The 72089-nt window shown below is 41.0% G+C and overlaps 3 protein-coding genes across 5 annotated transcripts; 1 reads left to right on the forward strand and 2 right to left on the reverse strand.

Annotated features, from left to right (window-relative positions):
• Positions 1–6503: 6503 nt before the first annotated feature.
• LOC144532252 (sprouty-related, EVH1 domain-containing protein 2-like) lies at positions 6504–27772 on the forward strand. The gene is made up of 6 exons (XM_078272914.1): positions 6504–7081; positions 21328–21520; positions 21615–21783; positions 21959–22023; positions 26311–26469; positions 26678–27772. Exons 1-6 carry the CDS (start codon positions 7056–7058, stop codon positions 27455–27457), a joined length of 1392 nt encoding a protein of 463 aa, XP_078129040.1. The 5' UTR covers positions 6504–7055; the 3' UTR covers positions 27458–27772.
• A 9681-nt stretch (positions 27773–37453) lies between these two features.
• LOC144532893 (actin-related protein 2-A) lies at positions 37454–55920 on the reverse strand. Its single transcript, XM_078273847.1, has 9 exons — positions 55786–55920; positions 52344–52454; positions 50207–50422; positions 49828–49900; positions 48426–48562; positions 47753–47902; positions 45867–46012; positions 44679–44811; positions 37454–39111 (listed from the first exon to the last, which is right to left on the reverse strand). Exons 1-9 carry the CDS (start codon positions 55831–55833, stop codon positions 38941–38943), a joined length of 1185 nt encoding a protein of 394 aa, XP_078129973.1. The 5' UTR covers positions 55834–55920; the 3' UTR covers positions 37454–38940.
• A 3490-nt stretch (positions 55921–59410) lies between these two features.
• aftphb (aftiphilin b) lies at positions 59411–71070 on the reverse strand. Of its 3 annotated transcripts, none has more exons than XM_078272429.1 (11): positions 69137–71070; positions 68547–68734; positions 66232–67811; positions 65745–65914; positions 65463–65589; positions 65177–65233; positions 64931–65053; positions 64290–64350; positions 60831–60929; positions 60499–60622; positions 59411–60339 (listed from the first exon to the last, which is right to left on the reverse strand). In XM_078272429.1, exons 3-11 carry the CDS (start codon positions 67774–67776, stop codon positions 60207–60209), a joined length of 2439 nt encoding a protein of 812 aa, XP_078128555.1. In that variant the 5' UTR covers positions 67777–67811; positions 68547–68734; positions 69137–71070; the 3' UTR covers positions 59411–60206. The 3 variants fall into 3 exon arrangements, with proteins under 3 accessions (XP_078128555.1, XP_078128554.1, XP_078128556.1); XM_078272428.1 differs by having other exon boundaries at positions 69039–71070; XM_078272430.1 differs by lacking the exon at positions 68547–68734 and having other exon boundaries at positions 69039–71070.
• Positions 71071–72089: the final 1019 nt, after the last annotated feature.

Raw genomic sequence — 72089 nt, forward strand, 5'->3', positions numbered from 1 at the left:
TAGGGCTGCTCCTGAAATGAGCAGAGAAAATGTGAAAGACATCATGCTTATAACAGAAAGGTGCACCAACAATTTCATTTCTGCTTATTTTTGCCAATTGTTCACCTTTTTTCTTCCAATTTGGGATGCCCATTTCTCTATGCACAGCATCCTTGTCACTGCCAACCTTATATCACCTATGCTCTGTGTTGCCAAATATTAACAAAGGGACACAATGAGATTTAGTTGAAAGTGCAACAGGCTTCAATATTTCAACCAACATAAGATCGAATATGGAGTTTTTGAGAGACAAGCAAAATCTCAAGAAAACACCAACAAATTGTGTTTTAATTACTTCTGAGTGAAAAAGACTTTGTTAAACAATGAAATTCAGTCTGTGCTACAGAAATGAAATATTGCTCAGTAAGTCCTCTAAGCTACCCCTTTTCTTCCCTTTTAAACAGTTCATCAGTTTGACTTTTAAACAACTCCAAATCAAGAGAAACACCACTCACTTTCAAATTAAATTAGTTTATAAAATGGGTTGTTGTGATGCGGAACCTCGTCATATGCATGTAGCACACATATCAACATTAGCACTAGTGGTTGACGAATTTGGGTTTTTCAATGGCTGATGCCGATATTAACAGAGCAGGGTGGCCGATGGCCGATATAATGCGAATATCACGTTGTTGTTGTTTTGGATCTAAAAAAAAAAAAATACACCAATTTAATAATGATAAATAAGTTAAACATTGATGAACTTAAATGAACATTTATTTAACACCGTTGTTGTCTGCCTCGTCTCTGTTTAGTCTGTGTTTAGTTTTCGGCTGTAACATGCAGCATAGTTTGGAAAAAACGACAAACGTCCTTTTTTTAAACATTTCGTTGTTGTGTGGACGGCCCCTAAAAGGCTACACAGTTACATTTGCTTACTGTCCCACAACCATCCCAAATGACAAATCTGATAAATGTTTTACTTGTCAGGAGTAGCAGTGGGGGCTGGGGAGTTTTTCGAGCCCTGTAAGCTAGTAGCTGGTTGAAGGATTGCTACCGTGATGCTAACGTATGCCTGTATAAGGGTGAAATTGACACAATGGGAAGCGCCAACTTCGTTCTACAGCAGCCACACTCACAAGGCTGACTGCGGATATGTCTACAGACACTTTTTGTTAATCGGCCCCGTCAGCTCATGCATTGACCGATGCAGATAATCTCAAAATGGCAATATAGGCCCGATGAATCAGTCAGCCGATAACTAATTAGTACACACACAAACATAAACACTCCCGTTAAGTGAATGCTGAATGCTACACAAGGTTTGTCTGAAATGCTAAGATGCTAAATTGTTTCACCCACCAGGACAACAAAATGCTAACATGAATGAACACACCACATATTTCAAAGCAGCCACAGCAATTACGCACAGCAAAAACACTACAATGAAGAGTAAAAACTGCTAGTGAGAGGAAGAAAGTAAGTATGACAAAGGTATCCACATTCCCCAGAAGTGACAGGTAAGCAAAAACTAACAGCCCTTTTTCAACTAATTTTGACATGTCACAGTAGAAAACAGCACTGCTGCAAATAATGAATTGAATGATGGCGGAATTCCATTGTGCATGCTTGCTCACAGTCACAGCTTACTAGGACACTGGGAATGAACATAACCATGTTGATATTATTAGTAACATCTGTGCTTTTCCTACAATGACAAGTCAAAATGTCAGACAAATAAAACCCAACAAAGGTTAGTCCTCATGATATCTATATAGGCCTTTATACATAGATACATGACATTCTGCCAAACCTAAAACAACCAATTCCCTTAGCTTCCCCACTTTGGATCTATAGGCTATGTTATAATGAAGACCTAGAACCAAGACATATCTTAAAGAAATCAAATGAAATGGCCTTAAAGTGCCCGGCAGCAGTAATAAGAAGTTCTTATCACTCGTTTCTTATGTATACTGCAAAAGAAGCATCACCGACAGGATATAACAGTTCATTTTTTTTAAAACAGTGCAATGAGAATATGTCTTTGATTGTGTTATGTGTGTGTATAGAGCTACAATGTCAACCAATCTAAAATGTAGTAATATATATATAGTTGCAACTAATAATCATTTTCCCTTTTGATCCATCTGTTGATAAGTTGTAGCCTACTATTCCTGGATTTAATCTTCTTGTCTGTAAAATAGTGAAAAACGCCCATCACAATTTCTCAGAGCCAAAAGTCTTGTTTTGAATCTGCTTGTTTTGTCCAAACAAATGTCCAAAACTCAATAGATAAACTAGCTAAGATGTTATATGCAGTGATTAAAAACAGAAAAAAAGTAGCAAATCCTCACATTTGAAAACTGGACTCAGTGACTGTGTTGCATGTTTAGCCTTCTTGATAAGCTGAATGACTAAAACAATAAATCAATGTTGTAAATATGCTATATATATATATATTAAAAAAAAATAAAAATACACTGCACTGTGAACCGTGACAAATTAAAGATCGAACTATCTTTCCTACAGTAGATTGTAGCACTCCCGCGTGTAGACTCCAGCTGAAGCTAGTTCAGCTCATTGGCAAGTATGCCTAGTTAGCTTTAGCTCATTTAGCTTTCCAACAGCAAGTCAAAATCCAGTACACCTGTAAAAACGGGGAAGGGGAAAGACAATATTTAGGCCTACGTTACAGTGTGGCATATATTACAGCCTGATATCTAGAGCAATTTCATTATAAATGGCAAATTTTTATAATACTTGTTGATACCATATGTATATGTATGTAGGCTAAAATACTCCGTCAACCCCAGCTGCCACGCTTTCTGATTGATGTTGACGAAACCGTGACGCAACATTTCTACCGATTAAACGCATAAGTATAGGCGTCCATGCACACAATATGGGACTGTCCCAATACCAACACCTGCGATCTTGAACATCTCAAGTAGCCTACTCGTTCACGCGCCGCCAGGTGGTAAACAAGTGTGTCCCAGGTATGAAGTATGCAAACAGCCTTGTACCTTTCTTAAAGGTACAATGTAACATTTCTGCATTAAAATGTCTAACGACTATACCTATGTTATATATTTTGTTGAGTTGTGTACTTACACTATCCTAAATGTGTCCAACAACGTTCAAACCCAGATAAATCTGTTATTTTATTTTAATGACACATAAAACCTCTGACCCCGCTGGTTCCTCTAACTTCCGTCAAATCACGGGAACCCAGATGATACGTTCGAGACTAATTGTAAATCATCCCAGATGTCCCAGAAAGAATAATAATACAGCTTGCGGCAGAAAATTACATATTGTACGTGTTTGTGATATGCTAAAGTCAGCATCTAAACACCGCAAAGTAATAGCAGAACCTCTACAGGTGGTTATCACGTATTAACACTACGTTGATGATACTAATAATATGGCATTTCTGACACTGACAAGATAAATATTAAATATATACTTGTATCAAAGATTTTGAGAAATATGTTCTAAAAAATGTTTTCGACGGAAGACATTTCAAATAATAATTCATGTTGTGTCTCTATTATGTATAGTGGATCCACATGCTTTTAGAAAATTTGATTTCATGTCTTTATGAATGGTATTACTCCTCTCAGCTGTCAGCTGGAGAGGTGCCAGTTCACCTGCAGGGCCCTTGAGCAAGGCACCAGACCACTGCTCGAGGTTCATTGGCAGACCCCTCGCTCTGCCATCTCTCCATTAATGCATGTATAGGTCCTGTTTGTGCGTTTGTGCGTGTGTGTGTGTGTGTGTGTGTGTGTGTGTGTGTGTGTGTGTGTATTATGGGCCTGTCTGTAATATGTAATACCAACAGAGGGAAAAAATGTATGTCTTCTACTTCTGATTGTAACCGTAATACTGTATGCTTGATCCTACTTATTTGTGACTTACTTTGTCTTATTCTTTACCCTATGGGAGGGACTTGTGGGTTTAAAAGGCCGCCTCAAATGAAGAAATCTGTTCTGTCTCGAGTTACACTTCAGCTGTTATCTATTTTCCACACCTTCAAGATCCCCTCCAGACAAACATAAAAGAATCTGAAAAATAATTTGTTTCCGATATGTTTTTCCACAATAAAAACTTAACTTTTTTGAGTGAAGGGGAATATTTTAGAAGAACTGTTTGTTTTTTTTGTTATTGGGGTTTTCTTTGGTCACACAGTATATGATATTAGTGTTCATGATATCATTATTTTGATTTCTTTGACTAGGGGCCCATTATTTAAGACGCTGCAGCAATTATGTTATGTGATATTACTGTAAAATTTGGATATTATGAATATCTGTCTCCCAGAGCTGGGAAACAGAAAAATGAGACTGAAGTTGTAGTGTTTACTCCAGTGATGATGAATGGGAGGCTGACTTTGTGTGTGTGGACTTATTAACTGTTCATATACACAAGGGAGCTTTGGATGAATGGCCCTTCAATACCCTGAGGGGAAATATCTTCTGCATGAAGTACATACAGAATATAAAGCAAATATTAGGACAGCATAAGGATACAAAAACAACACACACACACACTGACAGAAACCAGACAGTTTTTTTGCAAAAAAAAAAAAAGGGTAGTACTTTTTATGGTAACAAAGACAGTTCTCGAACAGAAAATACTTCTTAAGGACATGCTTTTTGATAATTAAATAGCATTTACCATGTTTTTTTAGTTCACATACTAAATGCCTAAATCAATTCCTAGTCAAAAACAGGTTTAGCTATCCATTAAGGAACATCTGGATGTTTTGAATTGCAGTAAACTGATGTTCTTTCTCTTTTTAACTTTTGTTAAGTTTTATAAATTGTAACAATGATAATAAGTCGTATATGTACACCTGAATGTTTACCAGATATGGGACGTAGTGAAACTGGACATTTCATTACAAAAAAGGCTGGGTTTACTATTGGTATATACCAATGGTGTGCATGTATATTAATGTTTATCCGTTTCTTAGCGTCTAAAACAATATAGGTTGGCAGCATGAGAAAACATTTTCCTTTCATTCCAGTTCATTTAAAAAGGAGACTTCAGACTGGCTTTAGTCTGAATTTTCACATTTAAACCACACGGTGGCAGCCTAGACCCCAAATGATTGCTTAAGGCTGATGTCATAAGTTCTCAAATTACAAAAATGTCCATTTACTAGGAAAGATAATATAAACGTAAATGTCTGGTTGCAGTTGCAGTCTACAAGGTTGCACTTTTATCACCTGCTTCAAAGTTGACTGATAACTCCAACATCCAGATCTTCAGACAGGACCAGACATTCTCCAAATGTTTCTGAAGACAAAAATCAAATGGAATAAGCCATCTATTGTAAAATGTTAAACTGTGTAGGACACAAAATCTGTTGTTTTTAGGGCAACTACCAACTGATGGAGAGACTTCAGAGTGAGGGGGCCTTGCTCAAGAGCACCTTGGCAGTGCCCAGGAAGTGAACTGGCATCTCTACAGCTACCAGTCCACACTCCGGACTTCGGTCTGCACGGGGACTTAAACAGGTTCCCAACGCAGCTCCCTATGGACTGAGCTTCTGCCACAGTTTAATGCCTAATCAACAATGTTGTGGTAACAGTGTGTAAACAATAAGCTATGTCATGTTCAAATCGCTAATGTACAGGTATATCATTATCAAATAACTTTCATGAGTCAAACGCTACTATGGGCTACTTATAATGGTTTTATTTTATTTTTTTAAAAGCCTAATAAAAAGTACTGGTGCCCCTGAAATCAGCAGTTTAATGATTTTTTTTTTTTTAAAGGAGTTACTGTATTATTGTTATACTGCTGTCCTTTGGTCAAACTCTTTACTTCAAACATGTAGGATGTAGGGAACACCAGCTGAGGGCGCTACACGACTACAGTTTCAAACTAAGATGTGTTGATTTACTTCACAAAGGCAATAAGAGATTACACACAGCTGCTATGGATTACCTGAGAGGCTCTCACAGATATGGTTGTAAAAAGTTAACAAGATTAACTAGAAAATCCCTTTAATCTTTTTTGTTGACGAATTGACGAAGACAAGTCTTAGGTTTTTTTTCTAGTTTATTCAATGAAATGATCATTCAATCTATACTATTTTATTAGCAAAAATGTTAAAATGACCAACTCCAAGTGGCAAGCAATGTGTGCCTTTGGTATTTTTTGAGATACGCTACCTATAGTTACCTCATTTATAATCTAACACACTGAGTGGCGAGTTTACAGTGACCACCCCACCGTATTTTTATTTCCTATGAAATAAATATATAAAATAGGCTATATATTATCTCAATAGGATCGTATCTTATATGTAGGCTATTATAAGGATAGGAATTTATAGGATATGTCAAAGAAAAAAGGTGACATGGCCGGATTTGAAATCAAGGATCCGTAGAAGAGAAGGGGGGGGGTCATCTATCAAGGGCCCCTATGGCTTGCAGCCATCGTGGGCCCTCCACCAAAATGTAGATCGACGTCACCGCTTCCGCCCTGAATCCCCCCTCCCCTCCCTCCCTCCCCCGGCGTCGTTGGAGCTGCTCGGCTGCCTGCAATCCAACATGGAGTAGAGAGAGATGGGGCTCTAGCGGGGCCACCCCTCGGTAACAACAGCGACGACGCGCTTTTTACGCACAACTGGAAGAGAAGTCGTCGGTGAAAACATGCGCCTTATTTAAAACGGAGAGTGTGCCTTGTGTGTTCGTTCGTGCGTGCGTGCGTGTGTGTGTGTGTTTGAGGAGGGGGGGAGCGAAGAGAAGAGCTGGATTCGGGTACTAAATTGTCTGTATAGGCTACGTTACCTACTGAAGGCGATGGGGTATTAAAAGGTATAAGAAAGGTGCATTTGCGATCCAGAAGAAACTGGGTGTCTTCGGGGGGAAATAGGGGAAAAGTGAGGAAAAAGAAGACGGGAGGCTCAGCCAGTCGAAGGCAAGCCAAAGAGCCGACACTCGCACAAAGGCGCAGGGGGATTTATGCGGAATTGGAGACAGAATCGGAGGAGCAGCGGTGAAAGAATGACGAGCGAAAAGTATGCAACCGCCGTGGTACATTACCTGAGGTGAAACGAGAAAATGATAGAAGAAACACACCCAAACGAGTAAGTACTATGGCTCAAATATTTCTCTATCAGTCTCTATTTTGTCGCTTCTCCCAGTGCCTACAAGTTGGAGATGACTGGGGCAAGTTGGTGGAATGTGCAGCCTAACACTCCAGCTACAAAGCTGGTTTTCATGTATGATTTGCATTTACTTTATTCTCTCGATGGGATTTGGTAGCATAATGCATTGACAGTGCTATAGAAAATGGTTTTTCAGGGCCCCCACCTTGGTGTAGACTAGTCTCGAGAAGGCAAGAGAGAAAGAGGAGGAGGAGGAGGAGGAGGGGAATAAGCGTGGGTGGATCGGAAACATTTTCTGAAAGGATCTGAAGCGAGAGAGCAGGCCCTGTTGCAGCGTAACTTAGAAACTCAAACACGCCCCGAAGTTACCTTTCACAAATACACAAACAGCAGCGAGCTCACGCACCTCTTGTTTGTGCAGTAAAAAAAAGAACAACCCGACGGCGTTTACAGAGGAAATTTCGAATCGTTATTTGGCCACATCTGTGTGTTTGCTTCCAACCGAAGGGGGAAGTCTCACAGGATATGAGATATCCGATATGCCTCATCCGCCATCTCTTTCTCAATCGCCCTCATTTGCATAGCCTACCGCGCTCCATTCATAAAAAAAATACCGATTGTAAATGACTTTTCCTGAAAAAAATACGCGTCCGTTTTTCTTTGATTCGAACAACATAAGCTCGTTTCTGTATGACAGACAGACCCATGGGTAGGCTACGAACTGCAGCTAATATAGAGCCGTAGGCTACAATGTGTAGGCCCACCGACCTGTTTAAACGACACCCGGCCTATTTGGAAGCGCTTGAAGCTTAAAATTAGCTTCGCCGAGAAGGAACTGTTGCCTATCTTAATATGAATTAGGCTACTAAATTTAATAATGGCAGGTGGCAGAACGCTTTTAGCCTTTTATGTGAATATTATCAAAACAAACACGAATAGACCACCAGGTTTAAACACAGGCAGACAATAGTGTTTTTCAATGTAGGTATGCAGACGGATTGCCAAAATCAATCTCTTGAGGCTCGAATGAAAATGTGCAGACATTTGAGCAGGCGTGCCAGAGCCATTTAAATTATGGGCTCCCAGTTTGCCTTTTTTTTTTTTTTTTTCAACTGCATTGGCCATATCGACAACTCCTGTCTCTGCCAGAGTGAGACTAACGTTACACGGGGCTGTGCTCGGTAGGAATGTCTGCCTTGCAGATCTCTGTCGGCGGGGGTGGAAGGGCGAAGGGCACTGTAGGGGATGTTTGCGCTGCTGTGGCGTGACGCAGTCTCATTCATAAAAGCCCTCTAACCTTCAGCGCGTTCCCATTCATGCCTGATGGCCGTACTCTGCTCTATGAAGCCAGCGAACAGCGACTCTGTCTGTCTCTCCTCGGTTACACCATGGATGTATTAAGAGAACGGGTTACACGGACAGACAGGAGAAAGAGGCTGAAACCGAGCCCCAGTTTGTACCTCTCCTGTATTAGCTAACACTGCAGACTGTAATGAGAGGCACAAACTAGGGCTAGCTGCAACCACGTTAGCTACGTTAAGAGATTGTTAGAACCAACCTGAATTCACTCGTACAGTCTGAAACTGTTTAAATGTCCCCCGGGTTCCTCCCTGACAGTAGCTACACATTTATTGCCTTTTCTGAGTCCTATATTTCTAAACAAACAGTTGCATTAACCCTGAATTTAAAACTGCCCCTCACTTCCGGGCGAAGAAGCGTTTCTATGGTGATGACGTGGGGTTCTTTTCTCATGGCGGCGTGTGCAAATTGGACCACGCCCACGATCGTTGATTGACTCGTTAGCAAAACAAAAGCTTTTTGTCCTCCTGAGAATGTTTTTCTTTTCTTTCTTTTTTTAAAGAATCTGGTTAAAAAAAAAAAACGTTCCATAGATCTGTCAAACATGTTCAAAAACATTTCATTTAAACATGTACTCAGTTTAATTTCCTTACTGTTAAATTTAATTTAAACTGATATCTTAAGTCTTCTGCAAATTGAAGTTTAATAAATGCTAGTATCTACAGTAGAAATTCATTTTAATTAGTGCTGATGCTAACTCTTGACTGACCAATGTCAATTTATCTTTGGATTCTCATTGGCTAATGTTTATCCAGACTGGGTTGACCTAAAACATCCAACAGCTGCATATCTGTATTCATATCTAAATGAATGCATTTTACAGAATCACCTATCATTTGCCTGCTACCTGCTGTGTCATGTCACTTAGCTACACCAGCTAACCTAAGATTGCTAAGCAGAAGAGTATTGAACTGTTTTGTTTCAAAACTGTAATGTGCAACTGTAAATTATAATGGGAAAAGAACACTTGGCATACTGTTTTTAATGACCAGAACACACGGAGCCGATAATCGGCCGTTGGACAGTCTGGCGAGGTCAGTGACTCGAGTCTGTTCAGTGTGTTCCGTGTTCGTTTAATACATCCATGGTTCCGTGCCGTAGTCCTTCATTTTGGCCGATTTGACATGTATAATCGGCAGGGCGGGCACTGCCGGCAGTCAGACTCAAATGACCCAGCTGATTGGTAGAGTGCTAATCTTGGAAACGGGGAGCGGAATAAGCGTGACTAAAGTCTCTCAAAATCTGATGAAAATCTTTTAAACTGACCTTTGTCGATCTGAAATGAAGACAGATTCAGCAACTGCACGGCCTATTTCTCTCTTAAAATGTTTTCAGAAACACGTTTCGATGAACTATTTTAGTACAATACGAGATCGTATTCTGAACAAGCCATCATGACGGGCTGTCTTTGAATTTCCGGAGAAACCAGACCCACATGACGCGTTCATCCAATCAGCCGCCAGTTTTCATTTTTGGGCAACAACACAGATTAGCGCCACCTGCTAGTTATGGAGACGTATTACGTCTCTCCGCTTTGGTGTGTTCGAGGCACTTTTTTGACCAATTTGGGGAGACTGATCAGTCCAACAGTCTTTTCTGCTAACGTTTGGCCGTCGGCTCTGTGTGTCTGGGCCTTTAAATATAGGCTATTTCAGTTGCAGTGGTACACAATGTTCAATTTAGGTTTATCTATTGTTATTCATTTGGCATTGTAGGAGTAGATTTCAACAATATTTCTCTACAAATATATGCTGTTCTTTGTAAAATGTAATAGTAACCTTTTGGTGCTACTAAATGCTGTGTCATACAAAAGCGTTTATTGTCTTATTACCGGAAGAAATTGAATCATTGTGCCGTTATCTGCTAGTTTGTGTGTTGTGGGTTTCTTATCAGAAGTAAAGCCATTTTATGAGATTAAGGCAGGGTCAGGAAATAAAAGTCACACCTTTATACATTTTGTGTCATGTTAAAAGGTGCAGCAGTGTACCTTGCCTCTGATTATTATACCGATATTTCACAACCTCTCTTACTTCTTAAGGGGTTAATTGTGTCTGTATAGTGGACTTTTTTTCTGATGATGCCTGCTATGGAGATTGGTCAGTTGAGCAGGTGAGGCCTTCAGATGTGCATTCAATCAGATTTGGTGTGTCAGTTTTGCTATCAGCATGCAATGTGATTACAGGCACGTACACCCATACATATTGTTTGTGAGGGCCTTTTGTTGAGCTGAACTAAATTATAACCTCAGTCATCATGTCCTCAATTTGGAGCATGGGCCTTGCTCTTTGCCCTGTCCTTCTGAGGGCATTATTTACCTTTTTTATAGAAGAACAAGATCTCTCTTGCGCGCACACACACACACACACACACACACACACACACACACACACACACACACTGTAGAGTCACAACACAAGCAGAGGATATATTGATCTGGTGTGTACTGCTGCAGGGTCAGCATGTGCACTGTCAGGAGATGCCCGGTGACATTCAGCTAAGGTCAACGTAGCAAACGAAATATAATCCATCCCTGAACTAAAAGCACTCATCAACTGGCAAACACAGCAGTGAGGAGTTAGCAGGTCTGCATGTTTCCTCAGCAGGACTGTACTGTTCCTGCCATATATTTTTCTACGTTGGCGTCATTCGACATTGAGACTATAATAAACTTGACAGGTGTGGAATTTGGGACAACAAAACAATGCATAATTAGCAGAAAAAAAAACTTGCTATCATAAAGCTGCATCTACATTGATGCATCATTCAACTATGTAACAATTGCACATTTTGTTAAAGGAATAATCCATCCATAGATACATGTGACACTGTTATAAAAGTCACTGTGTGTTGAAAGTTTACTTTTCCTGTTGTACCCATTTGCCCTCAATTGGCCCTGTCTCTTATTTTGCTAAAGTGATTTCCTACATTTCCACAATACAACAAGCCGGAGGACATGAATGTGTTGCATTTATCTGTAAGTTGTACATATATGTGGGGAAAAAAGGATCGCAATATGGGCTAAAGAGGGTGTTTTTTGTACTCAAAAAGCGAGGCCCCTTTACCTAAAATGCAACATGTGTTGGAGCTGCGTTGCATTCTGGTCTTTTGAGGCTGCAAGAAGTGTAGAAATTTTTTTTTCTGTCTCTTCTGAAATTATCCTGAGAGACTCAGGTTGATGTTTTAGATGTAAATAAAATATAAATATTTCCTCCGTCTCCTTACTCCGTTTGTGGCTAGCTAACACATGTTTTATGAATACAGTATTTGTTTTATTAATAGTTACATTTATGTACTATTTTTACGGTATATGCAGTGTGGAAAGAAAAACCAAAAGAAACATTACAATCTGCAGAAAAAAAGAAATATATGACAAGCAAGCTACAAAATAAGCCAGTATTATCTTAATAACAGATACAATCTATGAGAGAGGACGTATCTGGATGAATATATATATATATATATATATATTAAAGTCCTGTCCATATGATGATATATATGGATCCCAATATAATTAGCGTAACTAATGATGTAAGTGTAACATAAAACACACACACAAAGCAAATATGGATAAAATTCCATGTCCACAAATGAACTTCCTTTGCATTTTTTCCTCTCTCTTTCTCTGTACTCCCCCCACACACACACACACACACACACACACACACGCATCATGTGGAAGAGATCCTTGTTCACAGAGTTTCCTGTGTTTTACAGAGAAGCTCATCACTGGTTGCTATCCGGAGCCTTTATATAATGGCCAGCGCTGTTTATATCTTGAGACCAAACAATGGACCCAGATTGTTTGCCTGTTTTTTTTTGTTTTTTTTTGTTTTTTTTTTACTAATCTCTGCTCATCAGCTGACTGGATGACCAATATTATAATAGCTTGAGTTTTCATTCATTTCACTCACAATGTGTTTTCCCGCTGTCACACCAAGTATACAACAATCCACTGTGCTGGTTATTAAAGACTCAAATTCTTTTCAGCTCATCGGTGAATAAACTCTGTGAACTTTCACTTATTCAGTAGACAGTGCAGGTTACCTTTGACATCATAGTACCCAGATGATTTGGCATAAATCAACACACACAGTTCAGTTTGCGTGCATGTAATGTGTGTGCTTATGTAGACAAATACTGTTGTTCCGGCCGATTTCTAAAAAGAGAGATGAGACAGTAACATAGCTCGTATAATGTAGCTTATTATTTCTCCACATATGACATTTAAAAGGAAAGTAGATCATTTTGTAGGACACATTTTAAAGTTAATCTTGTTCGGTTTTGTGTCTGATGACTTGGCTGACCATATCTAAAACTATTTTGCTGTGCAGGCTAAAGAGTTTGTTCCTGTTACATACAAGCTCTCAGTCCTTCCCTGTCTTGGTTTATGTTTAGTCACTCTTCCACAGTTTCAGATCTTTGGTGATCTCACCTACACTAAAAGGTTTGTGCCCCCCTTTAAACACTACTCTCATTTTTAGTTGTAATGCAGAGATTAACAGTCATTTGAAGTTATGTCAGACGGATGCTTCTTGGAAACTGGATGTTTTCGCGTTAACAAAACTATTCATACAACACATAATAGAGAAAGGCTACAGGTTATTCAAAACTAGCCACAAATAGCGATATCAGGAAACGTTGCAGCCCATCATGTGTAGTGGTAAATATACCAGCATATTTAGACAAGGGAAGCCCTAAGAGAACTGTGTTCCTAGTGTTCATTATGCAAATAATTTCAGTTGGTTTGGTGCCCTGGAGCTGGACCACAGGCCATCCAATTACAAGATAAACCATTGACATCTGATAGTTTATGTAAACGAAGACTACCTGATTAAACACACCAAGGTTGACATTTTGATGGTTGTCGATCACGGATGCAGAGCGCATTATAGAAAGCCCCTCATCACTTGATCTAAAGTGGTAAGCCTACAGTATAAGAGGATATGAAGCATTATAGAGGGTTTTGTTTGGCTTTTCAGTCACTTGTAAGAGGTTTAGAACCAATTGGCTTATTTTCAGTACGGTTTCCTCCTCGATGGAGAGGGTGCAGAGGCACCTCAAGGATGACGGCAAGCATCTTGGAACATGCAACACAATTGGGCCCTGAACAGTTCTTTTTCACACCAAACAACAATATCCCAATTCCTTTGTCCATATAGGCCAATGAGGCTTCAGAAATAATGCTTTGGAGTTCCAATTTTAGAAGCATCTAGCAATTTCTTTCTATACTGTAGATCTGAGGACAATCATTTTTTTCATCCATTTTAAAGAGATGAATAACCATGATCAGGTCTGAACTCACGTTTGTGATTTGGGTATGGGAAGTTATCCGCACACCAGCAGCCTGAGTCCCGTGCTGCCCAGACTGACATGGGAGCGTTCCATATAACTGTGGCTGATTGACAGGAAGCCGCTCAAACTTCCCCTCAGGAGCCTACAGGGTCACTAGTTGTGAATGAACTCTCTTCCCCCCCACCACTCTCTATATTCCTCTCTTTTACATCCCCACAAATGAAACTAAATGAAATTGTCTTTGCAAAGTTTTTCAAATTCCTCATATAACTAAAATGTCAAATGTGTGTTATTTGTATTTAATTGGCTTAACTTTGTCAAAATCTGCTGGTTTGTTTAGCATACTATTATATAATATAACACATTTTGCCCACATTTTTGATCAGTTCCCCATCTTTGTCCCTTCAAAAAATACCGATACTGATACAAACCTCGAATACATAGAATTGGAGTTTGTATTTGAAATATTCAATAAGTTGTAAGTAATAAGTAATTGTGTATTCTCACCTTCAAATACATAGGCATTTATTTTACTTTATTTATTTTACATTTATTTTATCTAAACTGTTTGTAACAAGCGCTGGAACTTTTTTAGCAGGTGGTAGAAATAAAAGGAGGAGAGGGGAAACAATCCAAACTATTTTTTCAATGATTTAATGAATCACGGTGAAATAGATCAAGTAAGTCCTTACACATGCTAATAGAATCTAAACAATAGTCTTACTAATCCAGATATTAAACTGTGATGTGAAACAGAGAAAATCAGCAAAATCTTTTTTCCCTTTTTTTTTTTTACTTGATGAACAACATTTAATCAATTCTGTATTTCTGTGTCATTGCTGTTGTCTGTTCAAAAAAGGCGATGTTGTGCACATCCATGTAGTTGCTGGTGCAGGACAAAAATGTGAATGTTCAAAGAAGGTGAAGTCCGCACAACTGCTTGATTCTCCGGAAAAATTTAATACATTTAAATTTAATAGTGCAAATAAGGCACACCGTGTGCCTTATTTGCACTAATGGTGGTATTGGTGGTTATGGTTATGCAGTATTGGGTGGTTCTGTTGATCAGGCAAAGGTGCGGCCAGTCATTCCTTATCAGAGGAAGTATAACTGCCCTTATCACACATGGCTGGGCTGCCCTCACTGGCCCTTTTATCTGTCACACATGAGCTGAATTCCAGACCTGATAACCAGACTGCTCCCCAGCCCACTTTTACATTTTTATTGCAAAATTGTTAGACACAGACCATGTCAGGTATTTACAGGGTCCATCTCACTAAGTAGCACCCCTAATAGGATATGTTCTAAAAGAATGTCTTCAAAAAGTTATGTGTTCCAGCTCTAATTTAGTGGTGTTTTGATTGTAAATATGGACAGAATGTGGTTGCTGACGTGGCTTACAGGCAAATAAATGTAACAAATGGAAGAGTTTATTGATGGCGCGCCTATGTGGCTTGGCAGGGAATCAACAGGTGTGTACTCCACCCACAGCTCATTTCCTCCATTATGAAATGGACTTGTTTGCAAGGTGTGGACCAGCCATAGAAAGAGAACGTGTAGAATCAATGCTTCAAATACAGCAGCGCTACAATAACCATGTGAAATGCAGAAACTAAGACCTCTAGTACAAGTTTGTGTGATTATAGACGTGTTTGCACCCTATTTACAGAGCATAGGGGGACAATCAATTTGCTAAGTTAAGCTAATGCAGCATATGCAGGTTTAATTCAACTGCACAGTTTGCTTATTGTTTTCACATTACAGCCAAGATTAAGAAATGCCACTGAATATCCTAATTCTTAAATTCTGCTTTTGTTGAAGCGGCTATAGTCAAAATTTTAGATTAACAATGGATGACATGACTTTGTGAAAGGGGTTGTAGAGGACAGCTGTTTTTTGGTGAAAACGCTCTAAAAAGCCCGCTGTACGCCACCTGCAGAGCACCAAAGTACAGATTGACAAAGTTACTGTCTAGCTGGTGAACATAGTAGCGAGATATTTCCCTCAGGAATTGGTGGAGACCAAAGCAGAGCTGAAAGCAGAGTGAATATTGGATTTTAATTAACCAAGTGCCCTTAGACTCCAAATGAATGCTAATGTTGCTCTGTGTCTGGTGGGTGTGTAAGTAGGCAACACTTAAGACATAACGACTTTACGAGGTGGTAATATATCAGTGTTGTGTTTACACCTTGTTTCCGCTACCCGCAAGTGGCCAAAAACATCTGTTAATGCAGATTTACCTCACGATGCATAAGTAATAGTGCTGAAATGTATTCATAGTAACGAGCATCATTCTCTCAGCACTCTCTTCAGAAAAAGTATAAAAATTAATTATGGCTGTGAACATGGAAGTAGAGCACCTACAACCTATCTATGCTATTTTACATCTGTGGCTGCAGTATACTCATTGAGACTGTTGGTATGTTTGCACACCAGGTTGTTGAATTTGGTGCTGTGAGTGATTGCCACGATGCTCACCGTACTGTAACTCTGTATTATTATATTGAATGGCACCTCCACTAGCTGGGGGAGCTTGTGAGTCTGGTTGGGAGGAAGTCAGCAGACAGTAAATCAGAAATGTGGCCTTTAAGACACACAAAAACATTCAGAACACATTGACCACCGACAGGCAACAGTATATTGTGGTATAGTGAAAGAGGTTGTGCAGCTACAGTGTAGTGCCTGTCTTTAAGAAGTGTGAGCTAGACACACCCTGCACCTTCGACCTGATGGCAACCACTCACATTAAATTAGAAGAGGATGTGATACATGAATTGCCGGCTCTTTCCTTATCAGTGAGGTGTTGAGTTCCCCCTCTATCTTCCTTCTAAACTGAATCATCACTCAGCATCTGACGCAACACTTTACATTCTCATCCCACCGTAAAGTTTGGTGTAGTATGTAAATTCCGCACAAATAGGTGATAATAAATAGTCTTATCAACCACCTTTTCTTTAGGTGGACGTCACACTCCTTTTTTCAGCATCTGTACCTCGTGCTGCATTTGTGTGGACCGAATTAGATTCACAGTTCCCAAATGTATGTGCGTGTATTAGTGACAGATTGTGTGGTCACTCTCAAGTGTATTAAAGTAGCGCGTTGCTGCTGGTTGTGGCTGTCTGTGTGTTCCGACCACAGATTAAAGGGCCTGTGGGCAGACAGGGCTCTAAACATGGGTCACAAGACAGCCCAAAATGTGACAAGTTCGTCTCAGAGAGCTGATAGCCGGTATCGTGTATCTTAAAGCACGTGTGCTTATATAGCACAGAATTTTGTGTTATTTCTGTATGTGGGTGGACTGGACGTGTGGTTCTGTATGTGAATGGTGTCGTACATGAGTCATGTTTAACCACTGTGGTGCTTTGATATAAAAGCAGCAGAGTGGATTTTCACACTGTGTCGGAGGCAGAAAACCTACAAGCTATGACTTCCTACAGGAATCCAACAATATATCTCAATAACTATCCTATATAACATAAATCCCTTTCTATTTCTGTAGTTGTTGCGTGGAAAGCTTTTCAACCAATATGAAAACTACAAACATGGCGCAAATACATTGTTATTCACAAAACTAACCCGCTGCTACTCAAAGCAATCCTGCATAGCTGTATATAACCAGCCATTTCAACAACAGTAACAGTAGTCGACCATGAAGACATAAAATAACATTAATTAGTAATTGTAAAAAGCCAGTTACCAGGAGCCTAGCTGACCTTTCATATTCAATATAGCCACTGTAGCCTCTGGCTAGCAACTTTAAGGTAAGCTATATTGCTTCCTTTCAAGATAATGAAATAATGGAATTATAAATAGATCAGTGACATTGCTGTGTTGAATTTCCATTATTTCCTTTGTTGCCATTCAAGTTTCCCACGTGGCTAAATAGAACTTGAATGACTGTTTGCCTCCACCCATTGTGGTTTGACATGACAAATGAAATGACGCCTGCCAGCAAACTCAACTCCTAAAGCTCCAGTCTGCCAATAACAATTTTACAGTTTACAACTTCCAGTTATTGTCTTTAATATTTAATCTATATGTATATCATTTCTTTAAAAGATACTTAAAAAGGTTGGTTTTGGCTAGTGTGTGTTCAAACACAACAAACCTTATATCTGAATGGAAAAGTCTAATTTAATGAAGTGGATTTAGAAGGGGTGTGTGTGTGTGTGTGTGTGTGTGTGTGTTCTTGTTTAACTATCTTATGGGGTCCAGACAGCTTTGTGGGGCCAAAATGCTGGACCCCACAACTTCAAAGGGCTGTTTGAGGGTTAAGACTAGGTTTTAGGGTTAGAATTAGGTTAGGGTGAGGGTAAGGGTTAAGTTTAGGCATTTAGTTGTGATGGTTAAGGTTGCATAAGGTTGTATAATGCATTATGTCAATGATGGGTCCCCACAAAGATAGTGAAACACACTATGTGTGTGTGTGTTTACACAAACGCACAACCCTTGTTGGTGAATCTGTAGTCTGCTTTTCTGTACGAGCCGTTTGTCTGCTGTCACCCAGTCAGTCGGTCATTCAGTCAGTTTTATGAATGTGTGTGGGCGGGAGCTGGTGAACCAGTTCTTGTGTGTGTGTGTGTGTGTGTGTGTGTGTGTGTGTGTGTGTGTGTGTAACATCCCTGGGACTGTCTGTAAGCTAATTATATAACACCTCTCTCATTCACTCCCACTCTGCCTCTCAATTCTCCGTCCCTCCCTTGCACACACACACACACACACACGGTGCAGCATCAATGGAATACACAGAGGTACATCCTGTTATTGTCAGATCATTCATGTGGATTGTGACTGTCTTCATTGTGTCCCTGTGAGGGTGGTGGCTGTCTTGCTAATGCTTGAGAATGTCTTGTATTTTTACCATTCAGCCTCGATTATATTGTCCCATGTTATAGTCAATAACGACTATGTGAACTGCAGAGGGAGTTTTTGTCATGTATTGTTTTGTGTTACTGCTGTATAGACAAAACTGTAGCTGTATTATGTGTCTGATCAGTCTACTGGTTTCTCATCTCTTACAAGTATACTAATTAACAGTTGGAAGAAGACTGGTTTAAGCTAACAGGGCTGTAACTAATTCTAATTTTCATTATCAATTCATTATCCTTTTTATTTTTTTGATGAAGTGATTAATAATTAGTCTATAAAAGAAAAACATAGTGAAAATGTAGGAAAGGTAAGAAAATGCAGAATGTGGATGATGATTATATATAACCACTAGGCCACTGGACGCTCCAATAAGGGGCTTTTTCTTTTTATAAATAATCACAGGAAAATGTTTTGCCGAGGTGGTAAGCCATGCAAATTGTGACTCCTCTTGTCTCATTATCAATGTAGTTAGTAAATGACGGCGTAAACAAAAACCACATATATTAAATATATGGCATTTGCATTGTGAAATATAAATTCAACTCTGCTGTTTGTTAATGTTTTATTTTTACAAAAATTGTTGGCAAGGTGGTGTGTGTGTGTGTGTGTGTGTGTGTGTGTGTGTGTGTGTATGTACTTGTCCTGATGCGACACCTCCCACCTTAGCACAGCGGGTAGCAGGCAAAGTCGTGACTTGAGAAACGCCTTCAAACATTCTGCCACTGTGTGAATCCAGCTCTGAAATAAACTGCTGTGGCCTGATTAAGAGATGTTTGAGAATACAGGATAGTCTTTTCACAAGTGGAGGCCACGATATAATGTTCGTTGCTACCTGCAAAAGAATCTTTGTTTTTGCATTACGTGAAAAATTTTTTTTTCCAAGTACAACATTTTCACCTTCCTACCTGCCAGCTTCTCTGAGTGTTGTTTTTGAAGTAAAACAGTTTCCGTTTTTTGCATCATTTAATCTGTGGATTTTATACTGCTATAGATGTAGTTGCAAATTCTTTATATTAATACCAAACACTTGCACACCACATCTTGATATTATCTATTGGATATAAACGTATGTTTTCTGTGGTTTTGCTGCGGAAGGAAATGGTTGTTTCTCTGCATTGTACCTGATAGAACTCAAACTGGACCATACTGTAACAAAATAAGAATCTGATAATAACTTTGGACTCTGTTTTTAATATCAATTTAGCTGTTTATTTAACTAGAAAATGAGGAACTGTGAGATTTACGTGCCTACCCACTTTAACATGCAGTCAGCAGGTGGATTTTCCACAGCCAAACACATTTGCTGAGCTACTTATGCGCGGAAATATTGATTGGAACCTCCTTAGTTTCTTTATTAGCTGACATGTTTACTGGCATCACTCACAATCCTCTTGAAGTGTCATTGCATGTAGATAATACAAAGTAGATGCAAAGTATTTTGAAGTTGAGTTGCATGCAAATGAGATACAGCATCTAGCTTGGTAAAAAGAAATGTACAGGAAATTCTGTGGGTGGCATTTTATGGCAACATCCTCCAAGATTTTATCGTGCATTCTAATTAACATGAACTAGTGATATCAGGACATTTGACTAGAGGCAAAGTAATGTACAAGCTTTCATTTAAAATTGGAAGTCAGTTAGCTGGTTTCACCTGTAATGTGACTGAGGTTCCCTACTGTATACTACTACTACTACTACTAATAATAATAATAATATAAAAACATACACATTTTAGTTATCATGCTAATAGTCTCGCTTTGCCAGACCTTCCTCCACAGCACTGTGGAGGAGGGTCTGGCTAGTCCACACTGCATTCTGGTATGGGAGAAAAACGTGGTCTGGTTTATTGGCATTTCTTTAAACCAATCACCATTGTCTTGGGCGGCACTAATGGCGCTTAACCACTGTTTGTATCAGCTCTACTCGACTCGGCCGCGGTTCCCCGCCCTCCTTTTTTTTATTGCAGATTTAGTACCGCCTCATGCGTGAGGTGAGCGTGGCTGGTCGTCATAGCGACACACACACACAGGGCGTTGAAGGTGTGTTGTTTTTTTTGACAGAAGACAAATTTTGTTTCAAAATAAGCTGGAGGCAGCAAAAAAAACGCCACTGGCTAAACTATTTAAAAATGGCGGGTTTGTTCAGGACACCCCTCGTCTGTCGCTACCAATGATGACGCAGTGTTTAGTGACGATTCTCTCCGACCAACCAGTAGTCTGCAGGTTTTCACGTCACCTTTTGGTATCGCCTCAGCTCGCTTGGAACCTCGACGGAGGTGATACTAAGAAAAGTACCCGTTGGCTGGTACCAGGGACCTTTTTTCATAATGGAAAACCAAAAAAAGCGAATTGAGTTGAGGCAAGTTGAGCAGGGACCACGTAATGGAAAAACGCCATAAGCGCCTGACCGAGCCGCAGTGCCTCTGCAAATTAATCTTGGGAAGGATCTTGTTTTGGTGGAACATGTGTACATTCAGAAGTTGTTTTCGTCTCAGATTGGACAGATAGTCTAGCTAGCTGTCTAGATTTACCCTGCAGAGATCTGCAGTTAACCATAGTCTTCAGGCAACAGATATCCAGGCGAAAAGAGCATGATCCGGCGGAATTTCCGGCAGCACCGGAGCAATCCCGGAAGTGGAACGTCATGGATATAGACTATCATGCTAATAATTCTTTCTCTGTCTCCCTCTCTCTTTCTCTATGCAGTGACAGCTACATCGTGCGTGTGAAAGCGGTGGTGATGACGCGGGACGACTCGAGCGGGGGTTGGCTGGCCCAGGACGGGGGAGCTCTGAGCAGGGTCGGGGTCTGCCGCCTCCTTCCGCCAGAGCTGGCGCCCGTGCCGACCTCCTGTAGCTCCCAGTTCCTCATCCGTGGTGAGCGGCTACGGGACAAACGGGTAAAACACACACAAAGACATCAACAACAGCACATGAAAGTTCATTTAAGGATAAGATGTGGAAAATGTATTTTGGAAATTTTTCTTCAAACAGGTGATCATGGACTGTCCGTTAAAGAAGGACCTTGTGTACACCATAGCAACGCCCACATTTCACCATTGGAAGGTGGAGGACAGGAAGTGTGGCCTGTCCTTCCAGAGTCCAGCTGACGCCAGAGCGTTCGACAGAGGGGTACGGAAAGCCATCGAGGACCTGGCTGAAGGTACGGACACCGACTTGTATCTGTACCTGTATCACCGTGATTCTTCTCCTTGGCTTCTGTTAATTTTTTCCACATAGTCCATCTCCTGTTCACTGTCAGTGGATCCAGATTCACAAATGCATCATCCAGTAAGGTGTTGGACCCTTGAATTAAAGGAGGTTTTTCTTCTCTGTAGGCTCCACAACCTCCTCTACAGCACTCCAGAATGAGGGCGAGCTGGGTGACGACGACGTCTTCACTGTAAGCATGTTTCCTACGTTCATGTGCTATCCAAGTTTGAATTATGGATTAAAAGAGAATCCATCTATTTCATACTACAACAACAACTTGCCCATTGTAACGGCTGCAAATCTATGTGCTATCACGTGACTAAATAAGGCGTCAAGGTACAATAACTAGGATGTTTGCTAGAAAAAAGGACATTGACATAAACTGTCAAAATCAAACTGACAAATAAGTTCATTTTCCAAGCGATGTGTTTCCACTCAAGTCTGGGTAGATCATTAAAGTCATATAGAGAATTGGGAAGCCGTTGATGGCAACAAACACTCTTAGGATTCATCATTAAAATGTAAGTACTACTACTCACTGATCACACACACTGATTCAGCTTCTGCATCCTGCAAATCTTAAGACTGTGTTGCAGGAAGTATTTAAATCGGCACTTCACACAGGATCGCCTCCCTGTCACATATACCTACCAGAGCACATTGTGTGTGTGTGTGTGTGTGTGTGTGTGTGTGTGTGTGTGTGTGTGTGTGTGTGTGTGTGTGTTTGTCTGTCAGGGTCTCTCTACCTTAAGTTAGCATGAAGGAGCCCTCCCCCCACTCTGTAACCTGACACCAGGAGCAGCAGGCAGGGTCACAAGGTCATTTCCTGTATCCCACCACCTCGCTCTCTCCTGGCGGGCCCCCTCCCCCCTCACCAACCCTCCCACTTGAAAAAGAGAGCTGCCACCAAACTAGCAGCTAGCAGCTGTTTCCCAGCTTAGTGCAGTGCCGGTGATTTACGAGAGGAAGTGCCTCGTGGTTCATCTTTGACTCGAGCTGTCTGTAAGGGCCAAGACTAATAGGTGCTCTGCTGGGAGTGTGCAGCCACCACAGAGACGCATACAAACACATAATGAGGGATGGAGGGGAGGCTACAGCGCTGTCAGAGGGTGGAACAATCCCTGATATGGAGCATTGGGTTTTTCATGAAAGTAGAAGCTTTCAGTGCAACAAGAAAGCCAATTCCTTTGGTGTTGTTGCTTTAAAATTCACCCAAAATTAGATTCAGCTGCTCACTTCTATTTCAGCTGAAGCTCTGTAAAAGCTCATTATAAAATAAATAGTGAGATAGCCTCCATATTTCTATTTTACACTCCTTTTTAAACTACTGAATTCAGTGCAAAGTATTTCTTTTTCTAATGTTTTAAGCACACAAATGGCTCACCCTGTCAGGTGTTTTGAGCTCTAATGGCTCAGACACACCAATAACTAACAAAGGCTGAGACATATTTTCTCATCGTGTCTGCTTTTAAAATATGTACTTGAACACACCACAAAGATTGCAGCTAACAGCCAGCAGAACGCCTTCACCTGCAGTGTGGGAATTACCAGCCTGTAGTCTGTATTTGTAAACTATAAAAAACACAGTGGCCTCAACCATTTTTCCTGATGTTTAAACTGCTTTGTCATATGTGTCCGATAAAGCTAAAGCTAGCACTGTTGAGTTTAGCTTTGCACTGGTGTAGTCAGTGTAAGGTGTTCTGCTTGTGGAAGAAGGTGGATAACGTGGTGGAAAGCACAGAGCATTGAGTTCCATTTTGAAAAACAAAGTTTCACCTAAAAAGTATGTAGAGCATATGTGGTTTTACAAAGTCAATCCAAGGCTAATTTATTTCACTCCTTCTCCTAATAGGACTGCAACAAGCCTCATCTTGTCTTGTGAATAAGCATCAGACTGTCAAGTTAATGTTTACAGTGACACTAAAATCACAAGTTAACAACTATGGGATACACTGTTGGGTTCAGTACTGCTTGTGTTCCTCTCAGCCTGTGCTAATGACCTTTCCTAAAGTTAGCGGTGGCGGCAGAGTTTGCGAGGTGGGCAGTCGTGGACAGGGGGAAATGCAGCAGATTTACAGCCTTTGAGGGGGACGGGAAAGGATGGTGCGGGGGGGAGAGAGAGGATGGACATACTTCCCTAAATTATTCCTTGTTTGTCAAACCTAAACTTAACCCAACCCTTCCTCTGTCCCTCCCTTCAGCACTCTTTCAGTCTCCTCTCTCTGTCTCAATGTTCGGTCATTCACAACAGGGGGAGTGAGAGCTATTGAAGCAATTCTGGGCTCATCCCAGGAGTGCGAGACAGGGCTGTTGAAGGATGAATCCTCCCGAGCTTTGAGTCGGGCCATGTTTTGTGTCAGAAAATAACTTGAAATGCCCTCTGTCCAGCCTTGGGCCAGAATATATAGAGAGAGGATGTCCAAAAATATAAACTCTCCCCCTCAACTCCTTTCTGTCTCTGCCGCTTGTGCAGTTTGAGCTTGCAGCAGAAAGTCTGGTCTGTGTTTTGAATTAGTTGCAGCCGTGGAGGCCAGAGTGGGACTGGTTTTAAACCGTATGCCCCCCTCCCTCCCTTTAATGTCTTCTCCAGGGGGGCGGGGCCCGGAGCGGAGGCAGCATGTTATGTTATTTTTGGCCGGCTGCTCTGAGGGCTTTGTAAGAAAGCTAGGGGAAATTCTCAGCATGGCGGTATCCATGTGGGGAGCAGGATATAATAGGGGATAGCTTCAGCAGACAGACAGACAGACAGACGCACACACACCAGATCTGGGTCATAAAACTCTGGCAAATAATTCATAGCGTTGGTTTTAGGTTTGTTGGAGTGCCAGATTTTGACACATGGGGTGAAGATTTTTGTCAGTTTCGTTAAGTTTAAGAAAATGTTGTTAGGATTTCCGGAGATGACAACGAACAATGTAACACTGCAAGAAATACACTTCTGTTCGGATTGATTGTGGGTTGGAGCAGTTTAGTGAGGGGAAGAAATGCTGGTTTTCAAATATACTATAGCACTGATTAGATGACTGGCAAGTGATAAAGATGTTTGTAAGTAATTTGGAAATACAACATTCAGAGCTTCCCGCTGATCCCAATAATGGATGCAACTATTTGTTTTGTGAAAGTGACGTAGCATATTTAGGGATGGCAATGTCAGTCGCAAAATGTTCACTTATGCAGTAAAATATCTCAACATCTCCCAGATGGATTGACGGATGGATTCTTTGGTGGACAAGTCATCATAAAGATAAGACCAGCATATATTCTAAAAGATAAAGTCAGTTATTCTCACAAAAAAAGCTCATGCACCCTTTTCATTGGGTCAAGCACATCTTGAATATCTCACCCATAGGCCCACACGTAACCAAGATGACATGATGGGACAGGAGTCGTATCAACTGGTAACCCTGCGACGCCCCACAGAGGCTGACCCCCAGTGTGCCTGTCTGAAATCTGTCTCTCTGAGCACAACGCGGCAGAGGTCCGACTGTCTAGTGTCTGGCCAAGGTTTGAGTTGGAGCCCTGACAGCCTTTAGCGGAAAAGGGACAGGATGCTGTTCACACACACACACAATTGTGGAAAAGAGAGAAGAGAAGGTGGAATGTGTAGAAAGTGAGATTGAGGGAAGGAGGACAGGTTGTTGGGGTGAAGAAGAGGGGGAAAAGACTCAGGGGAGAGAGGCCAAAAAAGGCGATGCTGCAAAAACTGTGTGCAAAATGCTGGCTTCCTAATATCAAGTCGCAACACCACCTTCCTCTCAAGCGTGAAAAAAACCCTTTCTCTAACCTGTCAAACAACATTGTCTCTGCTAGAGTGGATTTAACAGGTGTAGGTACCATTTACTTTATGGTTGTTTGTTTTAGTGCTGAAGCGATTAGTCGAATTAGCAATTAGCCAAAGTTGTATGTCATTGTAAATTCAATCTTTTTGGGTTTCATACAGTTGGTTTTGGTTTGAGCTGTCACTTGGCTAAAACGAATGCAGTCTAATACACCAGTTTTGCAATGAATCGTACCTTGATGATGGTTATGCTGTTCAGTTTTTGTTGAAACTGCTTTAGAGGTATTAATTGGACTGTGGGATTTTGGAGGCTGCAGTTCGAGCTGCTGTTGACTTCTATTAAGATATACAGAGTTGTTTCTAATATTTTGTCCACCTCATTTATATTAACGAGGGTAGACCCATGCCTAATTTTTACATTTTACTTTGATTACTACGTTTTCTTAGCTACTGTTTCAGATGTTTTATGGCAGATGTTGTTTTTAAAACGTTTAACTCGCACATGGTGATCCAAATGTGGATCAAGTGGTTCGAAAAACAGAGCTCACGCTTCCTGTTTTCCCAATCAGAGCTGTGCCGAGGCTTCCTGTTTTTGTTTGTTTGTCCAATCATGGCGCCCTCTCGCACTAACTATTTGTTTGGCGTATCCAACCAGACTGCAGCTTTAAGCCGGCATCCTGTGTTTGTTTGTCCCCTCAGAACACCACAGACAGCTCATCCAACTCCTCCCAGAAATTGGAGAGCTCTCTGCAGCCACTCGAGTCCTCGCCCCTTCCGCAGAGACACAAGTGCATGCTGGGACATCGCCACGACCTCCACGACTCCTACCGGCTCTCAGACCACTACTTCATGGACCAGGTGAGACAAAAAACATCTGGTTATATCACACAGGGATGCTAAGAGAATGAAAAAAAGATAGTTGTTCAGCTATTTATTTACCCTGAACATTTCTTTCTGAAATAGTGATGATTAATGATTCCTTTTCATCATTTACTGCTCACCTGAACAAACAGTATGGTGATTACTGGCAGCCAAGTTTAAGTTTTTATTCTGTTTTTCTCTTTAGCCGTTGTCTCGGCTTCCCCGTCATGTCACCTTCCAGGAGGATGAGGAAATCGTCCGCATCAACCCTCGGGAGCGCAGCTGGGAGCGAACCACCGAGCGTCACTATGGACGTCAGTCAGATCGCTCCTGGCTCACGGGCTACGAGGACTACCGCCACGCCACCGTGCGTGACAAGTTCATCCAAATGGACGACTCCGAGTCCTACGTCCACTTTGCCAAGACGGAGGCGCAGAAGCACGACTACACCTATCCTCTGGCACCGTCCCTGTCGCCCTCAGACTCTGACCCCGCCCTCGGACCCTTGGTCAATAAGGGCCCCGGCGGCTCGTATCGCCAGGGCTTCTCCCCTGTGGTCTCCGCTCAGCCCCGCTCCTTCCTCCCGAGCTCCTCATCGTCCACCAATGGCGGAAAGGGGCAGAAGGAGGACGGGTTGGAGCGAGCTCAGTGTGAGCACTGCGGTGAGGCCTTTTACATCTCCGACAACCGGAGAGGCCGATGCCACGATGCGCCGGACCCTGTGCGGGCGTGCATCCAGCGGGTCAGCTGCATGTGGCTGGCAGACACCATGCTATACCACTGCATGTCCGACCCAGAGGGGGACTACTCGGACCCCTGCTCCTGTGACGGGGGCGAGGGCAGCCGATTCGGCTCACGGTGGTTAGCTCTGTTTGGCTTGTCTCTGGTGGCACCCTGCCTGTGCCTCTACCCTCCTCTCCACGCTTGCCACCGGGCGGGGCTCAGGTGCGGCTGCTGCGGAGGCCGACACAAGGCCCTGAGCTGAGCAGCCGCGCTTGGAAACCTCTCAGAGGTTAACAACAAAGACCTAAACCCAACGCAAGCACAGGGAAAGGGAAGGATGGGGTAATACACAGAGGGGACAAGTGGTAGTGGCTGCTCACTCTTTTGCCTTGGTTTCTCTGGGATTCTCTACAAATTCCAGACACTGAAATAAGCCAAAAAAACAACAACTGTTGGTGCATTTTCTGAACGGCCTGGGAAGATAAGCTCCCCCTTACGGCAGACAGTTCTCTCAGCTCTCCACGTGGCCATTTCATGCTCTGTTTCTAGTGAGAGAGCACTCTTTTTCAGGGGGCCTTTTTATAGCTGACCTATATGTCATGTATCACATATGCAGGTACTTTATACTTTGTACACTGACTCGGCGTCAAAGAACTTGAATTGTTTCTTTGTTCTATTTTGTTCTCTCCTTTGATGTACGCGTGGCCATTTTGTTTATATTCTATTCCAAAATCAGGCCCGCTCAGCTCAATTCTGGCTACAAAGAGAAATCAGACACTACACCTCTTTGCGTGTGTGTGAGTGTGTGTATGTGTGTGGATGGTATATGTGCATGCTTACAATGTGCGCTGAGGCCTTTTGTTGTCTGTACTGCAGCTTATAGTAAAGCTCATGTATATAGTCTCCATAGCTCTCCACCATCGACATCTTCTTTAACTGAAACAAACGTGGTACTTATCTTAATTTTCTAATATCCCAAAGATTCATGTTTTTATCCTATTTATTTTCTCCCACAATTGATCTACCAGCAAATAGGTGCTGGGTCGTGATTCACTCACTGAATGAGACGGTAGTCCAAGTCATGCTACAATAGTCCAGCATCCGTCTCCCCCTGCTCCTTTCACGTTATTTCAAACAGTGCCTAAACTATCACCTAAACCAGGACCCCATCCAGTCTTAACATACACTCAAAGTGGTGTGAGACTATAAGGCTCTGATTTCCTCATTCTTCGCAGAACCTCAGACAGCAGTCCGTGTCACGTCAAGGACTGAAAAATCAACCAGAGATACCATTAAACTTGGTGCCCATTATGCCTTAAAATGTGGACTTTTGCTCCAAACTTTATCCCCGTCACTCTGAAGATGTCTGCTATAATGGAAAAAGCGTGAGCATAGTTATGGCTCCAAGCAATCAGCCTCACCACGTACTTCTTTACTACTTTGTTTTTGTTAAGAAAAGGAACTCTTAAAAAGCTTCTCATCAAGTGTGTGAACTAAGGACTCCAGTTTTTGCGATGTACAATCAGCCCCATCCACCTATGGAGCCCACCAGTCACAGATGTGAAACAGCAACGTCCTAACTGATGGTCATCTGAATGGTTCAATGAATAAAATGTGTTCAAAATAGCTTGAAACATAATATCCCACCACAAAATGTATGTTTAAAAAAAAAAAAACTATTGAACTAGCTATTCAAATCTGTTTACTAGTGAAAATTAGTATAAAACCGTCTTAGTTGTTGCCAAAAATATATAATTATGAATGACCTTTGACATGTACAATGCCGCTACAGCAATGTAGTGAGTCTTATTTCAAACCTATTTATAAAAGGTGAACCTACATGTCATTCTTTAGTTCTAAAAGGAATAATCTGCCACTTAAGGAAGTATGTGTCTTTGCTTTCTTGCCAAGAGTTAGAAGAGAAGATAAATAACACTGTCATGTCTGTGAGCCTGGAGGAGGTTAGCTTAGCAAAAATACTGGAAACGAGTAAATCTAGCCTTGTTCTGTCCAAAAGTAACATAATCCAACTACTGGTAAAAAGCTCACTAACCAACCTGTTTAATCCGTGCAAAACACATTTTTAGCCCGGACTATTTCTTGGCCAGGCACAGTAACTCCCCCCAGTTAGAAATTGTTCAAACGAGATACAAATGACATGTTAATTAGTGAGCTGTTTCCCAGTCTTAATGCTACGCCTATTGCCTCTTGGTAATTTGCTCTTAACAAAAAGCAAATAAGACTATTTCCAAAAATGTCAAACTTCCTTTTTAAGGCCAAAATAAAAACAAATACAAATGTTAGATTTACACGAGAGACAACTTGCTGAAACCACAGTTGTGACTGGCGAGCGCTATCCTTCTGTCCTACAGCATATTGGTTTTCCTTCATGCCAGACTTGGTACGTCATCATGCCCGCAATGGGTAACGTGAGATGTTCCACAACAGCTCGACCGAGAAAGAAACCGTTACTGTTTGTTTATTCAGGGTCATAGTGTGTGTGTTGATGCACATACTCTGGCATTGAAGGGAAACAAAAAAATGCCATCCTACCTGTGTCACCTGCTGTTTGAGTGACACTGCAGCCGGTCAATCAGACCCTCACGGTGACAGCACAACACTAAACTGACAACCGCTTGGGTGCTTTATGCTTTGTCTAAGCCCGGTTGATGGCATCATTAGGGGATATGACCAGGAACACAATACGCTTTTAAGAATTAAAGAAAAAGAAGTACATCAGTAGGGTCCCGTTGGAAAAGAACGGGAGTCCGAAAGACAGCTGAAATGCTGGAAACAAATATCCACCCCTGATTGTTTTGACAAGGAAATGTCACTTACTGTAGTTGAAATACAGAATGCCTGAGGATGTCCTTTTCCGTTCCCTGGTTGTGTCTGTCTCATACATCCTGTCCTGTGTGTGTGTGTGTGTGTGTGTGTGTGTGTGTGTGTGTGTGTGTCCCACATCCCTTCCCCCTCTCCTGCTCCTTGATCCAACACTACTGGGATCAGCTGAATATGCCATCACATACGAACACCTCCAGTATAATCAGATCCTTCGATGATGTATCAGGGACGGGACCAATCACATTTGAAAGTGTGTGTGTGTCAGTGTTTAATCTTTTTTCTTCGTGTCGTCTGGTGTTTGAGTTTGTCCTCTCATGTCAGAGCCATTTACAAGTGCCTGAACGCATCCTCTTTATCTCCTTGTGTATTTAAATTGAAAAATTAAAAGAAATGACTCCCTGTAATGAATTAGACCCCTTTTTTTATGCTTAGTATTTTTACCTCTGTAAAAAAAAAAAGAGCAAAAATTATATTATATATATCAAGTGTATGTTGTACATTTTTATTTCTATTTTGTTTTTTTTAAATAACTGTTTCTAACATGTATGATGGATGTAGCTCTTGCTTTCAAGAAGGAACAGGAAGTACTTTGTAGATACTGAAGGGTGGCCAGGTCTGTGAGAAAACTAAAGTGACGTGTGTCTTACCTTCTGCCTCCAATAAAACAAGATAAAACAGTGAAACCACACAAGTCTGCTGCTTAATTTGACTCTCTGTTTGAATGAACTTCCCCATAAATCAAACCGCAGCTTTGCTGCATGCATTATCATTAACTTCCATATTCTACCTATTTAGGTAATGTATTCTATCAGTGCATCAAATCAGCTCTTTAAAGGAACAAAATGCATCAACGGATATTACTGTAAATGGACATTGACAAGGAAAATAAAACTGTAAGAATCCTCATTTACAGGAGAAGAAATTGTGGCAAAAACAAGACTGTGACGCTGTATAAACAATGGTGCTTTGAGCTGAATGCTCAACGCAAATCAAAAACACAGTGCAAGATGATGTGAATGTCATTAGTTTTGCAAGTAGCTATTTGATCATGAACCAAAAAATTGAAAAAAGTCAAATGTCGACCTGCTGGTGGTGATAACGCAAAAGTCAGGGGGTCACCAAGCCAGTAGGAATAATCCTGAAGGGAACATTTCATCCAAATTTCACATGGCTGAACATCACTTCCTGTGGCAAAGCAAATCTAAGAGATAATTGAATTAATGAATTGCATTTGTGCAAGGCCGAACAGACAGCAGGTCATTACTTAAAGTCCCTTATTAAGTATCTATGGTTCATTGAAAGTATATTTTGAACAAAGACAGACTCATACACATTCAACAAATAGTTTAGAGAAATAAAATTGCTAGGGAGAAAGGATGTCAATCAAGGTCTGAAGTTTCTTATGTTTTAAAAACTACCACAGTTAGATTCACAAAACGCCTTGTAAAGTTTTTAATGAAAGAAAGCACAAAGAAAATAACCTCAGCCGAGGACACCCTGTTTCATTCTCTTCAAGATGTCTTTCCCCGGCTGCCTCCCTCCTCAGCAGAACATGTGATAGCCATCGAGGACGTCGAGCTGTTTCACTCAGGATGTCTCTGGAAAAGCATGTGGGCGATAATGATGGAGCGCGAGAGGGGGGAGGGGAGAGAGAGAGAGAGAGAGAAAAGAGAAGAAAAAGAAGGTCCCGGAGGGTTTTTGGGGGCCTGCTAAGCAGCTCAACGGCTGCAAACAGCATCACAGTCCACATGTGCAAACATTTAAGATATCTGCTCATGTAATGGGGTCAGTGTGGCCCCTCTCTGGGTACACGGAGCACCGGCGCTCACTTCCCAGTGAAGTTTACAGGATTGGGTGGCTCGGCCCACACCAGTGCTGTGGTCTCATGTCCAAAGATAGGCAGAATTTTGATGTTTTCCGCCTCACGACTGAGTTTTTATTCTAACATTTCAGCCTGTTGTGTTTCCCTGTCAGGTCTAAATTACACTGAGTGAGCAGGGATGTTGCAGAAGGAAAGCTTACAAGGAACCAGATAATTGTTTAAGCATTGCCTGACTGAGTTCAAACCCTGCACCTGAGATAAAATGCAGAGGAAAACATCTCTCTACTCCCACCCTGTGGAAAATGTTTAGCTGGTAAGGGTTTGTGCAAAGTTGTTTATCTAATACCAGTTCAGAAAAGTACTACAAATAAAGTCAGTTTAAAAGTATGTTTGTCAAGTCCTCCAAAAAGTTAATTACAAGTACATGTCTTAGCTTTGAAATGTACTAAAGCACCAAAAGTGAAAGTATTGATAGTGAAGAACGGTTCCTGCTAATTACTGATGTATTAAAGGGGCACTATGCAGTTTTGGCCATTTCTTCGCTTTTTGCACGCAGGTTTCTCTATAGAGCTCCCCCTACAGCTTTGGAATAGATATTTGACAACTCCTATGTTTACTCGTGTCTGACTCCTCGCTCGGTCAGTCTGCCGTTTCCTCTTTCTCTGTTCCTCCGGCAATGCTTTCCTAGCTTTCTGCTTCTTTTTTGCCGGCACAGCCATGACGATAGTGTGAAAAACTCCATCGCTACCTTGTTAGCCGGTTCCTGAATGGGCGTATGTGTGCAGTGTCGTGAAGCAATTTGTTTCATCGCGAGACCTGATATCACGCAATACTTCCTGACGCTGAGGCTGGTGGCTCGCTGGCCGAAAGTTGCAAGGGTGGTTTTTCCGTTCACAGGCGCTAGGGGGGAGCGAGACGACCACCATTCAACCCGGAAAAAGTCATATAACCATTCCAATGGTTCCGAAGCTGTTCAGTTAAGGTAAATTAAGCTAAAAAAAACTGCATAGTTCCCCTTTAACATGAGTTACATGGTAGTGTAGTCAGTTAATCAGTTAAAATAAGCCCCAAAAAATCACTTGTGAAAAATGCTTTCTGTGTAAATACATGAACAGTTGAGATTGTTGAGAGAAAAGTTGCGATTTTTACTTGACTAGGGCAAAATGCATCTAATTTATCTGATATTGAATGTATAAACGTGTAGAGTCAAAAGCAACTATAGCTGTCAGATAAATTAAATGTAGTGGAGTAAAAAGTACATGTTTTCTTTCTGAGAGGTAGTAAAGGTAATGATGAAAGTCTCAAGCAAAGTACCGGTCTTTTAAAACGGCACCAAAGTATTTTAGTAATTGTCCTCTCTGTTGAGACCCGGTGATGTTTCTGTTTGTGCTCTGATGGGGAGGGAACTTCAAACGCTGCTTTAGATGTGACAGTTCAGGGTTAAGAGGGAAGTGGCAAAAGTCGAGGGATTAAAAATGGAATAAGGCCGGAAGAGTCTGGGTGAGATCTTTATTTCAGGCATGAAAAGAGAGCCTCTTCCTCTGGTGGCGCCAGTCCTCTGCCACTGTTCCATTTCCTCTTCCTCCTTCTGGTCTGTGTGTGCAGAGTACTCCTCCTCCTCTGTAGCCGAGCCTCAGTCACCTCCATACACCCAGACCTCCATCCTCTCCTCTGGTGATGCAGTTTGTCTGTGAACCTGTCTAATCTCACCTCCAGACTAGAGTTGCAATCATTAATCAATTCATTGACAAATAGAAAACTGACAGGAAATGAATCAACAACCATTCATCTGTCATTTTTCAAGCAAAAATGTTGAACATTTGATGGTTCCAGGTTCTGAAATGTGAGAATGTTCTGCTTGTCTTTGTTTTTTTAAATCATAGTAAACTCAATATATTTGGGTTTTGGACTGTTGACGCCACACGTGTACCGAGTCGACCGTTCTCTGGGATTAGTTTTCATGCTAATCGAAAGTGACCAGTTTTAGCACAAACCGTTAATTAGTTTATAACACTAGTCGTCTCGGCATGGGTAAAGTAAAAAGAAATCACTGTTTCTATACCACTAACAAGGCTCAAAATAGCACCACACTTCCAGGGTAGCATAATGAGGGTCCCTACATGTAAACCTAAGCATTGAGAACTTTGTAAGTGTTTATTAAAAAGATAGTTTATAAAGACAGTACCGTGTATACATGCGGGCGCCATCTTGGGAAAACAGTCACGACCAGTCGAACAACGAACGCCATGCTTGAGCTATGTTACTGGTTACTGGTTACACGGCGTTTGTGGTTCGACTGGTCTTGACTGTTTTCCCAGGATGGCGCCTGCATGAACGGTACTGTCTTTATAAGGGACCGTATAGGTTACCGTATTTATGGAATGGACCACCGGAGGAAAATAGGGGAGGGTCATGTCTTTTTATTCTTTGTAGAGGGGAGGGTCATCCACTTTTTTTAGTCTAGGAGGGAGGGTCACCCAACTTTTGTATTCATGAGAACAGCAACATTTCAATGTGGCTTGTTTGGTACATATTTATCCATGTAGCTCCATGTAGCTCTCTCAGTCTCGGCCCCTATTGCTAGCAGATGGGTCCCTCCCTATTTAGTCAGCCAGACAATTTGAACTGTAGCTTTAGAGACCGTGGGATTTCCCAAACTGAATAAATCCCGCTCGCACATATAAACACAAAACTGCTTTGCTAGCTCCATCGTGTTGTAACTAAGACATCTGATGAAAAAATAATGTTATTCATTAGCATGATTGCCATACTGTTTAGTTCAAAAACATCCAAAACACCGTACGAAAACATAACAGGCCAGACGCAAGCTTTTATTTTGAAAAGTCAAAGCTTGTGGACTGCACCAAGCATGGAGGGCTTTTCCCTGAGATGGGAGGTCTCCAGGCTGCAGCCATACCCGACTCAAATATCCTTTCTGTCACGGTGATATTACATATATATATATATATATATATATATATATATATATATATATATATATATATATAAATATATAAATTACAGCTTTTTCAAGGCATTTGAGAAGGAAGGAGTGGTAGCATGCAAGCTCCCAAATTGACGCTCGTTTGAGAGATGGAGTTTTGGATAATGTTCAGCTTTGGCAGCTTTACCTATATGCTAAAATATACAATGACTGAGGAAGCCTAGTGACGAGTCCATAGCAACCAGTGTTGAATTTGTTATTACCCAGTGTGCTTTGCTGAATGGTCTTAATGTTTTATTTCATGTGAATACTAGTTTACTAGATGAGTAACTTAGTATTTGAAGTAATGCAGTAATGCAGGGAGCGTGCATTTAGTTTCCATGTTTATTGTGTTTCCACAACAATGTTAGTGAGTAAATCTACTGAAATGGCCTCCACACCATAACAGAGGAGTGTGATGCGTAAGATGAGAATGCAGAGGTTTAGACACGTATGTCATGGCTGTAAAAAATCTATCTTTATCTGTATCTCTTTGCCAATCACAAACCAGTACAGAAGGCATCAATAAATTGATGGGGAGGGTCATCCCTTTTTTTCTACATCATCTCAGAGGGTCATCCAAAATGTGTTGCTGGCGAAGGAAGGGTCAGGTCTATTTTGACTAAAGATCCCAAAACTCCTCCGGTGGCCCCTGAAATAAGTAATGAACAGTCCCTAAACTATCTTTGCTACCGTGGAAGTGTGGTGCTATTCTGAGCCTTGTTAGTGGTATAGAAACAGCGATTTCTTTTTACTTTACCCATGCCCTGACGACTAGCGTTATAAGCTAATTAACAGTTTGCGCTAAAACTGGTCACATTTGATTAGCATGAAAACTAATCCCAGAGAACGGTCAACTCAGTACACGTGTTATTAACCCCTAGGTTCATTGTGTGCCGGATTTGTCCTTTAAGCACAAGGAAATTGTGATGGGCATCACCGCTTTCTAATATTTTGCATGATGTTTTTGTTAGTGGTTTCTTCTTTAAATGTTAAACCGGTGACACACCAACTGGACGGCCGACCTTCGGCAGAAAAGAGTCGGACTGACTGCCTCCCCGAGTTGGCCAAAAAAAGTACCTCGGAACACACCGAAGCGATGCCGACTGCCGACGGCAGCTGATTGGATGAAATGCGTCACGTGGGTCTGGTTTCTCCGGAAATTCAAAGACAGACTGTCATGGCGGCTCGTTCAGAATACGATCTCATATTTTACTAAAATAGTTCATCGAAACGTGTTTCTGAAAACATTTTAAGCGATAAATAGGCCGTGCAGTTGCTGAATCTGTCTTCATTTCACATCGACAAAGGTCAGTTTAAAAGATTTTCGTCAGATTTTGAGAGGCGTTACTCACGCTAATCCCGCTTGTCATTTCCAGGTTAGCACTCCACCAATCAGATTGGTCATGGAATCCGACTGCCCGCCCTCCGACGCAACATGTCAGGTCGGCCAAAATGAAGGCCGACAGCTCCTCGGACGGACGACGGCATGGAACATACCGAACAGACTCGAGTCACCGACCTCGCCAGACTGTCCGACGGCCGATTATCGGCTTGGTGTGTCACTGCCTTTAAAGATGAGCAGGAGATGTTTTCTTGTTTTTTAAGATCCAACATGAAGCTGGCAGCCATCCGGAGCACCAAACAGACGCAGCAGTGGATAGAGATCGGCTCGGTGTGGCAGCTTGGCTTGGGATTTTGCTGATGTTAATCACTGAACTTTTCCTTCTTTTTTTTTTTTTTATCAATTTGTTCCACTCAGCCCAAAGATGACTCACAACTTGAGTTGACTGTCTGCATGTCAACAAGTGGATCATGTCTTTACAAGGTTAAGATTTTCTGACTTGGAAAACAATCTCAATTTATTTAGGTCCACTTAATAACTATTGCTTTTTCCTCGAGCCCAGTTGTCATGGAGACGGATATGTTGACATGGGAGCTAAGTAGATATCTTACTTGGGCTTGTTTTGTTAAACTATTTCAGACTGATAAACATTAATGCTTGATTTCTGTTTGATTGGTGTCAGATAGGTTGCTCATGGTGTCCGGGCAACAAGACTCATGTGCGTACACAGGAATTATTCTTGTTAATTAAATATAAGAACTGAATTAAGTTTAGTCATAGATCATGTACACGTGATTTTTTACCAATCTTTTGAAGGGGACTGGAAATGATCATGCTACAAACCACGGTTGTGTGTGAACTATGATTACTAATGATTATTAGACCAATAATTTGATTATAAGTCAACAGTTTCAGTAATTTTTCAAGCAATAATTTAAAATATTTTCTTGTCTTTGGGATTTGGACTGTTGATCGGACAAAAAGACATCAGCTTGGGCTCTGAAGAATCATTATTGGCATTTTAACACTTTTGTAGACTAAACAATCAAGAAAATCATTTGATTGTAAAATAATTTAAAAAAAAAATCTTAGCTGCAGCCTTACTGTGAACTACATTGGGTTTACATGTGTACTAAAGCAAATAAAATCCAGAACATGTCTTTTGATATCACTCTGGTTCCAGATTTTACACCATACATTCTTTTTCATTTAAAATCAGTAAACCTGCTTCTTGTATCAAAAAGAAGGACCTGCCACACAAACATCCTTATAAATCACTTTTCTTTATTTAAATCAGCGTTAGGCAGTTATGCTATGAACAACACAGGAAAATAAAAAACAAAAACAGTGACAAAAGAAAGACATTAACACATGAGATCCAGTTAACATTAACTGCACTTGGCACTGGATAGACGTTCATGGAAAGAGGAAGAAAAAAAACAAAACACATTTTAGGTACTCAAAGTAGAAGTGCCTCCAGTAATCATTAAGTCAACCGTTGGGAGCCAAAGACTGGAGAACTTAAATACGGTCTCGACAGTATTTCAATGTCGATAAAACACCGTTTTATTTTGTCCCACTTTTGCGGTGCTCTGCGCCCAGATTCAAACCGATCTCATCGCCAACCTGCAACTGCCTCCGTGCTGTCGTGGATCTGAAGGAATACGACGGGTAAGGTGCTATGGCGTCGTCACAGCTTGTAATTTTGCTTCAACTGCTTACACCCGTTCATTCAGCTTGAGATTTACACAGAGAGAGGAGGCAGAGGCGAGGCTGTCACCGCCCACAAACCCCAAAGTACCGTCACACACCCGATGTCAAGCTCAGCGGCTTTCCTTTGTGTATTTGTCCCTTTATAAATCAACCATCAATTCTTCAAAAAAAAAAAAAAAAAAACGTGGAGCAACTTCGGTTACCACAATACACTCCATTTACAATGGTAGTAGTGCACAGCAACAAAAGAAAATGTCAATGAAATTTTTTTTACATTTTTTTTTTAAAAAGAATAAATTGAACTCCAACAAAAAAAAGGAACAGCACAACGAAAAGAAATCCCTCTCCCAGAAAAGAAAAAGTCATGATATTATTTTATAAAAAACCGACATAAAAATGTGATCAGTTCTCGCTCACCTGGAACAGATGCTGAAAGCGGCCCGTGGCTGTTTGTGGTGGACCCTGATTGTGATATTACAGATTTACAGAAGCTTTGCATCAATTTATCCCCTTCCGGAGGTTTAATCAAGGGAGGAAACTCAACTTTCTAAAAACACTCACTGCAGTGGCTGGTGGGTTAACCTGCCAAGTTTAACTCACAACAAACCTATTTGGAGGCTAACAAGCAGAGTTATTAACATTTCCCACCCTGGTTTTAACCTTCAGTGAAAATCTGATTCAAAAATACACCAGAAGGGCAACATTAACCTTTCGATTCGTGGTTTAAGTCAAGGTGGGGTTTCAGTGTAAAATCTGCAAAGATGGAATTGGTTCTCGTGGGCTTGCGAGGAAAAGCGTGAGCCAATTCCAAACCAGGAGAGAAGAAAGGCAGAGGAGAGAGAGGAGGAGGAGGAGGAGGTGGTGGTAACGGCCTGACTCCCTCTGATGTTTGAGTAGTATCAAGAGCCGAAAGAGAGAAGAAGAGGGATAAATAGATATATACTCTGCGATGTGGGCGAGGGGGGGGGATGCGTGTATGTCATGTACGTGTGTGTTTGTATATGTGTGTGTGTGTGTGTGGTCTGTCCGTCCAGTGCTTTATCTGACGGTGACTCCAAGTTTTTCCAGCACGTGGACTCCTTTCTCCTGGTACTCCTCCCGGGTCAGCCAGAAGTTGTCCTTGTCCTTCATGATGTCGGCCAGCACGGCTCCGCCCAGGAACACCATGTGCTTTCGCCTGGGAGGATCCTCGATCCGGATCTTAAATTTCTACAGGACAAGGGGACACAGAGACATAAAAAGACGGCCCTATGTAACAAACAAGTGTCCTGCAGTCTAAGGCTGTGTTCACACTGCAGCTCCAACTGTCCCAATGTTTTCTGTCTCTCAACTCGGATGTGATCAACATCTTCATGTTTTTCTAAATCGGTGTGAACTTTATTTTGCACAGTTTTCAGGACAACGTGGAGATTTGCATAAAAATGTGAAAACCAATGAGGGTTTCTGCAGGGTTCAAGTTGAACACTTTTTAAAGATCTTTTTATTATCACATAAAACACAATTTAATACATCTTTCACAAGGCTATCGGCCCAAATATGCATGTCGGATAAAATGACCTAGAATTATTTATATTACTTTTTTCAGTCCTTTCCAGCAGTATTACAAAAATAATTCCTATTTATGTGACGCAAAGCCGGACAGATAATTCAAATAATGAAATAAAGTTTTATTTAGGTTTTTGCTAAAATTGCCCATAATGAGACAATGAGCTCATTATGGCTTCTGTAGCGTGTTTTAAGCCCCCAACGTCTACTTCCAGGCAGCGCTGCGACTGCTGACTTCAAGGCACCCAACCCTAACCATTGCCTAATCCTAGTACACTCCATGCAGCGCTGCATGGAAGGAGACGTTGGGGGCTTAAAACACAGATAAACTTCTGTAGCTAGCAATAGTGACAGTAGTTTGCCACAGGTCTGATGTTGATAATAATAATAAAATAATACATTTTATTTATGGGTGCCTTTCATAACACTCAAGGACATCTTACAGTTAAAACAAGCAAAAATACAGTTAAAAGGCAAATATAACTAGAACTGCAAGCCGTTATGACGGGGCCCAAGCCACCCACGCCAGTCGCCCACCGACAGCACGCGAAAGCGGAACCCCGATGCTGGGCGGCGGGGAGGCAAACGTCGGAAAATATTGAGAGGCGTGAGCCGTTGCAAATGTAGCGGTTAACAGTTCATCTCCACGCATATACAGACCACCTTTAACAATTCTCTACAATAAACAAACTTCTTAACCCCCCTGACCGCGGGGAACAGCAGAGAGAAATGAGAGAGTGACCAAGAGGGTGGGGGGGGGGGAGGCAGGTGTGGTGGTTGAAGGAGCAGGGGAGGTGGTCAAGTTGTTGCAAATGGCGTCATAGGCGCCGATTTATGTTTTCCTCGTGGGTGCTTCGTGGGAAATTAAGAATCAATGACACCAACATAACCAATCACACTATGACAGACGCTCCACTTAGCACCAACTGCAATGTTTTTGCACGGTATCGGCGCCTATGAATGGTGTTGATTTTGGATTGAAAAAGTGAGAGAAAAGAGTTGCATTTGTCCACTGTGTAGGTTGTAGAAACTGTGTCAGGTGGGTTAAGAAGTTTGTTTATTGTAGAAAACCAGGGAAGCACGCGAAAGCAAAAAACAAAATGTAACGGTAGGAGGGAAACATCAGTAAATATTGAGAAGTGTGAGCTGCAAGGTCTGTGGTACATTCCCATTGCAAATATGCCATTAACATTGATTGAGTAAAAGCGCCAAAACTCATCTAAGTTGATTATAGCGCCCCCTAATGGCCAATCTTCCCCAAATTTGGTACATAGCCTCAGAGCGGCATGCCGACAAGTTCCATGTTGATTGCATTTACTGTGGCAGAGATATTGCAATTTTCCCATTTAAATGCATTGAGTTATTGGCCATAACAAATAAACGTTGCTTACAGCGCCCCCTAAAGGCCGATATTCGCCAAATTTGGTACAGAGCATCATAGTGGGATGTTGAACAACGATCTCAAGTTCTTTGCTGATAACATTTAATTTGGCCGAGATATGATATGTATCATATCATATCTCGGTGTGTGGTAGCTAGCTATGAAAATTTGTTTGGTCGTCAAATGCGCATACTTTAACGTAGTAAAATTACTTGAGTAACTTTTAGTAACATCCATCTGGAGATGCTACGTACCAGGTTTCGTGCTGATCTGTCACACCGCCTAGGACGAGTTCGAAAAAGTTGGTTTTGCGCATTGCGCGATATTGTGAAAAAACTTTTGAGCGGAAATGGGCGTGGCCTATATCATGTGATTCAGCTTGATTCAAGGAAGACGTGGATGTAAGGATTTCTAATGTGCGATGTGTAATGTGGGACTTCAAGGCAAAAACAACATTATAGCGCCACCTAGTGGTTCACATATGTAATTCTTGGTAGGTGTGGTCCATGACTCATTGTCTATCTACCCTGTAAACTTTACGTTGTTCACGTTAGTGTAAGTAGTAAATTTGGACTTGGGTCCCATAGGCGACGCCCACTTTGACCCCTCAGTACCCCACTCTAGGGTTGGCCTCAGGAGTGGCCCTAAATGGTACCCAACAAATTGGCAAAAATCGGATGAGCAGTTCATGAGATATAAACTTTTTGTACTTGTAGCGCCCCCTAGTGACCAATTTTTGTAAAACGTGTGAGCGACCTCCAGAGGGTCACGACAAACAAGAATCTGAAGTTTAGCGTTGATAGCATTTATTTTGGCTGAGATATGGCAAAGTTGGTGTTTTCATAATTAGCTACACAAATTTGTTTGTGCGTAATATGCGCAATTTTTATCCTATCAAAATATTTTTTATTAACTTTTTGTCAGGCCCATCTGGAGATGCTACCTGCCAAATTTCGTGCCGATCAGTTGCACGGTCTAGGAGGAGTTCGAAAAAGTAGGTTTTTGATAAACACATTGAGATAGAAATTTAAGAGAAAGCAATCTATCCATGATTTTGATGGAGAGTGGAGTCATGTGGGTTTTGAGGGAGGTTTTAAAGGTGGGTAGAGACTCTATGGTACGGATGGATAGTGGGAGGCAGTTCCAAAGGCGAGGGGCAGAATGGCTGAAGGCTCTAAACCCCATTGTGGACAGGCGGGCAGGAGTGGAAAGCAGTGAGGAAGAGGAGGATCGGAGAGTACGGGATGGAGTGTAGGGCTGAAGGAGTTCAGAGAGGTATGGAGGAGCGAGATTATGGAGGGCTTTGAAGGTGATGTTGCCAAATGAAACTCCACAAAAGAAGGATTCAACAGCCTCCTGCATGAACGATCCACTTTCAAAACAATCCCAATTTTAAATTTATAGGTGGTGCCTAGCCCCAACAGCCTGCAGTCAATAAAAACATAATATAACTAACATGACCGCCAGCAAAAAACAAATATTTACCACCTCTGAAAATGAAACTGCAGATACCCTGCTAGTGTTTGTACATTCAAATCAAAATATGGAATTGGTGCCATAGCTAATATGAGAACAATTGTCATAATTATGGCTTGGCTCAACCTGAGTTAGCAACATACATAATATTAAATAAATCCCAAAATGGCTGGAGGGACAAATTTTTGGAGTAAAACTTAAAACTCCTGACTGAACTGGGTTTGAAACAGAAAAAAACAATTGAGGGAACAAAACTCGATGTGTATATTACTGTAACAGTGTCATATTGTTACTGTATATGGGATATTTTGTATGAGGATATTAATAGAATATGTAGCATTTTGACATTAAATATTAAGGACATACAGTCCTTCCACCTGCATTAATATATAGGCAGATTTCTTTGGCCACATGGGAAGCTGAAAACACAATACTGTATTGACGAAATTATCACCTTCTGAAGTTGAAATAGTTCAGATATTATCAAACAGTTGCTAATTCAACATCCAGTAGAAGTAGTCAGTTTTAGTCTCTTTTGGGAAGTCAGACATTCACTCTCCTTTAGCTCAGTTTTGGTCTCCACCAACAAGTTTCGGATCATAAAACCAAAACAAACTTTTTAAAGATTTTTTGGGGGCATTTTAGGCCTTTATTACAGAGGACAGCTAAAGATGTGAAAGGGGAGAGAGAGGGAATGACATGCAGCAAAGGTCCACAGGTTGGAATTAAACCTACGACCGCTGCGGCAAGGACTGAGCCTTTGTACATGGGGCGTACACTCAACCAGGTGAGCTATCCAGGCAAACAACAAACTTAAAGATGCTAAAAAAGGCTCTGGAAAGCTGAAGGAAACCGCAGCATCGGGTGATAATTTCTCTGTGGATTGTCACTATGAGCGACACATTACACATAATTCGATCTTTTGTTAATATCAAACTATTAGTGCAGCTTTAAAGTGATAATTCACTCAAAATCAGCATAAAAAGGTGGCTTCACTTTATGTCAGATATAACTTACTGACAAGTTTTTAGGATGGGAGAAGCATCAAGACATCAATACAAACTTCTCAAACCACTTCTCTGCGCTCTCTCTGTTCCAAACACTCATATTTTCACCAAATAGGGCAAAAGCTAGGCTTCTGTTTGGTGCTCACGCTAGCTGTCTAAACAGAGTTGTAAGCAACAAACAAACAGATAAAAAGGTGCACGTTACAAATGAAGGTAGTGTATTTAACCATATTGTGAGTGTTTGGAAGATCAGCAGGAGCTTATAGCTGAATAGCAGTGAACTGTAATATGCAGTTCACTGCTAATAACAACAGGGATGATTTAAAAAAGTTTTGAGTTAAACGTTTTTGACTTCAATTAAAACTAAACACTATGAAAGAGTGAACTACAAACTTCCTAACAGCCATTTTTCAAATATTTAGTATAAAAAGTATTTGGGGATTTTGCTAAAAATACGAAAGGTCCTCTGTCTTGTTACAAATTGCAAACATTTAAGTTACGTTTCATGAAAGATATATGTGAAAACACTATCACTACATATAAAGACATAATGACAAACGTATGAGTCATCTGTAGACGTTAAATCAAATCAGACTAAAATCATCAGGGTCTTTGGGATTCTGAAGTGAAAATGTAATGTATGGATATTTTTCCAAACCAAATATTTATCATTGGGAAGTGAACCCCACATATGTTGTTATGAAAGTGCTCGGTTTAAGTTAAATTAATGTCTGTTGACATATACCGCCCCCTGGTGGTGGTCTACGTACACTGCACCAGTCTGAGACCAAACGTGATGGTAAACTTTGCTCCTAAACCTCGCGGACGTGTACAGAGACAGACACGGTTGAAGTAGTAACTAGACATAACTCAAGGTGTCTAATGTATTCTGCTGTGAACTCTCAGTGTGTGGGATTTAACCTCATCAGGACAAAGGGAATACTGTCAGGTGTCGGTCACCGTTTGCACACTAAACTGGCCCAAATATGTTCCCTGCGGTTAGTTGCAGCTCTCTGGCACTTTACTGCTCTCTCACATGTGGCAAACTCCGCCCAGGCCAACTTAAACAAACCCAGAGCATCAGCTGGAAATACTAATTCACACCAACTGAGGGGCCAGGTGCAGTAAAAAAAAAAACAACAGACGTTTGGCTCATCTGAACGTTCAACGACACACTTCTTTTAGATGACACTGGTCGCAGTGCAAGTGACACTAATCAAATTCTAATTTGAGCTCAAATTAATTTTTCAAAGTCAAACTGTAAACCACATCTGAGCCGTTTTAGCTCAGAGCCCTTCCGTGATGCTCTTCACACAGTCAACAGCTAGAACTATAAATGAGGCATTGTAAAAGGGTCGATATCTCACCGAAAGCTTGTCCACGTCTCCCTTGAGCACACGTTCCAGGTACAGCTGCTTGAGTTCCCTCTCCAGCCGAGACGGCAGGCCCGGGTACATAGTGGATCCTCCTGATAACACGATGTGTTTGTAGAACTCAGACCTGATGACAGGGAGACGGAAAGAGGGTGAGAGCAGGAAGAGACCCAACAACACGCAGATAAGAAGAGAAGAAGTAGCGTTGCTAGTTTCCTTCCCCAATGCGAAGTTTTTCCCATTTTAAGTCGACAAATGTTGAAAATGAACTTTAAAGGCAGATTTGAGTCCCTCAGAGACTTAAGGCAGTGGTTCTCAAATGGGGGTACATGTACCCCTAGGGGTACTTTGGAGGACTGCAGGGGGTACGTGAGATATTTAACACATTGTTTAATAGTTACAAGGCTGTTATCCAGAATATTGTTCCTCTTTATGTAGACTTTTTTTTCCCTACCAAAAATGTGACATCTGTGTCGCCTTCTTTGGACCTATTCCTGCCTTCCTTCTACTTTTTACAAGTTTCTCACTTTTTTCAAAGTTATGTCACTGTTTTTGAAGTTTCTGATACTATTTTCGACCTATTCGTGCCTTACTTCCTTCCGCCATCTTTTTTCCAAGGTTTTGTCTCCTTTTCTCATTAGCATTTAAATGTTTTCCAGGTACAAGGCTGTTGTTTAGTAAATCTATCGCTGACAGCGCTGTATTGTTGCTCTTTATATAGACTTTCTTTTCTACCAAAAATGATTGACACTGGTCAGGGGGTACTTGGCTTAAAGAAACAATTCAAAAGGGGTACATTATTGAAAAAAGTTTGAGAACCACTGACTTAAGGTATATTCTACAAAATACAGCATTCAACTCCAACAGCAAGGAATGCATAATGACGTATTGGGTTTCCAAGTGTACATTTTCTTGAACATTTCCACTCATTAAGATACCCAAATATCAATTTTCATCCATTCAATACAGAACTCTTTGATATCTAAAACCCTCTATTGCTTCAGTGGGAGCTCTGCTGGGCGACACCGCCATCTTGCATGTCTCCGGCTGTGTGCTGGGGCTTGTCAATGTTGTGTAGTAATGTGTGCTGGAGCGGAAACACTCGGTCACTCTTCAGTACAGTATATACTGATGCGTCTTTATCGGCATTGGAGTGCACCCGTACACTTTCGGTGGCCTCACCTGGTGTCTATATCGGCTGCCTGGATGGTGTTGAAGAGGAGCTCCGCCACTCCGACACCCTCCACGTTGATGAGGTGGGGCTGGAACAGAGCCTCGGGGGCCTCAAACCGCTCTCCTCCCACCTTGATCACACGGCCATCTGGCAGCTGGAGATGCGTGGGAGGGAGGAGATGAAAAGAGACAGAAAAAATAAAATATGACACCACTAAAGAGGTAGGACTTAATGTATGACTCAATAGAGTCATAAATCCTGAATGTAAGAACTGAAAATGATACTATTCAATGGTTGTTTGCAAGGTATGAAAGGATGTCATAACATCTCAATAAACTCTTTTAAAAGAAAAATGTATGCATGTCTTGTGGTTAAAAATCCTCCAAGACTCTGATAATATTGTACAGCAAGTTGAAGCACCGAGAGTGTAGGCTCCAAACTGAGTAGAGTGAATGTGTGTGTGACTATAAAAAGGCTTCATTCAGCAGAGGGCAGTGGGAGGAAGCAGAGCCCAACCACCGCCGCAAAGTGGCTGCACAGGAAATGATGTAACGCACAGTTCAGGGCCCTTCGGCCACAGTTACATTGCCCTCCTTGTTTTCGGCACACAAAACGATACTTACACATCCATGTTCACACACCTACACACACACGGTCGCCTACACTAATCCAAACACACACGGTCGGTGAGCTCTGAGACACAACATGTGCTCGGTAAGGCGTGCAGTAACACAGACCTCAGGACCTGCGTTTAGATTCTGTGGTTCCCTCTGCAGGGAAAAGGGCCTTGGAAAGAAAAGCAAGCCTGGAGGAGGAGCTCTGCACCCCCATATGTTTGAGTCCCAGAGAAAACAGTTAGTCAGCAGCACTGCCCTGTCCTAAAGCAGCCAACAGAACCAACAATGGGCATGTGGTAGGCTACTTAGCTCAGTGCAGAAACAGATTTAGTTACCCCATTAGTTTTCATTACTTCAAAATACTGCCACTTTTGAGTAACAAATCCTTCGGGAGGGATTCTTTCTACAATGCTATTTTGAGCAGAAATGTAAAACTTGTGTGCATAAAAACAACTAATTTTACAAAAAAAAAAAAGTAGGGCTGGAAATATGTTGCCATTTAATGGTGAAATGGCCAACGTATTAAAAAAACAGCTGCTTAATGTGTCTAACAAACACGGATTTTCCCATTTTTGGAGTAAACTCTGTTTTTAGCCGTCATTGCACATCTGTATCCGAAAGACGTTATTTGTCCTCTTTATCCTTATATTCAGTCTCAGTCTCTGATTTAGTTCATTCCTCTATTTCTTCAATTAGAGGTGTTCTTTTTTATTATTGTTTTATGGCATATTTATTAGATAGGTGACAGCAGGAAACAGTGAGCGAGATGACATGGCACGCTGCCACGATCGTCCAAGGGGAGACACGTTGGAGTTTAATAAAACTGCAGAAATTATTTATCATGTCTTTATTTAAATGTTTGGGCTTACTACCTATTGCTATGTTTCTCATTTTTGTCCAGTTCCTCCCCCCCCCCATTTGATGCCAACTGAGTGAATAATGCACAGAATGTCCATGCGAGGGCAGCAACTCGCTTTTAAGTCTGGCTTCACACTGGCTGCTGTGTCTGCACACTTGATGAAATGACAACCACAAACACCAGGTTACAATTTTAGCTCAGCAGCAGTTTAACAGGTCTGTGAAATGACCCTTACAAACAAAAAGCCACATTTTTAAAGTATTAATAGAGTGACTGTACAAACAATGTACAGCACTGATGCTGTACATGTAGCTCACTTCTGGTAGCTTTTATTAAAATAATGTTCTATTAAATATGAATCTAAGCAGATTTCAGTCAGTGTTTCATTATGTTGAAAATGAAAAACGTGAATATATACCGTGTACGATTCCACCAGCACGGTGGTCTCCAGGGCCAGCTTCTGCTCCTGCTCGATGTTGTAGCCCACGTAGCACAGCTTCTCCTTCATCATACGCACGGTCTCAAAGTCTGCAGAGTGGTTGAAGGCATAACCCCTCAACAACAACAACTGGAGGAAGAGGATGGTAGAGAAATAGCGGAGAGGAAGGTCAGAAGCCTAATTCTTTTGAGTTACTACTGATGTATATATTCAAATAATAATTAAACAAGAACTAGTTACTGTCAAATCTCCTCAAAGTTAAGACCCTGTTACTTCCTTTTAGAAAGAAGATGATGCTAGTTTCCCCTTCCTAAAACAGCAACAAGACTAACAAAACATTCTGGATTTTTTTTTTTTTTTATTCTAGCCCATGTAAAGAGACTGGACTCTGTAAGAGACGTATTTGTTTTACTACAAATGCAATAAATTATGAATTAAGTAGAACGATGGCTCTCATGTGCATTATGATAGTGCAGCACCACTACATTTTATTATCTAGAATCTACCATCTGAAAATCAATCCACATCATTTTTTAAAACAATCAAAATGACATACAGTATATACTCTACTGACTAACTACCTTGTTTGCACTGCTAGTTTTTGTTGAGTTCTTTGCTACTCTGTCTCGCCCTGTCATGACTGACTGGATACCTTGATGAGGTAGCGGGTGATGTCCCTGCCTGCGATGTCCAGGCGTCTTGTCAGATGAGGCAGGCTGAAGCCCTCATACACTGGACAGATGTGTGTCACACCATCACCCGAGTCCACCACCACACCGGTCAGAAGGCCTAAAACCCAGAAAAAACACACACACACACACACACACACACACATAGTGACATCATGACTTCGCAGAAACATACACGCCACTTTCTAAAGCCAAGTGGCATGTTATCTGTACGCATTTTGAGCTATCCGCATTATGTCTACCTGTATACAGCGGACAGGTTGGGTTTAGTAAAAGAAGAACGTGACGAATGGGTTTAGTAAAAGAAGAACGTGACGGTTGGGTTTAGGAAAAGAAAGCGTCAGTTGGGTTTAGGAAACGTGACACGCGGGACACGATCCCCGGTCTCCTGGGTGAAAGTCCTGTGTTGTTTGACCCATCCACCACCCCAACCAACCTCCCCATGCGGATTTTCATACCGTAGTCGCTCTTAACGCTACGTCATCTTCTCAGGAGACCTTGGCGTAAATTGACACGCAATCGCAAGGTAATGTAAGTCAACGGAGGCCAAACGGCGTTGATAAACACGCTAAAAAGCCATTATGCGCCTTGATAACGCGCCAAAATGGCATACGAATAGGTGTGTCATGCATCCGCCACTTATTGAGATCAGTCTGTTAATAATCTACAATTCTACCAAGCTAGGTGCGTTTGTGTCCGAGTTTTGTCCAGTGTGTGCTTTGGGCTACTTATTGTTAGCTTTCCGTTGGCTGGGTAAACACACAAATCCTGGAAAGATAACACATCTAATGTAACGATTAACTGCTAATAACATCTCAGTCTGTAATAGACTCCGATACAAAATGATAGAGCAGTGCACAGACCTCATGCAGGGTTCTGTGTTCAAAACTGAGTTGGAGTCTCAGTGTAGGGGCAAATAGTTTCAGAGTTCATCTAATCCTGCTTGAAGCACCACACAGGTGGGGTTTAACTAATCCCAACACTTTAGATAATGTTAGGATATCGTGTCAGTGGAACAGTGTAAAGTGATGTTCACGGGACTGTCTAGACTTTCTGGCGTGAAGAATAACATGTCTGGTACCTAAGTAGTGTCATAAAACAAATCTTTGCACAAACTATTTGACAAAGGTGTGGTAGTTAAACACTGCCACACCAGAATATTTCCGCAATTAAAATGAGAAGTCTTCTGTCACTGAGCTGCTGAACTACTAATAATTTACCCGTTATAACATACAAGATACACTTCTGGTGTCAGAGGAAATCTAATTTGTGGGTGAGAGGTTTGTTGAAAATAGGACACCTGGAAATCTCTGTGATATTCAAACTTAAGACTTGCAGCCCAAGCATGCATGTTGGACTTCCTACCTTGGGCATACAGCGTCAGCACAGCTTGTATAGCAATGTAGACTCCTGAAAACTGGTAAGTCTCAAACATCACCTGTAGGAGAAGACAGAAAATGTCAGACAGCAGGTACAATTACTTGCTGATGAAAACAGTACAGCTGGCAACACATGCAAAAAAAAAAAAACATTATCCGTAATGTATAAAGTCTATACTTTGATTAACTGGATATAGAGTGAATGAGTATAGCCTAACATTCATCGGTGACACAGAGTCAAAAAGATCTTCAAACCCACAGTAAGAAATGCATAAACTTGTAAATTTCCCCTTTTTGTTGTTCCCTTCACACAACTACAAAAATACTTCCAAGCTGTACACACACAAAAATAAATGTCAACATACTTCAATGATTTTTTCGCGGTTCTTGGTGGGGTTCATGGGTGGTTCGGTCAGCAGGATCTTGCAGTTGCGGGAGTCGATGTTGAGCTTCTCTGGGCCGAAGGTGTAGTCCCACAGGTGCTTCATGTCATCCCAGTTCCTGACGATGCCGTTCTCCATGGGGTAGTTGACCTCCAGCATGGAGCGTAGCTCGCTGGCCTCGTCCCCCACCATCAAGTCCTGGAGGGAGAGGTCAAAGGTCAACAGGGATAACTAGTCAGAAGTTTTGCAGTGTAGCCCTCCACTTCTGAAAGCCAGTTGGGATCATTCAGGATCACTGAGAGTGGGGATGAGCACTGAGTATTGGATGAGGGCAATAAAATCTGTCATTTTAACTTGTCCCCTTGGCCTGCTAGTCTCATGAAATCAAAGAAACTGGGTCATCAAGCCGAGTCATCTGTCAGATGGCAACAGCTGCATTAATGTCCTCGCCCAAAGTAGTTTTTTTAAAACTCAGTTACCCAGCATGCAAAACAAGCCATTATTTACCATGCATCTACACACCTGGAAACACTTGTGTTTCCCTCTAGCTACAGTAAACCACTCGTTTTAGCACCATTCAACTAGCTGCATGCAAGGCAGCCTGGCAATGTAAACAACCGCTGGGTTAGAGCTCAGTGTTAGCCACACAGTCAAGCATCTCACGTTCCACTTGGAGACATCAAAGGCCTAGTGAAGGCAGCCATTTTATGGGTTCATCCTGTGTGCTTTGGCATTAACAAAATACCAGTCATAGGCATTGCCTCCATGTGGTCTCAATTTAAAAGAAAATAAAGGAAAAAGGAAAAACAGATGTGTTTCCGTCTCCCACTTTCAGCTGTCTGCCATGCACCATCAAGTGTGGACACTTCCTCTGCATTTGTAAAGGTGAAACACCCAGAGATACTGAAGCAAATGCTCTAAATTGGACATTCCTTAAATAAGATAGGTTTGTGGCGTCATCACAGTGAGGTAAACAGATCTGTGATGCATAGGTACACAGCATTGATCATTTAGCACCAAGCGTTCCAGCTGCAGCTGACATTTTGGGGGTTTTTTTTTAACAGAAAACTGTTGTGATTATCTTAGTCCTTAAATAGCAGCAGGATTGAGCGGTGGGGGTGGGGGGTGTATCTGTCGGGATGCGTCAGCAGATCGGCCTCTGAAAATGGAATCGGTCCAAAATCTCTTTTAGCACTCCATCGATAACAGCTGGCCTTTGATTCATCACAGCCATTTCTGCAACACTTTCAGCCTGGAGAGAGGAGTGCATTAACGTAGGGGCTGTATATCTATCTGACTTTCTGCCACTCATTTGGCAAACACTCAAACTCAATGGCAACTAGTTGGGATGTAGAAGAATGGTATCATTGTGTGAGTAAGAAAACACGATAGAAAACAAATGAAGAAAAGACACTGGACACAAAAACAAACCCATCTAAAACAAAGAAAGAGTTTAATTCGGTTGAGATCAAAACATTACACAACTCTCTGGAGCAGGCAAGAACAGGAGGCACACACCAACCTGAACTTACCATCTTCTGGGCATTCTACTTCATCGGGAGGGAACAAAACATGGAGGAAGAGGAAGGTAGATATAAAAAATAAAATAATAAAATGAATAAACAAAAGAATTGGAAAGAACAGGAGAAATATATGGGAAACTGTCATAAATTTAGACTGCAGCTGCGTAATCAACAGATCTTTATCCAGATTCCACGATCTCTTCAAATATTTCACATTTGCAGGAATGCACTGGAGGTACTGTAGTTGGTACTGGGAGGATGTCAACAACAAGCTGGTGTAGCTCGTGGTTAGAGGATTGATTTGGTTATCTAACAGATTTCAGAACTGAATGGGACTCTTACTGGAGCTCCCTACACAATGATAACAGATCTTTTAGAGGGGAATTAGACAATCTGTGGCTTTGACATTGTGCTTACATTAGAAACTGACTCTGCTCTGTTGTGTGTGATTACATATATCTTGCTTTTTCACTCATTTGCAGATTATATTTTTGTCTTATCAGTGGTTTCCTGACCAGGTTCAAACTTGAAACCAAGACTTTCTGGTCAAATTAAACTTTCATTCCAGCAACATCAGGTGGAGGACCAGCTCGTACCTTGATCTCAATGTTTCCGACTTTGGCTGTCGAGCGAATAATGGGCCTCCCAACCAGCGCAGGGAAGATGTGCTCTGGGAAGTTGGAGCCTGCATAGCCGCACTTGACAAACTAAAAGAGAGAGACAAGAACCAGAGTGCAGAGGAAGTGATGTGAGGAAATACATTCAAGTACTGATGAGATAAACTGTGCAATACAGCCAGACATCACGGTCATCCTGCTGATAACAGTGGGCTTAATTAGCATTCAGAGAGAGATAAAAATGTAATCACCGATGCTACAGTGTCGGAATCTCCATGCGTGTGTCTGAGAATCATCATCTACGGCCAGCGCCTTCTTTACATGTAGTCTCCAGCACAAAGGTAGTAAACATAAAATGTATTGTTTTTTTTTAAGGCTGATCCTTAGCCTTTATCAAGAAAATTTGGTTAATTTCATCTAAAAATCCATTATTATTTTATTTTTCATTAATTGTATTAATATCTCAAATCTGTATTAAAAGAAATCCCTAATAGGATGTTAGTATGATGGTTCTGGATCCTCAATGTTTCTTAAGTTATAAAGTCCTATCAGAAATCTATATTAATAGTGTGACAGTATTTTTAGAAAACATATAGCCACAGAGACAATCGTTAGTACTGTGTGGACATGAAAAACAAGCAGGTCACTCAGCTACAAAAGTTACATGAGCTCAAAGAATCGTTTCATTGAACTGTAAGACTAGGAACTTATGTGTATTGTCACATTGTCAGTTTGAACGCTGTTGTGTTCATATTTCCCCCTAGCTCTAACACCTTTTCCCGTGCATGCAAGTTGCACACATTCATGCACAGTCCTTCCTCTGCAATCCTTTCATTTAATTAATGTATGCCTGTTATCGCAACATTGCATGTTGGATTCTTCTGCCTTTGTACTTTTTGTGTGACCTCAAACAGAGAGCGAGAGAATGTGAATAGAGACTCCTCCTCCCCAAACTGATAATGTGAATGAGTACATTCAAAGATGAGCCACAAAGCTAACAAACTAGAGTAGACTTTTAGAATCCGTACACAGTTCATTACCCCTCTGCCCTGACCTAAAGTCTATAGCCTAACAAAGGAATTTGGTTAAAGAAGATTGTAAGAGTAACAGGCGAAGTGACTTGATTCTGTCTCTAGTGCAATTTTTGGATTCTTTGATTAATTATCTTACGGAACCAGTTCAACTTCCGTGGCGTTTTTATAGTGGAAAATTGTGAAATTTACAAGTAAACCAAACAACTCAGTTGTTGTGGTTTTGCAGCTGTATGTGCTTGGTAGGATAGCTGTTACAAAGCAAGGTTCAACAGTTAGATTTTATAATTGACTATGATGTGAAACAACATGTATCAGTGCTCTGAAAATGTGCTGGTGATGTATGTGGCTGTGGTTTAGACTCGTCTCACTTCCTCTTGACTTCTCAGTTCAACCCTGACACAGGGGAGGTTTTTTCTAGCTTTGCATAAGGCTCTGTAAAAAGTTAAATCTAAAAAAGCCTTATTAGTCAGTAACATGCTGAGCCAACATCCTCTTTGACTGCTGGCAAGTTTTAGAAAGGAAGTCCTTGCAATCCAAAAGAGGCAGTATTACCTGTGTGCAATGAGTAACTCCTTGACGTAAACACAGATCAGCCAAGTGCATGTTATTTCTTTATTTCAGATCCCCATTAGCTGCTAACAATGTAGTAGCTACTTAAAGCTACTTTTACAAGCTGGATGGGAGTAGAAACAGTTTTGTAATGTTTCTTATTGCATAGCTATACTTTCATAAAGTATATGGCAATCCTCATCTGTCCAGTGAAGTAATGTTCAAACAAAGCAGATTAAGAACGAATCTGCATATGAAAAAAAGGAATGGGGTGTGGTCTTTCCAAGGCCCAGAGTCCTTGCTAACTGCAAGTTAGGTGAAATTTCAGATGTCGCTGTAGGAGGAGGGCGACTTTCCGGGAGACCCCGTTCTAGTGTAAAGGTTTATTAGTTTCGTTTTAGATTCTTCTAAATTAGATTATTCATGGGGGTTGACTATAGGCAGTAGTGACCTAGATTTGTTATTTACTTATTTTATCATATTTTAATATGCCCCCTACATTTTCTACTTACTTTTAAGTTGTTTTCTTTTAAAGGAGCCTTCCAGTATTAGATTCTCACGTTTGTACCATACTCTATAAAGAGGTTTTTAGGTATGCACAATGAGGAAAATACAAGATTTGCGATAAAATTATTGCTTAGGATAAATAAACAGATATTAAAATGTACTCAGTTCGCCTTTCTGCTGCTTTTAGTATACTGCACTAAAATTAAAATGTTTGCTTGTTGAATTAAAAAAAACGTAAAGAAAATTATTTTCAACATTATTTTATTGAACAAATTGAACATGAACAGATCACATAAGGCACCAAAGAAATATATTTTAAAGTGCAGTTTTCTAATAATACTCTTAACTAACTAAAACTAACTTTAACTAACTGTCTTTGGCGATGTGTTTTTTCGCAAGTTGATATCGCGATGACGATAAAAAAAGGATTTATAGTACAGCCCTAGTTAGTACTTGTATAACCGGTGTGACAAACATTTTGAAATGTAACGTTATATCCGTGAAATTGGTGCTAGCTGCTGAACAGGGAAACAAAGGTGATTCATCATTAACCTGACACTGCCCACCTGAAGTTGAGTATCAGGACAAAATCTAGCTACAGTGCTTAATAAATAAACCAAATGTGCAACAGAAATACAAAATCTGAAAATCCTGCATCGTTTGCTAAACAAATCCCTGATATGACCGACGCAGCTGCCAGACAGTGAACCAAACGCGAGATTTTTTCTCTAGGATGGCGAAAGCTTTGGGAAGGCATGACCCGCCCTACTCACCCTCTGATTGGCAAGCACTCGTTACCTGCTCTAATTGGGTTGGTTAGGTTAAGGCAAGAGGAGTGGGATTGCTCAGGGTTAGGGTAAGAATGTCAGAGTAAGCCAATCAGAGGTAGAGCAAGGCAGAGTAGGGCGGGACATGCCTTCACGATCCTGGGAAAAGAATACTTGCAAACCAGACAGCCAGCTGTTAAATGCTAGCAGTAAATTAGCAGGCTAGCTAGCTGCCTTAGCTTCGTAACCGTCGGTAGCAAATGAACAGTTACTCGTCAGCCTTAATTGTGGAGTTTACGCCGCTGTGAGAGATATAGCCAGAGCTGTGTATTCAGCTTTTATACTGACATGTAAACCCACTCTACGTGCTGTTTTCGTGTCGGGTCTGGATGAATGAAAATTAGCTGGCTAACAGGCTAGCTAACTACCCATCCACCCAGTTAACGCTAGCTAGCTTGGCCGCTGACAACCCCACTTCCTGTTTCAGCAAATCGTTCGACACAACGGCACCGTTTACAGAGAGCCACGGATGGAGAGCGTGTTAAACCAAAGCAGCAAACTTACCCCGGTCCCATTATCACAGACTACCACTTTCCTTCCCTGGCTGTCCATTATGTTAAAGCCCAGTTGCCGCTGAACCTCCCTCAACTTTCTTCGGCAAGCCGGAAGGAAGACACACACCAACCCGGCGAGAGGAGGAAGGGTAGGGTGCTCATCCGGTGTGTGACAGAGCCGTTCAAATGTCAGTCACTCCCTCCAATAATGTTCAGCTTCAAACTCCTTGTTTTTACAATCGCATTGCTAACACAAAGGTCCTGGATTTGTGTATGCAGTGTAGGGCTGGGCGATATGGAGAAAATCAAATATCACAATATTTTTGACCAAATACCTCAATATCGATACCGCAACGATATTGTAGTGTTGACTATTGGTGCTTTCACAAAATATTTACATGAGATTTTTGATAAATAATCATCAGTAATGTGGATATAATGACTAAGCGAGTAAAGGCAAATAATAGAACAGTTACAACAGTCTGGTAAGTTCAGAAAATCACTTTACTGTAATGCCGCCTTTAAAACCAGGAAAAGACAACACTTATGCCATATTACGTTATCCAAAATCTAAGACGATATCTAGTCTCATATCACGATATCAATATAATATCGATATATTGCCCAGCTCTAATGCAGTGTAGCCTAATTCAGATTCCACATGCAACATGTAAAAAGAAGTGTAATGTCTTGGAGACAAGTAGCCTCTCATCTGCCTAAAAATATAAATTTTTACTCCCTAGAACAGTCTGGACCTTTAGAGCATGTATCATGGACAAATTATTAAGCAGATAATGGATAATCTTGCAATTTTTGCAGTACTTACTTTTTATTTCAGTTTTCTCTTACTGTGTTTATTGTTATGCAACAAAACACCCAGGCAAATGCATTGTATGTGAAGAGCTACTTATAACAATTTACCTACTGATTCTGACAAATAACTTGATAAATCCTAATATAACAGTTGATAGGAAACTGAAAAAGCCCTAATTATCTAAAGCATTTTTAGGAGAATGTTGCATTTATCATCATGCAAATCATTTCTGTCTATTTGAATGAAGAGATTGGTCAGTATATGCATTAACGATTTGTAATATTAGGCCATAAGGGAACATTATTAGCAGATGCAACATGCAAACTAAAACTAATTAGTTTTTCAAACTCAGATTTTATACAGGACAAGTTTGATTTTTGCAGGATGATGAACATGCTACACCCTTAGGATTAGCTACAGTAATTGATCAGTTAATGAATAGATGTACAGTATGAAGGTGTGTAAACTGTAGACAGATGTGTGTTGTTGCTGGAATAATTGAGTTGTAGGGATGAAATATCATGACTGACATGATAAATAACAGTAAATGTAAGAGGCATCCTGAAGCAGTTTAGTTGTTTTATTTTGTATTTTTTGCTCACACAGGTTGTGGAACACTATTGGTTGATTGTGGGGGAGAAAGCGGGCTAAAATGTGAATCAAAAGCCAAATAACCAGCTTTACTAGCAAACAGGCGCACATGTACTTAGAGGTTTATGCCGCAGAGGTCCAGGGTTCGAGTCCAACCTGTGACGATTTCCTGCAAGTCTTCCCCCTCTCTCTCTCCCCTTTCTCACCTAGCTGTCCTATCAATTAAAGGCGGAAAAGCGCAAAAAATAATCTTAATAAATAAATAAGATGACATTTTTTATGAGTTTATAATTAATCAAAATAAACCACAACACACAGCTTTAAGAAGAGTAATACTTGGTGTAAAACAAACAGGATTAATACTACAGACCTGCTTTTTTTTCCACATTGCAGATTATTGTACATTGAAATGACATCATGACTTTGTATAAAAACATACACACCACTTTCCTAAAGCCAAGTGGCATGTTATCTGTATGCATTTTTAGCTATCCGCGTGTATGTTTACGCTGTATACAGCGGACGGCAGTCTGCAACGTCACAGAGTAAACATACACGGCACTTTCTAAAGCCACGTGGTGTGTTATCGCGAGGCTACGGTTGGGTTTAGGAAACGTCACACGTGGGTTGGGTTTAGGAAAAGAAAAAACGTGGAAAGAAAACGTCACACGCCAGAACTGGTTGGGTTTAGGAAAAGAAAAACAGGGTTGGGTTTAGGAAAACGACAAACGTGGAACGGAAACGTCACACTCGGGACACGATCCCCACTCTCCTGGGTGAAAGTCCTGTGTTTTACCCATCACTCGCTACGGCGTCAATTCACACGCAATTGCAAGGTAATGTAAGTCAATGGAAGCCAAACAGCGTTGATAAACACGCTAAAAAGCGAGTGTGCGTCTTGATAACACGCCAATAATGGCATACGAATTGGCGTGTCATAGATACGCCACTTCATGAGATCGGTCTGGAAATGAATGCATGAGCTGATACATGTGGGGGGATTCTGCCTCTCGACTGACGGAGCTGAATTTTTAGGCTAAAGACTGAAGATAGCCAAGCAAGCACAACGATGAACTCACTGTTAGTCCACAATGCCTCTTGTTTCTTTATAAGCCCTTCACAATCAACTTAAAACATCACATAGCCAACAAGATAGTACAGTGACACACCAAAAACACAGTAATAAATTACATGCAACAAAAGATATGCATTGAGTCAAAATAAAATAGTGTGTTAACGCTTAAATACTGTTCATATTGTATACCTGCACGGTAGGCCCAAGAACACTCATAAGTGTCTATACCAAATTTTGAACCACAGGTGCTTAATCCTTCATTAATGTTTCAGAGAGCTGGGAGTGTGTATCTTTTAGGTTTAACACCACTCGTTTATGGAGAAAAAACATCTACAATCACACAATATCATGTCATATTTTACCTTAGACATGAAAACATAAGAGCCTTAATGATTTAGATAATATTTTATTGAAAGTGAAAATGGCAAGAGCATTCTGGGGATTGTTCTATCATTATTTATAACCATAACAAGCATCAAACGCTGTCCTCCTCACTGGGTTAGGGTTAACCCAAATCACTGTCTGCTTGCTCATCTCGGAAGACCAGATCAATGACCTTTTGGGACAGTCTCGCTGCCATAACCAGTGGTGTAATGTAACTGAGTACATTTACTCAAGTATTGTATTTAAGTACAAATTTGAGGTACTTGTACTTTACTTATTGGCTTATCTTTTCATGCTACTTTCTACTTCTACTCCACTACATTTCAGAGGGAAATATTGTACACTTTACTCCATTACATTAATCTGACAGCTTTAGTTACTTTAGAAATTAAAACACATGTAGTTTATAAAATACGATGCTTTATTATAAATTAAACTACCCAACAATATATAGGCCTACAAGTCCAGCTGAAATGATTAGACCAATAAACACTTAGGCTACGTTCAGACTACAGGCATTAATGCTCAATTCCGATTTATTGCCAGATCAGATTTTTTTTGACTGAAAAAATGTGACCTGTAACGGATTTGGACCACATATGAAAGCGGCCCAAATCAGAACTGGAAAAGATTGGATGCCATGTGACTTGGGCTGTTTACACCGTCGTGAAAAAAATCAGATATGAGCAACAAAATTGGATTTGGGTCACTTTGGCCTGCAGTCTGAACGTAGCCTTAGTTGATTGACACTGCTATGATCGTATACAGTTTGTAAAATGTGAAGATTTTTCTGCATTGAGTACATTTACTTTTAATACTTTAAGTAAATTTACCTGATAAAACTTACATACTATTACTTAAGTTAACATTTTCATTGCAGGACTTTGTAACAGAGTATATTTACAGTGTGGTATTAGTACTTTTACTTAAGTAAAGGATCTGATTAGGGCTGCACAATTAATCGCAATTTTATCAAAATCGCAATATGGACTAGTGCAATATCCAAATCGCAGAGGGGCACAATATTTGTTAAAGGCAAAATATGTGTCAAACCATTCTGAATGAAGTATTGTGGTGCTGCAGAGATGTCCCAGCCTACAAATCCTATCCTACAGACTAAAGAAAAACATCTTTGTTTGGTACAGATCCTCGCAAAAATCACACTATAATCATTTTAAATTTTTTAAGATTTAATATTAGTCAATGAAAATGAGAATAATGATACAAACATGATCATTCCCTTCAATATCGGGAATCATATCGCAATCGCAATATCAGTCAAAATAATCGCAATTAGATATTTTCCTCATATCGTGCAGGCCTAGATCTGAATACTTCTTTCACCACTGGCTATAACCTCAGTCACTGAAATGGCAGCTCAGGTAGCTTTATAGTCTTATGACACCCCCCCACCCCAACTCCTCTTTTGAGCTCTGTTGGTTGGCTGGGAATGGATGGGTTTTTATCTGGGTTATTTAACATTCAAGATTCCTTAAAACCACAATTTCCCTTGATGTCACCTACTGTACACTGGTGGATCGAAAATCCATTTCAATATATATACAGGTCAAATTTGACCAGGAACCGGTAGGAGGATGCTTGGGAACATGAGGACCTTGGCCTGCATGAAGGACAGGTTAGGCAGTCCAGAGATCAGCCTGCCAGCCTCCGCACTCAGCTCCTCATTCTGCTGAGGTTTCCTGATGAAGAACACACACACACACAAACACTATTTAAAGACATTAAAGACAAGGAGATGATGCATTATTAATACATTAAGAGAAGCTTGTGAATGATTAGGTATGTGTTTCATTGAATGAATGTTTGAAAAGGATTAAAAAGAGTGCAACTGAGCTGACCGGACTGAAGTGCTGGTTTTCTCTGCAGTGGACATAAGGCGATTCAAGGTGTCTTCCATGTGGCTACTTCTAGCGCCGGTTTCCAGTTTGCTGATGGTCAACTCGTACAGCTCACGGTCAACTCCTTTTCATGCGAGTGTGCGTAACAAACGCATAAAACTCAGTGAGTGTCAAGAGGACTTACACACCCATAGCACGAGCTAAATCTAGCAACAGTACTGTATACTGGCTTGCTCGATTATTTTTTTTCTGGTGGCTGCTCTGTGGCTGTTAACCATAAACATTAAATGAATGACAATAAAATCTACATTTCTGCAGTTTCACACGCTGACCTGTAGGAGGACTGCTGCTACGGCTGCTGCTGCTGCTGCTGCAGTAGGATCTGCACTCCTCCTCAGGACCAAAATAATCCAGGTTGAGAGCAGAGCAGTCTGTGCTGACAAGGGGAGAGGGGGGGGAGTGGCTGAAATATTTTTTATATTGTAATGCTCAACATTTTCAATGATCTAGTATTTTGCTGTAATAACAATGTTTGCCGTCTAGCTAGACTCTTGAAAATGACATCCCCTTTAAAAGCGTGGTCTTGAAACAGTTTTACCTCCTTTGCCTGACACTAAATCCCAGCAAGCTATGTAGCTGTTTGAATGCAAAGTTAGGAGTGGCCAACCACAGAAAAAAAAAATAAAAAATGGATACAGCCTCCAACAAGAGAGGAAAGCTGAGGGGAAGAGAAGCCAAACCAAGCAGAAAGGATCGACTGATTTATTTCAGTATTTACAAGGATTTCCTACAAGTCATTATTGCAGTGCATTCAATCTGGATTTGAGCAGTAAATCTGACAAAATAATAATAAATAAATAAAAATCTCAACAAAGTAGGTCCAAAGTCCAAAGTACTTTTTAGAAAACAATTGCTGGCATAAAGGCACAACTCAATTATGAAATACTGTGACTTCAGTTGTAGCTTTACACTTTTGATTGGTAATGAAATACTGAGTAGATTTCACTTCATATTTCTTTGTTTTTTTAAAACTGAAGTGCTTTGGAAATAAACATTCCTTTATCCTATTCAGCATGAAGTATTATGCGCCAGTGCACAGGGAGTTTAGAGCATAAAGTGACAGCAGTAGTTATTCTATTATGACAATAATCTCCCACACATTTAACCTAATCACAGAATAAATCAAAACCCCAAAGACAGATTTCATATAACCAACTATATGAACAAATATGGAAATTAAGAAATATAAGACTGCAAACAAATATTTCTAAATATATGAAGTGTGTATCCTTTTGTATACAGGGTTGATTGTTTGACTTTAAATGACTTAAATTATTTCGATTTGTAATACAGTAAATGTGTTTTGACCTCTCTGCCGCACTCAGCACCACCTACAGAGAATACAGTGCCCTCTGCTGTCCATACTTTACTATTACAAGTGACATCTGATCACTGCACCTTTGTAAGAAACAATCTTGTCAAACACGAAAACACAATGAGCATAAAGGACGTTTTTTTTTTAACCCATATAAACGTCTGTGGTCTCAACTCAGTGTCTTCTAGGAAATTACTGGTAAAATTAATGACATATGTTTATCAGCTCTGACAGCTTGCATGCTGCAGACCAGAGCTGAAAGTCAAACATGTCAGCATGCTGACGAATCAACAGTGGAACACCAAATATGGAGCTAGTCAAGTCAAGCAAACAGTTCCTACAGCCTATAGAAAAAGAGTGACTTTTACCACTTCTAGTTAGTATAAGTTAGTCACTTATCGTTTAAGAGCAATGGTTATTCAACAAAGCCTTTCTTTATATGTCTTCTTTCTTCATACTTTTGTGTTTACCGACTTAAGAAACACGCAGCAGCAAAATGGGTTGTGTAACAAAGATTGTTGTCTATCACTGTCCTGAAATTCAAACTTTAAACACTTCCTATAAAAATTCACGAGGACACCGAACACAAGCTAGGCTCCTTGGTCATTTGTCATCAACTGACGAATCCATATATGAAGCTTTATCGCCTCCATGAATTATATTTAATTTACCAGAGAACACTCCCCGTATACAGTCATTTCACTCATAACATTAATCGTTGCGACATAACCTTTTTGGAAGTTTTACGAGGAATTAGAAAAACATCCTTTCTGTGTAAATACCATAGACTGTTAATATTAATGGACAACGCATCCGGTTCGGTGAAGTGCTGTAAATGCAGTAGTGCCTTAAACCTGCATTCTATCTGAATTCCAGCAGGGGGCGACACTTGCGGTCGCAAAAGGAGGTCGGTTTCTGTAGAAGTCAATGAGAAAGTGACACGCTTCTCACTTGATTTATTACCTCAGTAAACATTTTCATAATGAGTTTATGGTCTCAATCGCTAGTTTGAAGTCTTCTGCGATACAGAATGATGTTCATTTTTTGAATTATGGTCTCATTGATTTTAAAATTGGCGATAAAGCAGGGGGTGTTTTAGGGCGTGGCTATGACCTGATTGCCAGTGAAAGTGTGTAACTTAACGTAGAGTGTAAGGGCTCCTCCCTCACTCTTCCCTCTCGTCTAAAATCGTCACATCCGCAACCAGGATGGCTGCCGTAACGGCAAACTCGACGACTCACAGCAGATCTCCACAAACTAATGGGTGACGTCACAAATGCTCTGTCCATTAATATTAACAGTCTATGGTAAATACTGATCTAAACACGACTGTACTAAATCGGATTCTTATTAAATCACATTTGTTCCTGAGCAAATAATGACTAACACCTGTGTTGTTTTCCTTTTTAAACATTTTTTGATCGATTTCTCCACCAAAAGGGTTCTAACAGAAACCCTTCACAAGCTAATATGAACAAATAAATAGTTTCCATCAAAAACTAAAGACACTTCAGTGTCAAATAGAGCCAAATATTGGATGATGCTGTCAGATTTATAGGCTAAGTCTAAAGTGCTTACAGCACTTGTCAAAACATAGACCACAGTATTAATACTGGAAGAGTTAGTTGAACCCACAGTGGCCACCAATAAATGAAATTAAAATGGTCCTTAGAACAAACACATCTGGTTAATCAACATGGTACGTATTACGACCATGTTTCATGTGTTCTCTGCAAATGTGACATTCATTTAGCATATTACTCTCAGATGTTTTGTGTTGTAGTTTAAAAAACAACTTCAGAATCATCAAGTACAATAACAGTAATGCACATCTTGTTTCAGTAGACTTCACTTTAGTTTTCAGTAGCCTTTCACCATACCAGGTTTCCCCATAACAACTGAGACGGATACATTCTTTGTAAAAGGTGGCAGCAAGTGAAGATGACAAATTAGAGTAGTTGAAGGGAGAAAAGGGAAGCCAGGACAGTGTTTCCCCTGTAATTGTTCTGGAACAATTGTAACTGATGGGTCATTTTTCGGTTTGGTTTCACATCTACTTACTCTTACTTGAGTCCCCGTTTTGGGTCTGTTGGGTGTTACGTACTCTGTTAGTTTTCTTGTTTGGACAAATTATAATGACAATAATGTGATTTTTGAACACTGGGTCTATCTGTGTTATTCATGAGTGGAAATTCATTTAAATCACAAAAATGTTGTGGTCACCCAATACTGCTGAGTGAATAAAGGGGAAACACAGTGGAAATGAAAAAAAGCAGAACATGCCCTGGAGGAAGTGAGGAGTCGTCCAGAGGAGCCCAGAGGAAACTCAAAGGTTTAGGCTTAGCCACGCAGGAGGTGGCCGATACTGTAGTCTACTTCCAGCCCCAGAAGTGAGGGGCTCGACGAGGGGACGTACCGTCCTGAGAGCTGCTAAGGCCACGGCTGCTCCAGTCCAGATGGCTGGAAGGGAGCGCCTCCTACACAGAGAAAAGTAAACGGCATTTTAAACTGTCACTTATCAGAATGCAACAGTAGAGCAAGGTTAATGCAGTAAAATGCATGTCTTTAGTAACATCTAGTGGTGGCCGTTTCCCACATAGCAGTTGCATGTGTTGTCATCTAGTCTCTTGCTCTTTAAAGCTTTAGTGCGTAACTTTTTTATATTAATGAACGTCCGTTACATTCAAGCCGTTGCCAAATGAGTTGATATAAAGCTAATTAAGACTATCAGCTCCACACAACTCTCTCTGTATTTCTCAGTATGGCTATGTTCAGAAGATTGTGTCGTCTGGCGACTTTCCCGCGCAGAAACTCGAGTGATGATAATTACCTCTTCTTTTTTTTTTTTATCCTCGTGTCCTCCTTGGCTACTAGCAACGGCGTGGTGGAGGGGTGGGGGCTGTGCGCGATCACGGAAGGCTTGTACCAAGTGGGTGCGCCAACAGTTTTGTTGTCATTACTTAGAATTCCTCACGGGGGGGGCGGGCAACAGAAACTACACACTATAGCTTTAATACAGCTGTAGTAAATCAACTCAAATCAAAAAGACAAATTTACCGGCATTGAATCTGTTGAGGGGTCCGGTGTGTTCCGGGGCCCTGGAGGTGCTAGTGTTGTGACTGCTGTGTGTCCTGGAGAACAGACAGCTGGCACAGAGTCTTTGGTGGGCTCTAGCATTCCCTGATGAGTGGTAAAAATGGGATGGAAATGAAAAAAAAAAAAAAAAACAAGGTAAGGAACATGGACTGTCAATGGTAATGACCACTGAAACCCCTGCTTTTACACCATTACAATGCTGCTCACCAGGCTGGATGCAAAAGCAGGCACAGCCACTGGCTGCTTCTTCATGCCAATGAACACCTTTCACAAGGTAAAGACACATAAAAGGAAAACAGCATTAAAATAAAACATGAATGAATGAAATAGGGGTGTAACAGCTTGTAACTCTACTGAATTTCTATCCTATTTTCATATATACATAAGATACTGAGTCAAGTTTGACCTGGCCTGAAACGCACTATGAGGGACATTGCCCTTTGATGTTGTAGTATTAGCATTATTAGTATTTTTTACGTTTTGCCAAACTCACAATGTTCCTCGTCTCCACACCAAGGCACCTGAGCAGAGTCCTATTTGTGTGGGAACCTCCCCACTGAAACTGGAGGCCAACTGCATCGTGGAGGTCCTGCTGTGGCCACCACACCCTCCGCCGAATCCTGAGAAAGGGTAAGAAAATGAAAAAGCAGCACTTTCGTGTATTCAAAGACAATATTTATTAAAAAAAAAAAAAAAGGAGAAAAGGAAAACTGCTGCATCCTGAAAACGTCACAGACTGTCAACATATCCACCATCATTGGCAGGGAGTCCTCACCACTGAGATCTGGGACAGAGTTCGGGTATCTCCTCCTCACTCTCAGGGAGGTGTCGGGCGTGAAGCAGAGCACCGAGGCTGAGCACCTCCTCCCCACCTTCCACCGCTGGGACGTCTACCTCTGGAAAACTGGCCAGGAGAAGCTGCTGGACACGGCAGGACAGAGACACCTAGCCAGAAAAAAAGGGAGAGGCTTTTTCTTTTTTGAATCAAATGTTCAAAATATGGGATGAACTTTCCTTTGACATTAAGCTTTTACCGTCTATAACATATTTTTGAATTGCCTGGGAAGCACTTAAAAAGTCTGTGATAAATAAGAAAACTAAATAATGACAGAAAAAGAAAAACATAATCCAAGACAAGCCCTGAAAAAATACATTTGCTGAAAAGAACTTCAGGCCAATAACAAAATGATTCTCTGTGGCCTTTAATTATCATCATAAAGAGCAACAACAATGAAGCCAGTTTTTAGGGAAATGTCTCCCACCTGACAGCTGTTCCTCCTGGAAACTCCATATTGCCCTGCCCTGTTCTGCTCCTCCTCAGTGTTCCCATCAGTCTGCAGGCTGATGACTGGCTCTCTGAACTGCGTCCAAGTTTTTCCCTCCTCCTGAGCCCTCTGGTCCTTGAACTCCGCCCACGACCCCTCTCCATCCTCCAGTGTGGGCGCTGAGCAGAAATCAGCAAAGCTGTCACTCGGTGGGAGCTTTCCTAGACTCTGCACCTCTGCATCTGCAGTTTGTACACGCCCTTGGTCCCTGTGATGCTCGAAACTACAGTCTTCAAAGTCTGCAAATTCGTCTTCTGTATGTGTTCCAGGTTGTGACTGGTTGGAGGTAGCAGAAGTTTCCTGAGTCGCAGATGGGTTGCAATAATGAAAACCCTCCTCTGCCTTAGACAGTCTGAGATTTGCCATGCTGTTGTTGAAAAAGCAGTCAGAATGCCTGCAATTTCCCAGTTCTTCTTCCTCACCATCATCATCAGTCTGGTCCCAGTCAGTCTGATCCTCCGGTGAAACAAGAGATGAAACATTTGGTTCCAAGTCTGCAGAAGGGTCCTCAAATGACAAATCATCAGAGAAGGACGCCAGGTCCTCTGAAGCAGACTCATACACACTAAATGTTTGGGGGACAGTAGAAGTGCTCTTTGCCCGATCTTCTCCGTCTTCGTCTGACACTCCATCCCCTGGCACCTCTGTGGTTTGTAAAGAATTAAAACTATGCCTCTTTTCCCTCTGGCTGTCTCCAGGCTTGCCTAACTCCTCCTCCCCATAATGAGGTTCTTCGGGTGGAAAATCCAAAGCTGCTGCTGCAGCTTCCGGAGGCTGATGGTGGTCCTGAGATGGTTGCACGAGTGCTGCATCTCTTTTCTCACAGTGCTTGACCTTAGTGCAAACATTTTCTTTTGCCTCGCATGCACATTGGGATCTGGGCTCAGAGTCCATAACAACCTCCTGTCCTGCATAACAGATTTGTTCACCCAAGCTGTTGGAAAAGTTTGTCCCATCCCCTCTGCTATCCCATTGCTCTTTGCTGCCTATGGGAGAGAAGCCACAGCACCAGGGATGTGCTGCCTGCTCTGTAAACACAGTAAAATCAGCAAACCCTGTTTCTTCCACGGGAGACCATGCACCCACTGCAGAGGCCATGTGGGTCCCAGAGTTGTGGTCTCTTTCAGAGTAACCATTTGTGAGGTGCACACATGATTCTGCATTACAATCCTGACCTTCCATGTATATGTTGCCCCTGCCGGAGCCCGAGTCCACAGTGGATGTGGGTTGGGACTGTTCAACTGGGTTATTCAAGCTACAGTTGGGTTGATGTGTGGCTGGCTTTGTGGTGGTAGAAGGTAGCTGTCTGAGGCTGGATGGAGAATCTGTAGAATCAATAAAGCCAAGAGGCGAGCAGGACACCTCGACAGAGAACCCCCCAAAATCCCCAAATTCGTCCTCCTCTGACCCCGCCTCCCCATCGCCATCATCGTCCAGTGGAGGTGGGGAGGAGGGGTGCAAGGGTATGATGTCTGGCTCCATGGGTTCTCCTAGCAGCACCTGAAGGCCTCATGCACCTGGGAGAGGGAAAGTGAAAAGAGCAGGAGTGCATCATAAAAAAAAACAGCTTCTTGAGAATCAGACAACAATGTTTCAGTGTGTCGATGATGGCAATTGCTCAGCACAAGATTGTCGATATTTTCTGAGACTGATGGATCGAGCCAACTATGAAAGTTAAGGTATGGTGGCGTTATCCATGGTGCAGCCTTGTCTTTTGGCCTGTCTTTGAGAGCAGTTGTACAATGGTGAGATTGGCATCTCCTTGCCATGCATGCAGATTGAGTGTAAGCAGCACATCCCCTTGCCTGCATAGACCCTCAAGACCACCTCAATTGACATCATATTGCACATTGACAGTTTTAGCACCCTTACGTTACTTGCCTATTTAAGGCATTAATGTACTGGGTCCACTGCTTCATTATTATAATTTTGTATATACTATCATGCATGTTATTATGTATGTATCATTCAGGTTTGCTGTCTCTTTTATGTGAAGCACTTTGTAATGTTGGTTTTGATGGAAACCAAAATGTCAAACCAAAATTTGATTCAAAATGTCAGTGGTTTTGGTTCAGTTCTGACATTCAGCAGACTGTTAAAATAGAGGAACCTTCAAACATGATTGTTCCGCAAAGTAGAAGCTTAACAAATCTGCACTTTATATGTAAATCTATTGCACTCAGATGTTCGAACGTGCTCTTTTTGTGTCTGCTAAAATACTGTCAAATATTCACATCTATTTGAGATATTACCAGCATTCTGACTCCCCTTCGGGTACTGATCCTGGAGTGGAAAATGTGTCCAGCGTTGGCCGCAGTCAGTAAGCTGATACAGGAAACATTATCCGCAGCTTTGTGCTACTAGGATGAACAGTTCAAAACTGCGCCTACAGCAGCAGCCACTTCAGGATCATGGATTAGTAACGTTACCTGTATTAAACCTTCAACAGTTAAACACACAACAACTGCATTACAACGCTGACTGAAACATCCCTAAAAAGTATTATTACACAACAGATTAAGGTATTTATTTGGCTTTGTGAATAGTCGGAAAAGCAGAAACAACCACTGATGTCCTGCCATTTTCTCCAGCCAGCTTAACGTTAACGTTACATTACCACCAGCTAGCTAGTGTAGCCGGTATCTAACGCTAGCTATCCGTCAAAAGCAAACGTTGACGTGCTATTTAAACGTGGCTAACAGCTAACGCTAGCTGAGAATACAAAGTGCCAGCTTTTTATTTACCAACACTCATTCACTTTGCCTTCTCGTCACTTCTTGTCTGTTTAATGTGCCGCAGCTTGGCTCTCCATCCTCTTGTCATCATTGTCCCTAAGTATTACCTGGGATATGTAAGAAGTAAAGACCTCTCACTATGTTCCGTTTCAAGGTGCTGTAATTACTTAGCCTGGATGCCAGCCGAACTTAGCCCCGCCCACAACATTTGAGGTCGGGAAGTTCGGGTTATACTCAGCTTTTGATTAAAAAAATAAATAACAACTTCTCGGTGAGCATTCGTGATGTGAGCTGATGTCCTTAAACAGACTTCCTGTTAGAGCTGTTGTGTCTTGGAGTTGCTATGTAACAACAACAAAGATGGCCCAATGATTCACTGCAACGATGATGAGACTCAACAGCATCTTTTAATGGACTGCTACAGAGCAAAAGCAGTCTGGGACAAATTAAAAGTGTATGGTGTAAATTTTGATCTTTCATATGGGCTTAAGTCTGTTATGTACTGTATCATAGATGATGTAGCCTACTATCAGAGAAGCACAAGGAAATTAATGCAAATAATCATATGTATTGTTTGTTTTAAATTATGGAAGAGAGGTGCTGTATGATTTTACAAGAGACTACAAGAGACTCTGTTTACAACAGACTGTTGTAAACAGTGACGACGTGTGCAAACAGGTGCTCATTGAACTCAGGAGAAGAACTTTAGACCATAAACAGCTCCTTCCTTGGAACATACTGAACTTGTGATCTACAGCACTTTATGAAGGACTCTAGGCACTGGATGCACTTTATTAGCTCATTTTGCACATTAGCACTGGTTTGTTCATTAGCCTAGTTAAGTTTGTTATTGTTTTATTCATTATTTTTGTTGTTTGTTTGTTTTCCCTGGTATGATATGTAGCCTACTGTTTGTCTAGTTATAACTTGTAAAACTTTAATAAAGCTCTGTTTAAAAAAAATGGATTCTAGTCATATTCTGAGTCTAGTTATATAGCCTAACCGACGTCAGGCTAGTAAGTACTCATAGCGAACGAGAGTTGGGGAAATTCCACGGGTCATTTTTTTCAGAAACAGAAGGCGACTCTTCTTTAAAATAGACGATCTTCGATTTAAAAACAATATCACCACCTACTGGAGAGACTTGATCCTACACCTGCTTATTCAGCTTCTTTACTTTTTTTTATACAGTGGTGGAAAGTAACTACGTACATTTACTCAAGTACTGTACTTAAGTACAATTTTGAGTTACTTTACTTTAGTATTTAGGATTTTATGTTACTTAACAGATATAAGTACTTCTTCCACTGCTTTTATGGTTATGATTTTTCACAGTTATAAATACTAGTAGCAGTAGTACATAGTACACATTTAGTCCAATACAGAAATGTAATGTGACATTTGGGGATAGACATAAAGCGTGTTCCAGTCTCTGTGCTGCTATTAATTCTAGCTATAGTTCATTTTAGGGTAAGAAAGTAGATAAGTTTGAGTTTAGTTTATTTATGGAAGGGGACAGCGCAAATTAATAAAACACATGATTTCCAATGAGTTAAAAAAGCCAGAATGAGCCAAAAGGCTATTTTTCATCTGTAGTCCCCTGCCTTCAATGTTAAAAAAAAGGCTTTTTAAAATACAAAAAAACAACACAAGCATTACATAAGTAATCAATGTGGCTGCCTGCTGTCCGTAACGGTAGTGGAATATCATGGACTCCTCGCCAATCTGACATGTATCCTGTTTAGGGTTGCAAAATTCCGGGAATTTTCAAAGTTGGAAACTTTCCATGGGAATTAATGGGAATAAACTGAATATTTTTAATATTGCTTGTTATAATACTGTTAGTCTATAACAGGGAACTTAAATGTACTTGAAAAAAATCCATCTTGCAGCATAATCTTGGTTAAAACAACCTGATTTAATGCAACTTCAGTTAAATGTCCTCTCTTTATTCGTCAATGACATGCACGCGTGCAGTAATCAGCACAGGCTACTACATACTTGCCAACATTTAGTTTTTAAAATACAGGAGTTTTAAACTGTTTTTATTTAGTTTTGGACTACTGCCTACTGCTATTGAGGCCACACCCACTGCACAGATCATTCTAGAATCCAACATTCTACAGCAGATTGAAGCTGATTGAGGACAGCATTTGAGCCCAAGGACTACATCCCATCCAAATTCCCATAATTTCCATTAATTCTCATGAAAGTTTCCAAATTGGAATGTTTCCAAAATTGGCAAGCTAAACTTTCCATGGAAAGCAATATTAAAATATCCAGTTTATTCCCATTAATTCCCGTTTATTCCCATGAAAGTTTCCAAATTGGAATGTTTCCAAAATTCCCCAGCTAAACTTTCCATGGAAAGTTTCCGGAAAATTTCCGCCCCTTTGCAACCCTAATCCTGTTTGAGAAAACCTTTTCAGACAGGTAGAGTAGTTGACGTTGTTTACAGTATTAAGCATGCAAGTAAACACGGATGAACATGGATCTAAAATTAGGTTCGCAAATTTAAAGAGTTTGTGCTGGATCCACACTTTTCATTGTTAAGTGTTTATTACTAGGGTATGCTAGTCTATATGTATCACAAAAGCTCTTTATCATTACAAAATAGATTTTTTAGAAGTGCAATAACCACGAGCGGTAACAGGAACTAAAAGGTCAGGCTTGAACTGGTCAGAGATCTCAAATGCACCGAATCCACAAAACTGGACTGAAAACGGTTCAAAAAAAGGTTCCGCGACGGAAGACATTTTCTTAGACGTCTGTAATTCTTTGTCCTCCAGACCTCTGGCTACATTTTTCACTTGCTCAGAGACTCAAATGATAAATAAAAAATAATGAATGACGTGAAACAAATGTCAATTCAGTCTGATGATCAGGCAAAAGACTACAAAACAGTGTGGGGTTTCCTGGCTTCGTGGTTCTTCTTATGGACCCCCAGTTTTGAAGCTGAGGGAAAGTGTTTACCACAAACCAAACAGCAAAATGACTTCTTCCCTTTGTGCTCCTTCATACCACACGTTTGGAGATGATAACTATAGGTAACCATTTTGC

Source organism: Sander vitreus, chromosome 17, assembly GCF_031162955.1.
Source record: "Sander vitreus isolate 19-12246 chromosome 17, sanVit1, whole genome shotgun sequence".
Classification (NCBI taxonomy): domain Eukaryota; kingdom Metazoa; phylum Chordata; class Actinopteri; order Perciformes; family Percidae; genus Sander; species Sander vitreus.

What these genes read in the sequence shown, in the direction of transcription:
- LOC144532252 (XM_078272914.1), top strand. Translation starts at nt 7,056, where the DNA reads ATGATAGAAGAAACACACCCAAACGA. An exon ending in GAAGAAACACACCCAAACGA is followed by an intron (nt 7,082 to 21,327) that starts GTAAGTACTATG and finishes TTCTCTATGCAG; the next exon opens with TGACAGCTACATCGTGCGTG. An exon ending in ACCACTACTTCATGGACCAG is followed by an intron (nt 26,470 to 26,677) that starts GTGAGACAAAAA and finishes TTTTCTCTTTAG; the next exon opens with CCGTTGTCTCGGCTTCCCCG.
- LOC144532893 (XM_078273847.1), bottom strand. Translation starts at nt 55,833, where the DNA reads ATGGACAGCCAGGGAAGGAAAGTGGTAGTCTGTGATAATGGGACCGGG. An exon ending in TCTGTGATAATGGGACCGGG is followed by an intron (nt 52,455 to 55,785) that starts GTAAGTTTGCTG and finishes TCTCTCTTTTAG; the next exon opens with TTTGTCAAGTGCGGCTATGC. An exon ending in GAGACGTGGACAAGCTTTCG is followed by an intron (nt 39,112 to 44,678) that starts GTGAGATATCGA and finishes CTTGTCCTGTAG; the next exon opens with AAATTTAAGATCCGGATCGA.
- aftphb (XM_078272429.1), bottom strand. Translation starts at nt 67,776, where the DNA reads ATGGAGCCAGACATCATACCCTTGCACCCCTCCTCCCCACCTCCACTG. An exon ending in CTCTGTCCCAGATCTCAGTG is followed by an intron (nt 65,590 to 65,744) that starts GTGAGGACTCCC and finishes ACCCTTTCTCAG; the next exon opens with GATTCGGCGGAGGGTGTGGT. An exon ending in CCTTAGCAGCTCTCAGGACG is followed by an intron (nt 60,930 to 64,289) that starts GTACGTCCCCTC and finishes TTGTCAGCACAG; the next exon opens with ACTGCTCTGCTCTCAACCTG.